The 69270-nt window shown below is 38.8% G+C and overlaps 8 protein-coding genes and 1 pseudogene across 12 annotated transcripts in view; 7 read left to right on the top strand and 2 right to left on the bottom strand.

The window, feature by feature from the left end:
- LOC113076065 (peptidyl-prolyl cis-trans isomerase FKBP3-like) overlaps positions 1-1560 on the top strand; it is a 4733-nt gene extending 3173 nt beyond the window's left edge. Inside the window, exons 5-7 of the mRNA XM_026248726.1 lie at positions 375-442; positions 1217-1314; positions 1391-1560. Coding sequence (XP_026104511.1) covers positions 375-442; positions 1217-1314; positions 1391-1445 — 221 coding nt within the window. The 3' untranslated portion in view covers positions 1446-1560. The remainder of the gene's footprint in view (positions 1-374; positions 443-1216; positions 1315-1390) is intronic.
- Positions 1561-6322: 4762 nt separating this feature from the next.
- Positions 6323-12718, bottom strand: LOC113076063 (pre-mRNA-processing factor 39-like). Of its 2 annotated transcripts, none has more exons than XM_026248724.1 (14): positions 12565-12718; positions 11049-11500; positions 10855-10980; positions 10634-10752; positions 10386-10553; positions 10144-10306; positions 9693-9800; positions 9404-9568; positions 8885-9011; positions 8537-8805; positions 7132-7316; positions 6977-7051; positions 6676-6793; positions 6323-6583 (listed from the first exon to the last, which is right to left on the bottom strand). In XM_026248724.1, the coding sequence occupies exons 1-14, from the start codon at positions 12575-12577 to the stop codon at positions 6494-6496; spliced, it is 2178 nt and encodes a 725-aa protein (XP_026104509.1). In that variant the 5' UTR covers positions 12578-12718; the 3' UTR covers positions 6323-6493. The 2 variants fall into 2 exon arrangements, with proteins under 2 accessions (XP_026104509.1, XP_026104510.1); XM_026248725.1 differs by having other exon boundaries at positions 6323-6580.
- A 10447-nt stretch (positions 12719-23165) lies between these two features.
- Positions 23166-24780, top strand: LOC113076061 (ADP-ribosylation factor 6-like). Its single transcript, XM_026248721.1, has 2 exons — positions 23166-23316; positions 23405-24780. Exon 2 carries the CDS (start codon positions 23686-23688, stop codon positions 24211-24213), a length of 528 nt encoding a protein of 175 aa, XP_026104506.1. The 5' UTR covers positions 23166-23316; positions 23405-23685; the 3' UTR covers positions 24214-24780.
- Positions 24781-29264: 4484 nt separating this feature from the next.
- Positions 29265-31516, top strand: LOC113076062 (E3 ubiquitin-protein ligase pellino homolog 2-like). 2 transcript variants are annotated; one of them, XM_026248722.1, is made up of 3 exons: positions 29265-29979; positions 30060-30161; positions 31234-31516. In XM_026248722.1, exons 1-3 carry the CDS (start codon positions 29839-29841, stop codon positions 31348-31350), a joined length of 360 nt encoding a protein of 119 aa, XP_026104507.1. In that variant the 5' UTR covers positions 29265-29838; the 3' UTR covers positions 31351-31516. The 2 variants fall into 2 exon arrangements, with proteins under 2 accessions (XP_026104507.1, XP_026104508.1); XM_026248723.1 differs by having other exon boundaries at positions 30965-31516.
- Positions 31517-36246: 4730 nt separating this feature from the next.
- Positions 36247-41462, bottom strand: LOC113076067 (armadillo-like helical domain-containing protein 4). 3 transcript variants are annotated; one of them, XM_026248732.1, is made up of 7 exons: positions 41385-41462; positions 40021-40361; positions 38244-38495; positions 37256-37399; positions 37007-37038; positions 36581-36712; positions 36247-36493 (listed from the first exon to the last, which is right to left on the bottom strand). In XM_026248732.1, the coding sequence occupies exons 1-7, from the start codon at positions 41396-41398 to the stop codon at positions 36422-36424; spliced, it is 987 nt and encodes a 328-aa protein (XP_026104517.1). In that variant the 5' UTR covers positions 41399-41462; the 3' UTR covers positions 36247-36421. The 3 variants fall into 3 exon arrangements, with proteins under 3 accessions (XP_026104517.1, XP_026104516.1, XP_026104518.1); XM_026248731.1 differs by having other exon boundaries at positions 40021-40339; positions 41385-41437; XM_026248733.1 differs by lacking the exon at positions 38244-38495 and having other exon boundaries at positions 40021-40339; positions 41385-41437.
- A 933-nt stretch (positions 41463-42395) lies between these two features.
- Positions 42396-47642, top strand: actr10 (actin related protein 10). The gene is made up of 13 exons (XM_026248720.1): positions 42396-42574; positions 43300-43372; positions 43574-43656; positions 43744-43852; positions 44014-44121; positions 44723-44790; positions 44859-44938; positions 45051-45086; positions 45178-45257; positions 45800-45873; positions 45997-46078; positions 46272-46473; positions 46601-47642. Exons 1-13 carry the CDS (start codon positions 42498-42500, stop codon positions 46780-46782), a joined length of 1254 nt encoding a protein of 417 aa, XP_026104505.1. The 5' UTR covers positions 42396-42497; the 3' UTR covers positions 46783-47642.
- Positions 47643-47918: 276 nt separating this feature from the next.
- LOC113076059 (zona pellucida sperm-binding protein 4-like) lies at positions 47919-49798 on the top strand. Its single transcript, XM_026248719.1, has 8 exons — positions 47919-48297; positions 48375-48562; positions 48636-48733; positions 48801-48958; positions 49036-49228; positions 49292-49439; positions 49515-49587; positions 49669-49798. The coding sequence occupies exons 1-8, from the start codon at positions 47961-47963 to the stop codon at positions 49743-49745; spliced, it is 1272 nt and encodes a 423-aa protein (XP_026104504.1). The 5' UTR covers positions 47919-47960; the 3' UTR covers positions 49746-49798.
- A 5762-nt stretch (positions 49799-55560) lies between these two features.
- LOC113076057 (zona pellucida sperm-binding protein 4-like) lies at positions 55561-57421 on the top strand (annotated as a pseudogene).
- Positions 57422-61966: 4545 nt separating this feature from the next.
- LOC113076056 (zona pellucida sperm-binding protein 4-like) lies at positions 61967-63826 on the top strand. Its single transcript, XM_026248718.1, has 8 exons — positions 61967-62345; positions 62423-62610; positions 62684-62781; positions 62849-63006; positions 63084-63276; positions 63340-63487; positions 63563-63635; positions 63716-63826. Exons 1-8 carry the CDS (start codon positions 62009-62011, stop codon positions 63790-63792), a joined length of 1272 nt encoding a protein of 423 aa, XP_026104503.1. The 5' UTR covers positions 61967-62008; the 3' UTR covers positions 63793-63826.
- The last annotated feature ends 5444 nt before the right edge of the window (positions 63827-69270 follow it).

Genomic DNA, 69270 nt, shown 5'->3' with positions numbered 1-69270 from the left:
ACACACCTTTAGAAGAAGCATGTCCCAAACTTTATATTTCTCATGATTATTTGAAATCGCTATGGAAGAGAGGGGCGGGGTCAGCAGAGCTCATTATCATTTAAAGAGACTTGCACCGGAACTAGCAAAGCTGCTTTTGACGGGGGTGTAGTTTTACACGATTATTGAGGAATTTTACGCAGAGTATGTTACAGACATTTCATGATGACCCTAAAGAAACAAATAAACTTGTGGAAAATGGGACTCCTTTAAAACATATTAAAAATTATATTTAATATTAAATATATAATTCACCATAAGCTAAATCTGTTTTTTGTTGGGTAATCAGATGATAGTTAGTATAAATGCTCTTTTATTTGATTTTTGTTTTTCAGCTGCAAAGAAGAAGAAGCAGACCAAACCTCTGAGCTTCAAGGTTGGGATGGGGCGAGTGATCCGAGGGGTACAGCACTTCATACTCTCTTATCATTTAGTAGTTTAATTATTATTATTTTATCTTTAGTATTTGCCTTTTTAAAGTCTATACAGCTTTGAATTAAGTTTTATAATTTATTTTATTTTAAAAGTCTGTTATCAATTTAATAAAAAAAGTAATTTAGTTTTTAGTTACTATGCTTTTTTTATAGTTTTCATTTTAATTAGTTTTAGTAATTTAGTTTTTTTGTCATTTTAACTATGTAATTAGTTTTTATTTTTCTAACTACATTATTTTTGTATTCTATTTTCATTTTAAAGTTTAGTATTTTAGCTATAATTTAATTTAAATTATATGATATATATATATATATATATATATATATATATTCATATATATTCATTTTAGTTAAATGTATGTAGTATATTCTAGTACAAGTCTAGTTTAAGTTTTATATTTCCTATTTTTATTAATTTAGTATTTTTCTACAAGATTTTTTATATTCTAATTTAATTTTAAAGGTTTAGTAATTTAGCTGTTTTGATCCTTTTTATTTGTATATGTCTGTATAGTTTTTTTATAAATTTGAAGTTAGATTTGATTTTTATATTTTGTTTTCATTTGTTAAAAGTTTTGTTTCGTCATTTATATAATTCTTTTTAACTTCTGTAGTTTTTGAATAAGATTTTTTATTATCAGTTGATTTATTATTTTTAGATTTTATATTATCATTTATCGTTTTTAGTACTTTAGAGGGGTGTGATGGTTGTGTGTCGTTGACGCGCGCGCGTGTGTGTACAGTGGGATGAAGGGCTGCTGGTGATGAGTAAAGGCGAGACGGCGCGGCTGGAGATCGAAGCTGAATGGGCTTATGGGAGGAAAGGCCTTCCTGACTCCAAGTATCCTTCAGTATCTGTGTGTGTGTGTGTGTGTGTGTGTGTCTGAGACGTTCTCCTGCCTTAACCTTCCTCTCAGAATCCCTCCCAACGCCAAGCTGATCTTTGAGGTGGAGCTCGTCTCCATCGATTGATGGATGAAGCTGTTCATTACATCATGATGGAGATTCTTCAGTCTGACAGGAAAACTTTTCTGACTATTTTTGCATGATTGTAAAGTTCCAATAAAAGACAAACCCTGAACAAACCCAGCTGTGTGTGTGTGTGTGTGTGTGTGTGTGTGCTCATAAATATATACACATTACCAGTCAAAATTTGGGATTAAAGAATATTAGTATAAATCCTCATATTATTCTGATTTCTGAAGATCATGTGACACTGAAGACTGGAGGAATGATGCTGAAAATACAGCGGAGCATCACAGAAATACATTACATTTTAAAGGATATTAAAATAGAAACCATTATTTTATATTGTAATAATATTTTTGAAAGATTACAGTATTTTGGATGAAATAAATGCAGTGTTGATGAGCAGAAGAGACTTCTTTAAAAACATAAAAAATCATTCTGATCCCAAACTCTTGATCGGTAGTGTGTATATAATTATTTATTTTAAATTAATATTATGTCTCTGTCTATAGATATAAACTAGTAGAGATAAAAAAAAATATTTAAATATTAATTCATCTCTGAAAAAATAAAATTGTTATATTTACAAGTCATTTGCTGTTTTATGTATAAATGGAATATATTAAATTAAATTTAAAATATATAAAAGCATGCGTTTGAAACTACATTGTTTTCATAGATGTATATAAAGAGCGCGATTTTTTTTGTGTGAGTAAAATGAATTGCATATTTACAGAATATCTTTAAACCTATCAAATTGTTATATTTAATTTGACCCGTTTGTTTTACATATAGTAATGGATCATATTTAACATGCAATTAAGGAGTTGCTTGTAACCTCCTCCAGATGAGAATAATTAGCACAAGTCAAAGTTTTCTATTTTAATCAGTATATTTCTGCACCGTCTCTTCTCTTATTTGATCCGTGTCCTGGTGTTCATGTAAAGCAGGAGTCTGTGGCTCAGAGTTCAGAGAGAATCTTTATTATGATCAGTTTCTCCGAGCGAGTCGAGCTGGTTTAGGAGTTGGCGTTGGGACCCTTCTTCTTTCCGAAGGTGGGCACCACGTTGACGAAGCGGCGGTTGTACTGGATGCGACGCTTGGCCCGGCCCGTCTTCTTCTTCTTCTTCTCCTGTTTGTCCACCTGCAGACGGACAGAACCACGGTCAGACCTTCTGTCCCACACTACAGCAAACACTCGTTACTAAAGGAACCACTGACTTACTTTGGGAGTCTGTCCTCTTACTTTACCGGCGCGAGCCAGAGATCCGTGGACTTTACCTGATCGACACAAACACAGACACCAGTGAGTGGAGCCCTGTCAAGCTGTAAGCTCTTCTATAGACCGCTGAAGTCCAGTCAGTATAATCAAACACAGATGAAGCTGTAGAACCATCTCAAAGATGATCAGAAGAAACGGACAGCACCTGAGCTAAATACATGCGTCACAGCAACGGGTGTGAATACTTATGACCATGTGATATTTCAGTGTTCCTTTTTTAATAAATCTGCACCAATATCAACAATTCTGTGTTTTTCTGTCAATATGGGGTGCTGTGTGTACATTAATGAGAAAAAAAATTAATAATTTAAATGATTTTAGCAAATGGTTGCAATATAACAAAGAGAAAAATTTAAGGGGTCTGAATACTTTCCTTACACAATATATATATATATTTACTTTTTATGTATTTTTGGTAAATATGTAAAATCGATATGATTAATTTATTTATATATATATATATATATATATATATATAAATTAATCATATCGATTTTACATATTTACCAAAAATACATAAAAAGTAAATTTTAAATATGAAAACATTTACCTTTTTTATTTTATTATTATAATATTTTATTTTATCTACAAAAGTGTAGAATTGTGATTACCTCCCAGGAGTCTGGCGGTCAGCTCGATAGTGCAGTGCTCGGACACACCACAGTCCAGAAGAGAGACATCGTCCTCCAGAGGAGATCCAGCCAGAAGAAGAACCTGCTCGTCCACAGACACACCCTCCAGAGCCTGCACATGAGCCTGCACACACACACACACACACCATCGTCATACACACACACACATCACAACCTCAGCAGACTCTGCTCACAGCTGCGAGAGCGGAGCGGCTCACCTTGAGATCACGGACGGTCTGGAGTCCAGACACATCGAGTGTGTGAAGAGTCTGAGCGCGCAGGAACAGCTGCATGATGAGCTGCACACACACACACACACACACACACACCATATCAGCTGCATCAATCGGTACATCTTACAAAATTAAAGACTCTTCAATGTTCGTTGTAACAATTTTAAACATTATTTGTAACCATTTCAAGTTATTTGTAACAAATGTTAAACAATTTTAAGTTAAAAGCAAACATTTCTGAACATTCACAAAACATTAAGTTAAATGTTAAACAATTAAAAGGTTAAAAAAAAATTTAAGATAAAACCAATCATTTTTAAATGTTGAAAGCAACATTTTAAAGCTAAATACAATTTTAAGTTAAAAGCAACTTTGAGTTTAACCAAATAAAAAGGTAAAACTACTTGTGTTAAAAACTAAAAAGAATATGTTTAACACAGCCATTTTAAATTGTGTTAAAGTTAAAAGCAAACACTTTTAAATGGTAAACAATTTTTTAAAAGATAAAAGCAAAACTTTTACGTTTTATACCCAACAGTGTTCTTCAAGTAATTATGTTAAATACATTTTTTTAATGCTAACTGCAACAATTTTAAACATTATTTGTAACCATTTTAAGTTATTCGTAGCATTTTCAAATGTAAAACAATTTTAAGTTAAAAGCAAACAATTCTGAACGTTCATGCAACAATTTTTGAAGATAAATGTTAAACATTTAAAAAGGTAAAAACTTTTAATAAAAACATTTTTAAGTTAGTTACCCTTTTAATGCTGAATGCAGCATTTTATGAAAGCTCGATACAATTTTAAGTTAAAAGCAACTAAGTTTAACCAAAAAAAGGTAAAACTACTTGTGCTAAAAACTAAATTTTTAAAATGTTTAACAGCCATTTTAAATGGCTCAAGTTAAAAGCAAACACTTAACTTTTAAACTAAGTTTTTAAGTTAAAAGCAACTTTTGTTTTACGTTTTAAATACCTAACAATTTTATAATGCAACTTTATAATTTAAACTTAAAATGCAACACTTTTAAATGTTAAGTGTAACATTACAGTATTAAGAATCAACACCGAGACTAAGGTTTAATGCACAGAAATGATTAACCGATTCTTTCGGTGTTTGTTGAACGGTGTATAATCAGAGTTCATGAGTGTATTCCACTGAGCTATATTATATTATATTATTATTATAATAGCTCAGTGATGTGTCGTCAGCGGCGGCGCGAGGGAAGCACGCGGAGAGAGACACAAACACACAGAAGCGGCTCGTTCTCACGGATTTCTGCTCGGGATCTGATCGTCAAACACGGTAACGGTTGTCGCAGCGGTTCATGCAGCATTAACGCACATTAAAGCCGTTAAACGCGACCGAGAAGTGATTTGATCACCGGGCCTTACTTCGGATGATGCTCTTCGATCCACAACCGGATGAGGAAAGGACAGCTCGCATGCGCGGAGCGAGGAACTCTGGGAAGAGTCTGACCACGTGACCGTGACGTCAATGGAGACCTCGCCAAAAAACAAATGGGGTTTTTCCATAAACTTCTGGATTATCGCAAGAATAAACTCTGTGTTCAACCATAGTTCGTGAAATATACACGCTACATTAACTTTCTCATATAAACCGGAATAAATACAAAACTGAAACGAGACACTAGTAATAAATAGTCTATTGAATAAATCATAAATCATAACTAAAGGACACATAAAATCACGCATTTCTGTATTAACTAAATGTAATCGTACCATATCCAGACCCTCGTTCACTCTGCTGTTATTAAATACACACTTCCGTACAAAAAAATGTTATTTTAGCTTAGCTTCTTGCATTTCAGGGCAAATATTTTTTTTTTTTTAATTAAACCTTGTCGAACAACAATATAAAATACAGGGAACTATTAATTGGTTATTCTAAAAAAAATATTTATATATTTTTCTTTAACGGTTTTTTGCCTACAAAGTGACATCATAGTTCCACCACCACTTACTAAAAAATTTAAAAAAAATTATATTATACACGAATTTGCCACTTGTGTGCACAATATATACATATATATTTTGTTTTGCGAAAATAGTATATACATGAGAATAAACGAGCAAATGTCCTACATTTTATAATAATTCTACAAATAATAATTTTAGACCAATAAAATAAGGATGATTGGTGTGAATTATTTTAAAGGTGCTTTGTGCAACTGTCTTTCAGAAGCTGCATGATAGATTATATTTAAAAAGTTTAATATAAATAAATACACAAGACTATATCTGTACACATATGTAGGATTTTTTTTTTCGAAAGCAACATTTAAAAAGAAAAAAAATATACATAATGCATAATTTACTGGCATTATGTAAATATATATATATATATATATATATATATATATATATATATATATCGATTACTAGGGAAATCAATGTATCTAATGCAATTTGTTTTTAAAGATTATAAACTGTAATTTTTGTGCAATTTTGCCAGTTCACATAGGAACTTTAAGCAAATATTATCACTTTAATCTCAAATGCATTGACAATTAAATGTATAGTATATCGTTATACTTTTTATGCATAGTTGTTTTTGTGCAAATATAAAAATAAACATTTAATAACTTAATTCAGTGGCAAAAATGGACATAATGGACTGATTTTCCCTTCTACAGGATCTTCATGATTTACATTAATGACAGCAGACTACTGAACAGCACACAATAAAAATCACTCGTTCAGACAGGAAGGAAGTCAATCTCTTTATTATGAAACCAAGGCAAAATAAAAAACATCATGTCACGTTTCTCTGAAAACAGGATCACACAGAGAGGAGATGATCTCATTAACAAACCAAAGGAACACACAGTGTGTGGCTGGAGACGATGAATGTAGAAGCTGAAGCACACGGCCGGCTCCGTTATGTTGGAGGAGGAGGATAGTACTGGTTATACTGACCGTACTGACCGTACGGACCCCAGGAGTTCTGACCGCCCCATGAGTTATACTGCTGGAGAGAGAACACACACACACACACGGTCACGCTGAGCACACACACACACACACACACACAGACAGAGACACACACACTGCAGGACTGACCTGGTACCAGTTGTTGTAGTTGTATCCGGCGTGATTGTCCTGCATGTCCTGCATCATCTGACCCGAGGCTCCTGATTGGTCGTCTGTCCGCTGTCTCTTTGAGTCCGACTCCTCTGATCTACAGACGACACACATCCGTCTCAATGATTCACATCCTCTAACCAGCGCTTCAATACACGAATCCACTAATGGAGTCACTGTTACACACGGAGCCACATCTCTACACTTGATTAAAGTAGATTAAGATATTTATACATAAACGATGGGTTTATGACGTGTTTCTGCTCTTCCTGTCCCTCACCCGTTTTCTGCTTTCCTCTTCAGCGACTCCTGCTCCGTCTCCAGTCTCTGATGCTGTTCATACGCCGACACCAGGCTGAGAGAAGACAACAGAACCTGTCAGAGCAGCTCTGCTGAGAGAAGCACAGCCGTCTGAGACTCAGATCATACACTCACACGTTGATGTCGCTGCCGAAGTCCTCCAGGAACTCGACCCTGCGCTGAGAGAAGGTGAGGCGCTGCTCCAGAGACATGGGGCTGTTCAGCGCTCGGTCGAAGCAGGCCAGGATCTCCGTCTCGTTCTGCTGCACGTCTCCGCTGTACTCCAGCTCCAGCAGGTTCAGGTACAGCTTCGGGTTCGTCTGAGAAACACAAACAACCTGATGAGACAACGGCTGAGGCTGCTAGAGTTCAGTTCACTTCTGTGATTCAACATTAAAACCTTGCTTCATTCAGACGATGTTCTGTTTGTCTTTGACACTCTTGGGTTTCCTGTCAAAACTATTGAACACATAATTATGCGTACAGAAACTGCTCAATTAAACTCTTCATCACTACTTTCTTGGTCTTCAAGGAATAAAACAAGTCAAAAATCAATTAAATGGCACAAATAAAGTGCAGGACAAAAGCATGCAATAACTGCGGCAGCTTTAATATTTGAAACGATATTATGACAAAGTTATCGCTTTCCATTTTTAAACTGATTTTTTTTTTTTGGTTCACTAGAATGAGACAACATTTTAATACTATTATTATTTTTAAATGATACACTATTTGTCTTTCCATCACAAATCAAAACAATGCCGTTGTATTTTGAAACATTATAACTAATCTAGGGCTGACACTAATAGGAATGTATATATTTTAGATATCTAATGTCTTTAATGGAGTCTCCTCTGTTCATCAGTGCTGTATTTATTTGATCAAAAATACAGTAATATTGTGAAATATTATTGCAATTTGTAATATTGTTTTCTAATCTTATTGTACTTTAAAATATAATTTTTTCTGTGACACAGCACTGAATTTTCAGCATAATTACTGCAGTTAGGATTAGGGTTAGGGTTTTATGATCCTTTAGAAATCATTATTATCAGTGTTGATACTGTTGTGCTGCTTCAGATTTTTAGGGAACCTGTGTTTCTACTTAAAATGAGTAGAATTTATTCAAAATAGAAATTTTTTCTAACAATGTAAGTGTCAATTTAAAATTTTTTTTGTTAATTTACTGAAAGTAAAAAATCTATTTTAATTCAAAATAAAAAAGTTTAAAAATGTATCAAAATAAATTACATATATATATATATTTGATTTTTTTTTTTTTTTTTTGAATATATAAAAAAATAAATATTAGTTAAGATTAAATGTCCATTTCGCATTCAGACAATTAAATATTTTTTGTTAATTTACTGAAAGTAAAACAATATCTTTATTATAATTCATAAAAAAAATATAATCCTTTAAAACAAAATGTATACATTTTATAAATAAAAAAAATAAAATGCATAATTAAATATGTAAAATAATGATATTACAGTTATGAATCTAAAATCTTTGTTTCATGTTGGAAGTGAACCCGCACCTCATCCTTCTCGACGGCGTCCAGCAGCACTTTCTTGGCCTTCCCGATGCTCTTCTGCACTTTGAGCAGCTGTCGGGCCAGTTTCACAGCGTAGAAGGACGCCTCGCTGCTGTTCTTCCCGTTGGAGATGGCATCTGTCAGCAGGGCTTCTGCTTCCTCCATGTGTCCGTGCCGGCGCTCCAGACTCACCCTCCTCATCCTCACCGTCGCCAGACCAGGAACAGCCTCCTCCATCTCCCTCAGGATCCTCCGCGCCTCCTCCACGCTGCCTGAAACACATCAACACACATCAGACGGATAATACACTTCTTTACTGTGACCAGTTGGACGGCACGTCTCATATTTCACCTTGCTGCTCCTCAAACGCGGCCCAGAGCAGGTGCACGGTGGGTTTCTTGGGCAGGTGGATGGTGCAGGCCTTCTTGAAGATGTGCCGGACGCCTTCCACGCTGTAGCTCTCCAGATACTTGGCGTACTTCACAAAACAAGAGAGAGACAGAGAGAGAAAGAGAAAGAGAGAGAGGGAAGAGAGCACATAAAGATTGAGCTTTCGCTTCACATCCCCGCAACTGCTGAATTTCCATTGACAAGATCGTTTTGAGAATTTCTGTTTTAAACCCATCAGCACCTTCATGGAACCAATAAGATAAGTTTCTGTAAGGTAGAAGGAGACGGAGAGGTGCAACGTAGTTGGCAAATGCTGCGGTCAAATCTTGTGTGGCAAGCAGGCCATCCCCTAATATAACAGATACAGTCAAATATCAACGTTACACACAAAGAGTGCAGCAAGAGTTACTGTGGAAGTGATGAGGGAGGTCAAAGGTTGGAGAGAGGGAGCGAGCGCGAGCGGCTGCAGCGTGTAACTACCTTGATCCAGAACTCCTCATAGAGAGCGCAGGCGATCAGACAGCGCTCGAACAGAACCACCACACGCTCCGGCGTCCCGTTCTCCAGCTCGAAGTCCAGGTACTCCCTCCAGTTGTTCAGCTGCGTCTTCTCCAAGGCCTTGACGTGGAAGTACGGACGCTTGATCTGTGGAGCGAGACCGGCGTTCGTTAGAAAACCAAAAGAACTGAGTTTCGATAAGACGCATGCATTTCAATTCTGCTTAGCGATTCACAAAGTGATTTAAGATGATTATAAAGGAGACACTCACCCCTTCCTCGAAGGCCCAGCGCTTGCTGACTTCGTGCTCGTTGTGGTTGAACACTTCCTGGCGGGTCTCGATCACCTTATGCCTCATGTTCTCGATCTCCGTCACTCTCTGGAGAGCAGAACACAGCGTCCTGAGCATCGCATCGCAGGAGCAAACACTTTATCTCGTCTGATGTCCAGCTACGCAAAAGGTCTACGTCACCATGAGTTTGACAGAAACAGTACGGTTTGCACACCCAGTGAATCAGCTCTGGCCGGTGATGGGACGGTGGCATGCCGTCACGAGCCCGTCCCACTTTAAGCCCAAGTCCCTGATTGGATGCCAACCTCAGGTGTTCATTGGCTGCTAACGGAAAGACACCTCTTCAAACCTGCACACGTGTCCAGGATCAGACGCCGTACCCTACCTCTGCCATGTTTTGAAGCCCGCGGATGACAGACGGCGTTCTTACCTTGGCTGGATCCGGCAGGTCGTCTGTTCCCGGAGGAAGCTCTTCTCCCGGAGCGTCGTCTCCGTTGGGCTTGTTAGCGTTAGCCAGCTCCACCCGCAGCTGCACGAACTCCTCCTCAGACAGGAAGTGCTTGGGGTTGTTGCTCTGGACGTGCTCTTTGAACCTGAACAGAGAAGGTGATGGTGTTTAATCAGTGGGAAGCCTGAAGGCGTATCGGAGCAGATATCTGAAGCGACGCTCACTTCTGGAAGTGCTGGGAGTACAGCTGCGTGGGAATACACAGGATGCGGTCGTACACGGCCGTGACGTTGGCCAGCTTCCCCTGCTCCGTCTCCCAAGCGATGTACGCCTCCCACAGACGGTCGGAGCGGAAATCAGTGCCGCAGGCCAGAACGGCGTGCTCATAGGACCTGAAGGAACACATGGACTGTAAGCCAGTAGATTCGGGCATTAAATCATCGTATTGTTGTTTGTTAAGCGCAGCACTCACGCTCGGATGCGGTTCTCCGCCTCGCCGTCACTAGTGTCTTGGTTCTCTCGCAGGAAGGTGATATAGTGAAGCCACAGGTCCACGCTGAGAGGAATGGCCTGCAGACCTCGGCGGTAAACCTGCGTCAGGAAAACACACTCAAATCATGATGCTTTGTTTTTAAATGTGTGTTCTTGTGACTTTATTGCGCCTTGCTCAGTCCTGAAGTCACTGAGACCCACCTCGTCGGCCATGTGTATGTATCCGTGCTTCTTCTCGATATCTGCATACTTCTTCCAGTAGCCGTAACAGTAGGGGTAGTGCAGGAAAAAGGCATCAAACGCCTTCCTCGAAGCCTCCAGGTGGTTCTGAAAGCAGAGAAACGCTCATGAGCCACTGATGAACGTCTGCATGTGACTGCTTTAAAGACACTCACCTCCTGCTCAACATACTGCAGAAGGTACACCCAGCCGTTGAAGTCTTCAGGGTTGTCCTCCACAACCTTAAAGAGCCGCTCGTACTCCGCAGGAAGCCCGGGATCTTGTGCGGAAGCTGCGTCTGTCGCCGGTTCCACCGCTTCCGAGGTTTCTTTAGGAGCGTCCTCCAGCTCCATGTTGGAAGGGCTCTCCGAGTCGCCGGCTTCGGGCTGCGTCACAGCGTCCGGCTCCGTGTGCTGTCCGTTGGAGATCTCCACACCGGGATCTGGAGCGCTGGCCGTGTGGTCGTCGTTCTGCATCTGAAGCGGTTCTGAAGCAGACGTCTGCTGGATCGGATCATACTCGTGGGGTTCTGGGTTCACCGTCGGCTCTGTGACGTAATCGACCCCCGGGACCTCCATAGCAGGAGCGTCCCCGTTATTCTTGTCCAACATCTCGGTCATGAGCTCACCTGAAAAACACACGTCAACATAATCATCTCACAGACTACAGCGAACATGTTCATCAGATTTTAGAAACACTTCTAGAAGGAGATAAAGCCTTTTCAGTAAATGTACACTGCTGTTCTAGTTTGGGATTGGTGTGATTTTTAAAAGAAATAATCAGAAATGTTTCTTGAGCAGTAAATGATCACATTATTCTGATTTCTGAAGATCATGTGACACTGAAGACTGGAGGAATGATGCTGAAAATACAGCGGAGCATCACAGAAATACATTACACTTTAACACAGATCCACACAGAAAACAGATGATTTACATTAGAATAATATTTCACAATTTTTAAGAGTTTTTTTATTAAATAAATGCAGCCTTGATGAGCCGAAAAATACATTTTCTGATCAGAAACTTGTGGACAGCATTGTCTCTTAATATCAGGATGTTCATATATTTCTTCAGGAAAACAAATAAAAAATACTGAGAAATATGCAGTTCATGCAACATTTAATGCCATTACAAATGTAATGAATCGAAGACTTTAAATTGCATAAGACCTCTTTAAACACTGTAAAGCTGCTTTGACACAATTAGTATTACATAAAGCGATTTACAAATAAAGTCGATCTGACAAACGCAAAGTTGTGATAAAGACGCCTCAAAAATAATCCAGTCGTTTACAAATGCTCATAATTGCGTCTAAACTGCATCTATTTGTTAGACTTCGCACTGCTAAGGGTTATCATGTGTTTGGTCTGTGTAAACACACAGAGGAGGAATAATGGTTGTATATTACGTTTGTGTCGCGTTTCCTGCTCAAAAGACACTCGATGATTCGTCGAATTAACATTAGTTTGTGAACGTACGCGAGTAATTAATCAAAACACGCTCGCAGTGCCATGTCAAAGGCGAATTCGTTTCAAAACCAGCACAGCGTGTTATTACAGTATGAACACGGTCTGGTGTCGGCCTGGTCTCTTCACGCGTTAGCTAAGATGCTAACTAACCGACGCCGCTCATTTACCACAGAAACAAACGCACGCAAATGCGGGAAAACTACGGCGGGAAAGATACTTACCAGAATCGTCCATGAAACTGGAATCAAACGGCAGATATTTTCACAACTTATTCGAAGTTTAATGCGGTTGATAACATGTGGTCCAATGGCCGCGTTCTGTCGCATTCAACAACCGATGCGTCGAGCCGAGAGAAGGACACGAGTGTCTGCGCATGCGCACCGCGCTACGAAACTCAAAACAACCGTGACGTCATTTCTGGTTACAGCCTTATAGACATATAAATACGTCGTTACGATGACCATTGCTACAAAAAAAAAAAAAAAAAAAAACAATTTTAAACTCATTATATGTTGTTTTAATTTTCCCTTACTAAATTATACAGTTACTGATGCTATGGACTGTGGGATTACTAACAGGTTATTAACAAAAATCTGTCTCTAAACCTCTTTTCTCTTTATTAAAACTTGATCTAGTAGCCTACATGATAGAATCAAATGTTTTGCAAACTCCGAAACCCCGATCTCAAATGATTCGCGAAACGCGCTTCGGAGTCCCGATCTGAATCAAATGTTTTGCAAACTCCGAAGCCCCGATCTCAAATGATTCGCGAAACGAGCTTCGGAGTCCCGATCTGAATCAAATGTTTTGCAAACTCGCTCCGAAGCTCCCGATCAAATGATTCGCGAAACGCGCTTCGGAGTCCCGATCTGAATGTTTTGCAAACTCGCTCCGAAGCTCCCGATCAAATGATTCACGAAACGCGCTTCGGAGTCCCGATCTGAATCAAATGTTTTGCAAACTCGCTCCGAAGCTCCCGATCAAATAATTCGCGAAACGCGCTTCGGAGTCCCGATCTGAATCAAATGTTTTGCAAACTCGCTCCGAAGCTCCCGATCAAATGATTCGCGAAACGCGCTTCGGAGTCCCGATCTGAATCAAATGTTTTGCAAACTCGCTCCGAAGCTCCCGATCAAATGATTCACGAAACGCGCTTCGGAGTCCCGATCTGAATCAAATGTTTTGCAAACTCCGAAGCCCCGATCTCAAATGATTCACGAAACGCGCTTCGGAGTCCCGATCTGAATCAAATGTTTTGCAAACTCCGAAGCCCCGATCTCAAATGATTCGCGAAACGCGCTTCGGAGTCCCGATCTGAATCAAATGTTTTGCAAACTCCGAAGCCCCGATCTCAAATGATTCACGAAACGCGCTTCGGAGTCCCGATCTGAATCGAATGTTTTGCAAAGTCGCTCCGAAGCTCCCGATCAAATGATTCACGAAACGCGCTTCGGAGTCCCGATCTGAATCAAATGTTTTGCAAAGTCGCTCCGAAGCTCCCGATCAAATGATTCACGAAACGCGCTTCGGAGTCCCGATCTGAATCGAATGTTTTGCAAAGTCGCTCCGAAGCTCCCGATCAAATGATTCGCGAAACGCGCTTCGGAGTCCCAAAAAAATAAATAAATAAATAAAATAATAAATAAATAAAATACCTAGACGCCTCATTAGCCGCTCGACCGCACGTCAACGTCGCCGCCATATTGGAGCGGACAACTCTCATAACTCTCACATCAGGAAAGAAGAAAACAAACCAGAATCATAGACAGATTGGATACCTACAAACCGTCACACGATAATAAAAACAGATCTCGGGGTGTTATCTTTCACAGGTAAGACTCAGCTGTTCTTTCTCGATGTTTTTTTGGTCATTTTTAACATTATGTTGACAGCCAGTGTCAGACTATTAATAATAGATAGCGATATCGCTAACGTAGTTATCAGTGAAAGCTGAGACTTCATAAGAATTCAAAGTTTAAATGAATTCTTATTACGTTTAAACTTATATTGCCTTTTAAATAATGAACTAAATGGTGTTATGAGCACAATATACAGAGTGAGCCCTTTGACTGTCTAGATTAATGATGGAGCTAAAGCTTCTCTCTTTAATTTCACTACCCTTACTTATTTACAAAGATGAAGTAGTAACACTTTAGAATACTAGTCCTTTAGTTAATGTTAGTTAATTCATTAACAAACATGAACAATATATAATTTTTACATTTTATTTTAAAAAATAAATATGTAAAATAAGCACACACAGTTACACTTTTACTCCTAACTAGTAATTTCCAAAGCAACCAACTATGTGTCATTGTTGTTAACTAAGACTGAAACTACTAAAAACAGTTTTCTGTAATTGAAATAAAGCTAAAGTAAAATGATATAGATAAATCGTGTAAGCTACTACTAAATATTGTAGAAACTATACGCCCCGATCAAATAATTCGCGAAACGCGCTTCGGAGTCCCGATCTGAATCAAATGTTTTGCAAACTCGCTCCGAAGCCCCGATCAAATAATTCGCGAAACGCGCTTCGGAGTCCCGATCTGAATCAAATGTTTTGCAAACTCGCTCCGAAGCCCCGATCAAATAATTCGCGAAACGCGCTTCGGAGTCCCGATCTGAATAAAATGTTTTGCAAACTCGCTCCGAAGCCCCGATCAAATAATTCGCGAAACGCGCTTCGGAGTCCCGATCTGAATAAAATGTTTTGCAAACTCGCTCCGAAGCCCCGATCAAATAATTCGCGAAACGCGCTTCGGAGTCCCGATCTGAATCAAATGTTTTGCAAACTCCGAAGCCCCGATCAAACGATTCCCGAAACGCGCTTCGGAGTCCAAAAAAAATAAATAAATAAAAAATAAATAAATAAAATAAAATACCTAGACGCCTCATTGGCCGCTCGACCGCACGTCAACGTCGCCGCCATATTGGAGCGGACAACTCTCATAACTCTCACATCAGGAAAGGAACATGAACAATGAACAGTACATTTATTACTGTATTTGTACATCTTTGTTCATGTTAATGAAAATACAGTTTTTCATTGTTAGCACAACTTTTGATTTAAATAATGCATTAGTAAATGTTGAAATGAACATCAACTAAGATTAATAAATGCTGTAGAAGGATTGTTCTTGTTAGATCATGTTAACTAAAGTAGTTGACTAATATTAACTAATGGACCGTTATTCAAAAGTGTTACCGATTAAGTGTATCATCACTTGATTATAAGGATTTCATTGCTTTTCATAAAACTGTGAACTGATTCTATGTATTCTTTTTTCTTCCCTTTTAGCCACTTGCAAACAGGACAAGGACAGTCTTAAGGAAAGCTGAGGAAAGCTGTTCTCAGAGACGAGACTATACCTCCACAGACTAGTGTTGTGTTTGTACTAAACCCAGAGCAGACCTGAATGAATCGACAGAATGACCAGCTCATATTCTAAAGCCATTAATCGTTTCAAAGCATTAATTTATACCAGAAAACAAGACAGAAATACTACGGAAGAAAATCTCTGCATTAATCACTTAATCGTTTGATTCTGATTCATTCAGACATTTCTAATAATGTTGATACCAATGCTAATACTGCACTCATGTTTATAATAAAAGAAGACATAATCATTCATAAAAAAACTTTTAAACCCAGCAAAGAAATAATGGATGTTGCATTAAGTAATTTATTTTCTCATTACATTCAGTCAAGTATATTACAGATCTCTTCATACTCGATATAAAATTAGATTGATTGGCGTATATATTCAGATTTGAGAGGTTAAAGGGCAGAGAGCTTGATACAGCGGATTCCTCACTGCTTCCTCACATCAGCAATAATCTGGAGAAGAAACAATGATTACACTCTGTATTCCAGTGCTAATATATGAACATCATCAAACCAAGACATTTACAGGAGATGCATAATGACCTCAGATATTAATTTTTATTATCTACTCAATATATTTATATTTAGATTTTTATTGGTTAATTCTTAAAACGGGGGAAAAAATCTGCCAAAGGTGAAAACTATTGTTTTTCTCAGCCACTGACAGATATTTGTTCTTGTTTTAATCATGAACTCATTTATATTTCAGTAAATGCTTCTCGATTTAAGGATGTTCAGATATTTGAGCTGGAAAACAAGAGGAAGAGCATCATTCTCTGCGGTGAAGAAGAACACCATGACCTTCATCAAATTAAAATCTCTCGTGTTTGTGTCCGAGTCGAACAGTGGCAGGTAAAAGAAAAGAGCAAAAAATAAACCCTGGACAATCTTCCTGAAACATACGTCTGCAGGAGCCTCGATGATTATAAATATGCTTTATCTTTATCACAGTATTATTTCATCAAGCCTCGTGTTATCAACTCCATATTTATACTGAAATTAAAAGTAGCTGTGATCTTATTCTAGTTAGCGGCTCTGAAATCGAGTGACAGCTGATTGGTTGATTCACAAATGTCTTCACACACAAAGTGCTTCATATTCAAACACAGTTTAGATTAACACTCATATAACTGTATTGTCTGTGTGAGAGGAAACAAACAATCAAATCCTGTGATTGTTTACTCTTCCTCAGCCTGAACAAGTGCTTTTTTTTCTGCTGAACACTAAAGATGTTGTTTTGAGAGCGAACAGTTGACGGCACCCATTGACTTCTATGCTACAGGAAGAAATACTATGGAAGTGAATGGGTACCATCAACCGTTTGGTGTTCAAAGCATCATCTTTTTAGCATTCAGCAGAAGACAGCTAAAAAAACTAATTCCTAAACCTCAAACTACAACCATGAGACTAAAAGCTATGCTATGTGTCACTCTGAGTAAGTGCTGTAACAGTTTATAAAGACCTTGATGTTGTTTGGACGCCAGAACCGTGTGTGTGTGTGTGTGTGTGTGTGTGTGTGTGTGTGTGTGTGTGTGTGTGTGTGAGTGTGTGTCCACCTGGATGTTCCCGTGTTTGGCTCCTGGGATGATCTGAATCCTCTCAAAGTCCCTCCCCAGGATGATGACGTCACAGTCAGAGTAGTGCGCCTGTCCCACGAGCCCCGGACAAAACACCACACACAGTCTGACACTGATAATCACAGAGACTTCTACATATCATCTGAATGTGATGTTTTGCTACATTTTTATTTATTTTTTTAAATCGAGGAATCAGAGTTTTAAATGTTTCCATTTCCGGTTAATAATCTCTGCTGCTGCTGTTACACTCACAGTCACGAACAGCTTGAATCATCTGGACTTTTTGAGTCAAATATTTTGGCTAAATTATTTAGCATTTTTATTTTATATTATTTCTTAACATATCAGACAATATCTGCCTTCATTTTGCAAGCATCTTGTTTATTCTCGCTTATAAACTTTTTGTTGCTCTTTTTGTTGTTTTTGTTGTGTTGTTGTTTTTTATCCTCATTTGTAAGTCGCTTTGGATAAAAGCGTCTGCTAAATGAATAAATGTAAATGTAAACTTATCAAATTATGGCTTCGTTTCCTTGCATGAATATCAAAATATTCAACTCAAATAAACACTTGTATGATGCAGTATTAGAATTAGAATTTAAGTTGGGGTCCTGAAATACCCTGAACACTGCACAGAGGTTACGATGACCATTGCTAAAAAAAAAAAACTAAAAAAAAAAACTGAAACTCATCCTATGTTGTTTTAATTTTCCCTTACTAAATTATACAGTTACTGATGCTATGGACTGTGGGATTACTAACAGGCTATTAACAAAAATCTGTCTCTAAACCTCTTTTCTCTTTATTAAAACTTGATCTAGTAGCCTACATGATAAAATCAAATGTTTTGCAAACTCGCTCCGAAGCTCCCGATCAAATGATTCGCAAAACGCGATTCGGAGTCCCGATCTGAATCAAATGTTTTGCAAACTCCGAAGCCCCGATCAAATGATTCGCGAAACGCGCTTCGGAGTCCCGATCTGAATCAAATGTTTTGCAAACTCCGAAGCCCCGATCAAATGATTCGCGAAACGCGCTTCGGAGTCCCGATCTGAATCAAATGTTTTGCAAACTTGTTCCGAAGCCCCGATCAAATGATTCACGAAACGCGCTTCGAGTCCCGATCTGAATCAAATGTTTTGCAAACTCGCTCCGAAGCTCCCGATCAAATGATTCGCGAAACGAGCTTCGAATCCCGATCTGAATCAAATGGTTTGCAAACTCCGAAGCCCCGATCAAATGATTCGCGAAACGCGCTTCGGAGTCCCGATCTGAATCAAATATTTTGCAAACTCCGAAGCCCCGATCTCAAATGATTCGCGAAACGCGCTTCGGAGTCCCGATCTGAATCAAATGTTTTGCAAACTTGCTCCGAAGCTCCCGATCAAATGATTCGCGAAACGCGCTTCGGAGTCCCGATCTGAATCAAATGTTTTGCAAACTCGCTCCGAAGCTCCCGATCAAATATTTCCCGAAACGCGCTTCGGAGTCCATAAAAATAAATAAATAAAATACCTAGACGCCTCATTGGCCGCTCGACCGCACGTCAACGTCGCCGCCATATTGGAGCGGACAACTCTCATAACTCTCACATCAGGAAAGAAGAAAACAAACCAGAATCATAGACAGATTGGATACCTACAAACCGTCACACGATAATAAAAACAGATCTCGGGGTGTTATCTTTCACAGATGAGACTCGGCTGTTCTTTTTCGATGTTTTTTGGTCATTTTTAACATTATGTTGACAGCCAGTGTCAGACTATTAATAATAGATAGCGATATCGCTAACGTAGTTAGCAGTGAAAGCTGAGACTTCATAAGAATTCAAAGTTTAAATGAATTCTTATTACGTTTTAACTTATATGGCCGTTTATATAATAAACTAAATGGTGTTATGAGCACAATATACAGAGTGAGCCCTTTGACTGTCTAGATTAATGATGGAGCTAAAGCTTCTCTCTTTAATTTCACTACCGTTACTTATTTACAAAGATGAAGTGGTAACACTGTAGAATACTAGTCCTTTAGTTAATGTTAGTTAATTCATTAACAAACATGAACAAACAATGAAGAGTACATTTATTACTGTATTTATACATCTTTGTTCATGTTGTTAGCACCACTTTTGATTTAAATAATGCATTAGTAAATGTTGAAATGAACATCAACTAAGATTAATAAATGCTGTAGAAGGATTTAGTTTATCAGTTTATTTAATAGGGACCATGCATGTGTGTTTCTTTCTCAGTTTTGCATTGAAGTTTTGTCCCCAATAAACTCAACGTGGGATGCCTCTCCGATCTCTTTCACATCAGGGCACTTAACCTCTACCAGGCCACAGGGAGGTTCTTCATTTGGGTCCACCACTTTGCCATCTGCACCAAGGTGTGGAGCATCAGGGTGGATGATGAGACCAGACGGAAGAACGTTAACGTCAAAGGTCTCCTCATAGTGGTGAAGAACCTCTGGCTCAAGTTTTAATCCTCTACACATCGCTCTCTAGAGACCCCGACAGATGTTTACACACACTGTTTAATGCAAGATATAAATGCATTTAAACTGCAATTACAAATGCATAATGTTTTGATGTTTTAATCAAAAAATGTGGAATACTGATATTTGCATTGATAAAAGAAAGTGCTTTAAGAGGTGAAATTAAAAACACCAATATCTAGACAATCATGAATTGTAACATCACTTCCTTTAATGTTTTTACTATACAGTTGATATGGAATTTGTTTAAATGTTACATTTTTGAAAAAAAAGTATTACATGTTTATATGAAATGCTTATACAAAATAAATATGTAGTTAACTTTAAAGTATATCTACATTTCTTGCTTTCATACATGGTCATATGAAAAATTTGCCGTACTTAAGTGGTAGATTTCTGCCATTTACTGGAAAACATTTAAAATTACAATTTTAAACAAAAGCACTATATGAAGATTCTGAGTGATTTTATTACACTAATATACAATCAGACATCCCAATTTCTGTTTTGGTAAAGTCATTAAGTGTCATGTCATTTAGATGAATTAGAATTTAATTTGGGGTCCTGAAATAACCTGAACACTGCACAGAGGTTAAGATGACCATTGCTACATAAATAAAAATTGAAACTCATCCTATTTTGTTTTAATTTTCCCTTACTAAATTATACAGTTACTGATGCTATGGACTGTGGGATTACTAACTTTATTAAAAGTTAATCTAGTAGCCTACATTGATAGAATGTTTCTTTTTTGAGACCCCAGGAGCCCAAATTCAGACCCAGAACAATAAAACCCACAGAAGAGGTGGGAGTTCAAAGGAGGAATCTTTATATTACCAAACTGCAGGGAGAGGAAGAGTAGATATAAGTCATGATCTGCAAGATTAACCACAATTTGAGGCATCGGAGCGAATTCACAAAACATTTGATTCAGATCGGGACTCCGAAGCGCGTTTCGTGAATCATTTGATCGGGGCTTCAGGAATGGCAGCAGGCAGGTGTGAGCGCATCTGCACACACAGTGAGGCCAAGACTTTTGGAAGATGGCCTGGTGTCAAGAAGGGCAGCAAAGAAGCCACTTTTCTCCAAAAAAAAACATCAGGGACAGATTGATCTTCTGCAGAAAGTATAGTGAATGGACTGCTGAGGACTGGGGCAAAGTCATATTCTCTGATGAAGCCCCTTTCCGATTGTTTGGGGCATCAGTAAAAAGGCTTGTCCGGAGAAGAAAAGGTGAGCGCTACCATCAGTCCTGTGTCATGCCAACAGTAAAGCATCCTGACACCATTAATGTGTGGGGTTGCTTCTCATCCAAGGGAGTGGGCTCACTCACAATTCTGCCCAAAAACACAGCCATGAATAAAGAATGGTACCAAAACACCCTCCAACAGCAACTTCTTCCAACAATCTAACAACAGTTTGGTGAAGAACAATGCATTTTCCAGCACGATGGAGCACCATGCAATAAGGCAAAAGTGATAACTAAGTGACTAAATGTTGAAATGTTGGGTCCATGGCCTGGAAACTCCTCAGATCTTAATCCCATTGAGAACTTGTGGTCAATCCTCAAGAGGCAGGTGGACAAACAAAAACCCACTAATTCTGACAAACTCCAAGAAGTGATTATGAAAGAATGGGTTGCTATCAGTCAGGATTTGGCTAGAAGTTGATTGAGAGCATGCCCAGTCGAATTGCAGAGGTCCTGAAAAAGAAAGATCAACACAGCAAATACTGACTCTTTGGATAAATGTCATGTAATTGTCGATAAAAGCCTTTGAAACGTATGAAGTGCTTGTAATTTCAGTACATCACAGAAACAACTGAAACAAAGATCTTAAAGCAGTTTAGCAGCAAACTTTTGAAAACTAATATTTATGTAATTCTCAAAACTTTTGGCCATGACTGTATATCACAAGAATTTCTGAAATAAATAACAAAACACCTGAATAATATATTCAGAATTAAAAACTAGTGGCTTCTGCATCATAAAAGCTGTTGTGTTGAGCCCTTAAAAATGTTCCTTTCACAGCTTAAGTATGAAAACTGTCAACAATGGATAACATAACACAAAACATTTTGAAATAAATAAATGAAAGCAATCTGAATTATTCAGAATCAATTTCGAGAAACATACATAAATACACACATATACATATGTAAATAACGGCTCAAAGCGGCCAATGAGGTATTTATATGTCTATGGTTACAGCTAGGAGGCGTAACACAGACCTCAAACTCAAGTTATTGACCCTAAAAATAACTTTTAACTTGTACTTTACATGTACTTTTTACATGTACATGTCCACATTTAGAACTTCTCTGGCTTTTTTGTGAAATTAGTTGACTACAACTAGACGAAAAACACAGATTTAATCTATCTTTGTTATTCCTACACAAGTGCTGTTGGTGTTTTTGGATTAGCCAACATGATAGCTGAATAAATAAAGGCTTAAAAATTAGGCCTACCTCAAACACACGATTCCTTAAATTATTAAACAAAATATATGTAAAATATGTTGAACTGAACAGAATTGAATTCAGTAAATAAATATAATGTAGGTGTATTTTCAAGAGGGTGTTTGGAAATGGATTTGGGGGTTTTCAAATAACTTATAAAAAACGCTTCGTTTTAAAAATACGGGTTTTATATAATAAAGAGTTCTCTTTGACTTGAATTCTTTCAAAATAAAACAAACATCAGTCACCTCAATGCCTGGTCGATTTATTTCCTACACATGAAAGTCACTTCCTCTGGGGGTGGATGCAAATATGCATGTATTAACAAGTCTGAGGAAAATGCAAATGTGCATGTATTTATAGGTGTTTTACTTCAACGAGGCATTTTTTGAACTCGCTGTGACGTCATGAGCTACGCCCCTTAAACGTCTTTAGAGGATGTGGGCGAACATTAAAAGCCTTCATCAAACTGTAAAAATAACATGAGAGCGGTATTTTAAATAGAATAGCCTCTGAAAAAACACTACAATTATATTCTCCCGAGTTTCAGTGGCGTCTTCTTCATTTAGATCGGGCTTGAGTCGTTTGACGAATCTACTACGGCGAAGGTCCATATTCTCATGTTATGAATATAAATTAGCTTATGCCTCTGTTGCTGAAATCACAAATACATTTGAGGTGTTTTTATTATTATTATTATTTTTACAAATATCAGGTAAATCTAGAGTATCTGTAAACCTTAAATTAGATTGCGTTGTTTGGTAATCCCAATGTATCAAAGTCCAGTCTGTTGAATATTAACTACGCATTCCTGACGTAGCCGCCGTCTCTCCAATGGAAGATACACGCGTCATGAATATTAATGAGCAGAACCTTCGCCGTAGTAGAACCGAGCGCCAGAACGCCAAACAGCGCAGTGCGCCTGAGCGAAAAACAGAGGAAGTGGCGGCTGAAGCAGCTCCGCACCTTTTCCGGTAACACCGACTGAACGACCCGCACCGAGAGAGCGACTGGAGAGAACCGAGCCGGGGCACGCGAGAGGGGGACTGTTAGAAGAGGTAAATTTAGTGGGCACATCGAGACTACAAGAACAAAGTTGTGTTTGACACCCCTCCCTTCTCTCATCCGCTTTCTCTCGTGTTTCAGGGACGGAAGAGAGGGAACTCGGGACGAACGACTGACGATCTGACGCGCGTCGGAAGGGAATGAGCGCTAAACCACCGCGACCCGATACCGGGTTCACTTTAATAAAGACTAGAGAGACGCGTCACAGATCCGCACATATATACCGACTTCAGTCTCTGAGTTGTGACGCTTGATTACAGCGCTGTGTGAGTTTTGAAAGCCAAACAATAAAAGTGCTTTTCTAACTGACCAAAAACTCGCTTTCCTCCAGCAACAAATCTTATATATGCACTGCCAAGAAGATGGGGAAGATGCTTTCGAAGATCTTTGGCAACAAGGAGATGAGGATATTGATGCTTGGACTTGACGCGGCGGGGAAGACGACAATCCTTTACAAGCTGAAGCTGGGACAGTCGGTCACCACCATCCCGACGGTGGGCTTCAACGTGGAGACCGTCACGTACAAGAACGTCAAGTTCAACGTGTGGGACGTGGGCGGTCAGGATAAGATCCGGCCGCTGTGGCGACACTATTACACCGGCACCCAAGGCTTGATCTTCGTGGTGGACTGTGCGGATCGCGACCGCATCGACGAGGCTCGACAGGAGCTGCATCGCATCATTAACGACCGAGAGATGCGTGACGCCATCATCTTGATCTTCGCTAACAAGCAAGACCTCCCGGATGCCATGAAGCCGCACGAGATCCAGGAGAAGCTGGGCTTGACTCGGATCAGAGATCGCAACTGGTACGTCCAGCCCTCCTGCGCCTCGGCGGGCGACGGACTCTACGAAGGGCTCACGTGGCTCACGTCCAACTACAAATCCTAACGCGCCCAACTAGAAGCAATCCACTTCTGTTTGTAAACTTCTTCGGTTTTACTCTCATTCTTTGATTTTGTTGACATGTAACCCAATTTTTCTTTCGTACACTCCTGTTGAATGTCCGTAAAGTATTACGTTCAGAAGCTGTGGGCTCGTTTTCCTGAATCCCGGAGGATTTTGGGTGTTTGTGTTTGGTTTGTCAGTCCAAAAATGGCAGCTTGTTTGTTGACCTCTGTGCCATCGCGTATAACGAATGTAAGACGAGCAGAGCTCTGAACTAAAGCAGAAAGATCTGACTGTGTTCTGTTGAAGGAACTGTCCTTGAAGGAGCTTTGGATTCAATATTTTCTGGACGTGCTCCTCTAAAGACGTGGAGAAGCCAGGAACCAGTGATCTGAGCCTCATCACGAGTGTTTCGGATCCAATCCAGACGACTTAAACCCGTTTCTATCTCCTCCAACCATAACCGCACAAATCACACCAAACCTCTTTTTCTTGTATACTAAATTAATGCTTTATTATTTTGACTTATTTGTTATGCTGAAGAAATAATAAAATCTCTATATATGTATATATCCAGTATGATTATATCTTCTTGATGTGGAACAAGGTTCAGGTTTTATTTAAGCACTGCAAAACAAACCCAATCTCTTCTTCTTCAGTGTTTCTCCAGAACTAATCTTTAAACTTCTGTAAATCATGACACATTTACTGGGAACACCTCGAGTCTCGTTTTCTGAGAAACTGAGACGTTTGTTTTCCTTTCAATTATATGATTTTCGGAGCCCGTTGACAGATATTTGTTCTTGTTTTAATCATATTTGGACTGGAAAAAGACAGAAACACTGAGGAAGACTAACACTCCTTTGCTGTTACATATTTCTTCATTCTGTTCCTTAATTTTGCTTTATTTGGTTTTAAACAGTATGAGAAACTCTAAGCACGTGCAGAATGTGATGGATTTCGTGTTTTTGCTGTTTTCACGTGTATCTGAATTAGTGATGACGTCTTTGGTTTCAGGGTCGAATGACCTCATGTTTCCCTCAGGATCTTCTCTCCAGTGATGTGTGGTTTGTTCGGAGGACAATGTTTGTCTGAGATGCAACTATTTGAAAATCGAATCTGAGGGAGCAAAACAATCTAAATATTGAGAAAATCATCAATTTTATCAAGTTTTTATATATTTACATTAGGAAATTTACTAAATATCTTCATGGAACATGATCTTTACGCAATATCCTAATTATTATTGGCATAAAAGAAAAATCGATCACTTTTGACCCATACAATGTATTGTTGTCTAACAGATGAAAAACAAACATCTTTATGTCACGTCAACAACTTTCACCTCATTTTTGAATGTTCAATACTGTGACTGAGAAAACATGCTCCGCACACATTTAATCACTTAAAATAAATCATATTACACTTAATGTAAATTAAGCTAATTAGCATAAATATGTTTTACTGTGATATTTTCAAAATTAAATAAATTCGACCACAGTAATTAAAACATGCTAAAATATAAATTATTAATTTATTTGAAAAATAAAAATAAAAAAAATGTTCCCAAGATGTATAAGTATTTTTTGCTTTTTTATTATTAATTTTTTTTGCATTATTCAATTTGCTAGTAAAAAAATGCTAAATTTCACACGTAATCACAAAGAAATTGTAAGTAATGAATAAAATGTGAAATTAAGTATTTTAATACAATACTTTGAAAAATAAAAAAAATATTTTTTATTCAAGTGACCGTCTCCGATCACTAAACACTAATGATGTGTGTTATAGAGATGTTTGTGTCAGAAAACCCCTTTATAATGCTTCATGTTTGAACATCTGTTGGTTTCTGAGGATTTTCTTCTCTAAACACTTCAGACTTTATGGAATCTGTGGCTCTTTCCCAACGCTCTGTTTACTGGTCTTCACGCCCACCACTTTCAGTCTGGTTTCAGAAATTTCAGAAGATTTGTTCCTTTTTTTAGTTTCTTGAGTTGCTTTTCTCCACCTGAAACATTTGAGACATGATGTCTGACTTATTTGGCAGCAGTAAAACTATATGATAATGTTTTGTCCCACACACATCAGGTTTATCAGCAGTGAATGTGATGAAGCTGAGTCAAACCAGATGCTCCACGCGATCAACGGCCCACGTCTCGCTCAGGACATCATTAGTGTGTGTTAGTACACACATCACACACTTTAGAGACACTGAACGCTGTCTTAATGCTGGATTTGTTTCATCTTTTGGCACCCATTCACTGCCGAGCATCCCTTGATGAGACACTGATGCAACATTTCTATAAACCTGATGAAGAAACAAACTCTTAATCTCAGATGGCTTGGATACTTTTATGAACCTTTCTCTAGTTTGAGAGACACTAAACTTTATTGAAGAAAAGAACGTATTCTCTTCATGGTTTGAGACACTAAAAAAGTAAAGAAATTTGGCAACACAGACTCCATAGAAGCTAAGTTAAAAATAAAATAGTAAAGCTATGGATTTTATTTTTTTATTTTTTTTGTATAATAATAGTTACCAAATAATGTTTAAAAGTTACAGTTGCATGATGGGAAGGTAAAAAGTGTTGGTTCAAACGACTCCATCTGGAAAATCAGAAGAACATTTGGAAAAATCTGTAAGTAGGAAGGAAGGAAGTACAGCTCAGGACAACTTCCTGTCTGATTGTTTGCTGCTTTAGAACACAATACACAAACAGCATCCATCGCTACGGTAACAGAAAAAACACTTCCTGTGCTGAAGAACAATCCACTCGTCCACTACTGAGGGTCCCTAAGAGGCCAGCAGCAGCGTGCTTCAGTCCAGAGACACAGATGATGGTAAATATGACTTGATAAATCAAACACACGATCAGAAAATAAGGTACCAAAGTGAACTTTTTGACTGCCCCACTGACATAATAAAACTCAAACCAATAGAAAATCTAAAAAATAAAACCAGATTCAAAATACTATAATAAGAAGAGCAAAGTTAATTTGAGTTTTAATTTTTAAATAACAAATATATGATGTACTGTACAGTCACTATGCGTTTTGTTTTAATTTTATTATGTGCTAATTAAAATAAATAAAACACAAAGTTATATGTTCTGTTGAACTTTAAATGAACTTTAAATGGTTTAAATAACGCAAACAGTAAAATAAAATGTCCTTTTATCAAATACAAAACATTGTTTTATAGCATTTCTTCTTTAATATTATCTTTTTTAATTTTATTTTGTGTGATCTCATATAACTCCAGCACTTCTGTTCTAAAACTATATCTAGTTTCTGCTCTATGATCCATATTGTATTCTGTTATATTTGTATTTTGAGCATCAGTTTTACACTTCTATGACGTAGTGCTCAGAGCAATCCGGGACACGTGACTGAGCGGCTGGCGGGGGGAGGGGAGCGCGGGAATCACAGATTTATGAATGAAAACATAAACTTCGCTTTACTCCTTCATGACTTTCAGGTAAAGACGCTAGAGAAATATAAATCACAAAATTAATCATCTACAATCATCTTGGACGCTGAAGGAAAGCCTGATGACAGACACTTCCGCGCGGGTAACTGCGCGCCTCCCCCGCAGAGCTCTTGGTCTGGTCCACTCCGCCGTTTTACTACTCAAAACTAGCTCACTGACGTGCCCGGTTCAAATCGCATTCCGTGGATAAATAGACGTGTTTTGGCGGGGTTCCCGGTATAATTTATATCCAAGAGACTAAATATCCCGTTATTGGTGTCGCTTCAACCCGGGCCAACATTGTTAAAGTAAACCGATTCGGCGGGAAAACCTCGGACCTGGCAACCCTGAGCTGAGTGAATGAGCCGTTTATGATTTAATATTGATTTAATAACATTTTTACATTATTACTAATCATTATTGTATTATTACTAACATCTAGCATCAAGTCATCGTGAGTGTGTTTAACCAGCTTTAGTGTTCAGGAAGTGAACCTGCCAATAAACTCATTCATAGTTCTGGTAAGCACCGATATTTAAATTAAAAATGTGTCCAATGATTTAAAATGAGACGTATAGAAAATGTAATGCTTGTTTACACAGTATTTATTGAAACATTTAATTAACGATATTCAACAATCTTATAATGAAAAGCACATGATTTAATTGTAAAAACAAACAAAAATAAAGAGAAAAAAAAACATTACAATATCTGATCTCTATTATGGCATTTTTACATCAAATTTACATTATTACTGTTATGTCTATTAAAGTTTTAATTATTAATAGTAGTTCACCAATATTTACGGAACGATATGGCCAATATTTACATTGATTTTTTTTTTTATGATAGTTAAATGAGGCATATAAGAAACTGAATGTTTGTTTTAAACTGTATTAATTAAATTTAGCTATGATAATGAAAACCACTATATATATATATATATATATATAATTTTTTTTCCCTTCAAAATTGTAAGTAGAGCAAAAATGATTGGAGTATGTTCTACAAAAAAAATTCAAAATTACACATTTAATTTGATGAGTTACTTGCAGTTTCTGTGTAGTTATTTGTCAAATGTACAATTTCTGAACGAAAATTTCGAATTTAATTAAAATAAAATACAAAATGTACTTTGTAAAAAAATATAAAACAGATAAAGTACATTTTACAAGAAAACACTTTCTGTTTTCACTTTCACATTTAAATCAATGCGTTTAATTATAAAATTAACTGTAATTTATTTATAATTAACTATCAAGCTATTATGAAATTAGTAAATTAAATGAAAATAAATATCAACGTTTACAAGAAATCACTATATCTTCTCAGTCTTCAAAATTTCACGTTTATGATAAATTGTGAAATTTAATAGCATATATATATATATATATATATATATATATATGCTATTCCCGTAGACAAAACAGTAATAATGTAAATTTGATGTAAAAATGTCATATATATATATATATATATATATATATATATATATATATATATATATATATATATATATATATATATATGCTATTTATATTTTTAAAAAATTATGTAGATTCAGGAACATAAGCAGATAATTTCACAATGTTTACATTTATGTATTTAGCAGATGCTTTTATCCAAACAGAAGAAGCAGTTCATCAATAATATCCATAGTTCAATCTTTGACTCTTTCATCTTTTCGATGGTTCCTTTTGCAACTTTTCCCTGAAAAGAGGAACCAGAAACGGCTTTTCTGTGAAAACAGTCTTTTAAGAGTGTAACCGCGTCAGCTTTGTTAGATGCTGGATTTAATTTGGGTTGATGAATCAGCCAATCAGGTGCCGGTATCGTCTGTCCTGGAGTCCCGGCTCGGTCTGATATAGGAGGATCCACTCAGGAAGTGTGTGTGATAGCAGGAAGTGCTTCTGCAGCGGCTGGCACACACACATCCAGTCAGAACATAATCTGATCTGTGTTAGGAACACTACATCCAGCTGCATGCATGATGGGTTTAGTTATGTGTTAATATTAATTAATAATGCCCCATGAGCACATGAATCTGTTTCTGTTGATTCATCGTTTGAGTCTGAAGAAAAGAGGTGAACTAGAATTGACTGGTTCTAAATGAAAGCGTTGTTGCTCCGTGTTTGAAGATGTAACACACACAGTTTCTCATGCTAGTGTGTGTGTTGAGCGTGAGTGTGTGTGTGTGTGCTCTCTGCAAGATGAGCCGCTTCGCTCTTCACAGGAGGACCAGAGCTAACGGCGTCAAGCCCAGCACCGTACACATCCTCAGCAACCCACACAACAGCGAGGTGCGTGATTCATTCAGCCAGGAGGCTTCTTAAACACAGTGCATTGTGGGATAGTGAAGCTCCGTGACCTGTCCCTGCAGGCGGTGAACAGCAGGGGGCAGCACAGCATCTCCTTCACCCTCTCCAGGAACCAGACCGTGGTGGTGGAGTACTGCCATGAGGACCACACAGACATGTTCCAGGTCAGACCACCGCTCAAACTGACCATAACTGAACTTCTAGTGAAAGAATTCTGAAAAACAAACACACAGAGAAAAATCTGTGTCAGTAAAAATGACCAAAAAATTAAAAAATATATATAATAAATAAAATTAATTTGAGATTGAGGGCTAAAACTATATAAAAAAAAATTGTTAATAAATAAAAATAAAATTGAACATTAAAAAATGAATAAATAAATTAATAAATTAATTGTTGCCTTTGCAACCAGCTGAAATAAGTTAAATTTTTTTAAGCACTAAAATTACCACTAAAACTAAAACCATATCTTAAAAAAACTCATAAAAATGTCAAAACACAACTAAATGACTAAAAATGAAACTAAAATTGGAAATATACAAATAAATGCTAACTCAAAATGTTAACCAAAACGAATTATTTTATATATTATAATATATTATATGTATATTATATTTTATTTGAAACTAAAAAATTTCAAAAGAACATAAACATACTTCAAATTGAGCTAAAGTTTAAATAATTGAAAATATAAAAATAAACACCAACTCAAAATATTAACAAAAACTAATACCAAATAAATCATAGTGTGTGTGTGTGTGTGTGTAAGTAATGTGTAATAACAATGAAAAATTCTATTGAGAACATTAAAACTAAATGTATTTTTTTTATGTTTTTTTTTCTCTAATTTTTTATTATTATATATAATATATATATATATATATATATATATATATATATATATATATATATATATATATATTATTATTATTATTATTAATATATTTATATATTTTTTTGCTTGCAGGTGTTTTCTAGAAGCTCAAACGACAGATCACGGTTTCGATTCTCAGCAAAAGTCCCTGATACAAATGTACACAGATCATTCATGCATGTGTGTGAATGTAACGCCTTGAGTTGAGAAACTGACACATAGTCGATGTTTGTGCAGCTCAGTCGTATAGTGCAGACTTCATGCTCTGCAGTGTATCTCTGAGTTCAGCAGCACTTCTGACCCTCGGATCACACTGAAGACTGACCGGCTCCGCTCTGATCTGTGTGATGTGTGTTCTGCAGGTCGGCCGCTCCACCGAGAGCCCCATAGACTTCATGGTGACGGACACACAGGGAGCGTCCCAGGAGAGCGAGGACTCGTGTTCGGCTCCCAGCACTATCTCACCCAAGGTGCACTGACGATCGCAAATCATAGCGTGAATAAAAGTGATCCTTGCATACCTTCAGACTGTTTCGGTTTCGTTCTTTACATTTACAGTCGGAAATATTTATGTCTAGTCTTTAAAAATGCCATCCGTAAATCAAGACGCATTTTACTGGAGACGCAAAAGTCTTGTTTTCCGGTAAGCTGATCACAATTCAGTTTTTGCTTAAAACAATCAAGACTAGTTTCTGCTTTGAGTCAGCGTGATGCTTCTTGAGCTGTTTGTTCTTATTTTGATCAGTTTCTCTTCAAGTGTTCATCTCCAGTTAATCAGTCTGGATTTGAGGAAGTTTGGATATTTGTGCTGGAGAACAACACTGAAATCACTTTTTATGCAGGGTGATCAAGGTACAGTAAAAGTTATTCATATTAATGTTTGAAAGCACACATATTCAATCCATTATCTTTTTTTTTTTAAACCATAGAAACCATATTGACATTTCATTCAGTTCATTCTGTAAGGTTTGGTTTTGTATTTTTAGTTTTTTTTTTTCTTCTTTGTCTTAAAAGGGCTTAAATGCCTTCATAAAACCCTCAGAAACCTAGTGTACAGTGAGTTAATGTCAAGAGTGTAGTTTGATTCTGATTATGACAAAGGAGACATTTAATTGTGTAATCAAAATGATTTCCAGAGACAATTTATGTACAATGGTATCTCTACTAACACTTAAAAATCATTGTAAGTAATGTCTGACTATGGAAATTATAGTTAAATTTAAAAAATTCAATTTATGCATTTAGCAGACGCTTTTATCCAAAGCCACTTACAGTGCATTCAGACTATCAATTTTTACATATCATATCATATCATATCATTTTATATCTATATATTATATTTTATTATAGTTACTGCACTTTTAAGTGCACTTTTTAGTTTTTAGTTTCTTTTAGTTAAAACAGAAATCAGAAGAGATGATTCGTGAACCCTTTCCGAAGTCCCGATCTGAATCAAATGATTCGCGATCCGATTAGAGCGCTTCAAACGGAATCGTTTTGCAACGCAGGTGCAAAACGTTGCACAACGTTTTTTAAACAGAAACGGTGATGCGTTGAACACACTGTTCTGATGACGCAAGAGTTGCTACTATGGCAGCTGAGAAGGCCATTCTTTGCGTTCTTTGTGTTCCTAACCTAATTCAGACTAAAACACATCTATTTAGCCTCACATACTGACATTATTTGTAATTCATACGGTTTAAATACCCTGTATTGTCTTTCTCATTTTTAGGAAAAGCACTTAATTACCATTGTTTATTTCTATACCAAATGTCATACACTTGCAATGAAGCTAAAAATATAAACAACTACATCATTATGTTGATATCCTATATTTTTACAATAAAACTTACTACAAACATGTCTTCTAATATCCTCAGTTGTTGCATATACTGAGCTGCAACGAACACATTTGTACATTATTTTCTTTGAAGCCATTATGCAAGATCACTTTAATACCGCGTGCTTTATTTACATGTTGCTGCTGATTGGACTGCAGTTCTGACACACCCACCAAACAAGCGAAAACACATCTCAAACCCAGTTGCATACCGGTGCACGCTGTTTCCAGGAAACATGACGTTCTACATGGAAACTGTAGCAAAACTTTGCGCACTGTTTTGAACTTGAACATGCCCCGGAGTTTCAGAGTCAATTCGGGAGTTCGAAGCGGGATTGCGAATCATTTGAATCAGTTCAGGAGTTCGAAGCGGGATTGCGAATCATTTGAGTCAGTTTGGGGATCGCAAATCATTTGAATCAGTTCGGGAGTTCGAAGCGGGATAGCGAATCATTTGAGTCAGTTTGGGGATCGCAAATCATTTGAATCAGTTCGGGAGTTCGAAGCGGGATCGCGAATCATTTGAATCAGTTCAGGAGTTCGAAGCGGGATCGCAAATCATTTGAGTCAGTTTGGGGATCGCAAATCATTTGAATCAGTTCGGGAGTTCGTAGCGGGATCGCGAATCATTTGAGTCAATTTTGGGATCGCGAATCATTTGAATCAGTTCGGGAGTTCGTAGCGGTTTCGCGAATCATTTGAGTCAGTTTGGGGTTCACGAATCATAGCTGTATATGGATACGCATTTTTAACTAATTTAGTAGCTAGTTTTTATTACGTTTTTCACGCGTGTTTAGGTGTGATATGTGAACTCATATTTTTTGTTTTAAAGATGTGCCTTTTAACAGTATCAAGTATATTCAAAAACGAAACAAATGGTGCCTAAAAAGTGCACACATCTAGGCTAATGTAAAGTTATATGATGAAGTCATACTAGTGAACGTGTGCATTTTGAGTGCGTTCTTTCACTGCATTATTCGGTGTATTCAAATGCATTTATGAATACATGAGAATAATCAAAAAAATTCAAGATATGGGGGTTAGAAAATGTATATATATCATTTTATGTATATGTATCAATATCACACGAGGCGTGCCATTTCAGTTTTTCTCCAAAAATCAGCAAGATTAAAATGTGATATTAAGTTATTACAAACAATTTTGCAGAATAATGTAATATATTAATGAATAATAGCCTAAAGAACCTTTGGCTATTAAGGGTTCTTTGACTATTTTCAAAAATCTTGAAAAAATCTTGTGCCAAAAGGGTTCTTTCTTGTTATTGTATAACCTTTTTAGCATAAAAGGTTCTTTGGAGTTGAGTAAAGAACCCTATGGTTCTATATAGAACCCAAATTAACTCTTTTTTTTCTAAGAGTGTTGTCCAGTGTTGGGCAGTAACAGGTTATTAGTAACACGTTACTGTATCGCAGTTACCTTTGACAGTAACTAATACTGTTACACATTACTTTTTAAATAAATTAACTCCATTACCGTTACCATATGGTGCATTGTCCGTTACTTTTTTTAAATTAATAAATTTTGACTGAAGTGCAGCCTAACCTGTTTGCAGCAGTGAAGCATTGTGGGACTGGTGGATGCCAACCACTGTAAACACGAAGACGCACTGTGGGCGTGTCTCCGTTTATTCAAGTATAAGCCACTTTAGTTTTTGATTCTGAATATATTATTCAGGTGTTTTGTTATTTATTTCAGAAATCCTTGTGATATACAATTGTCATAATAAAAATTACTTTCTGTTTTACTTTGTGTTTGTATAGACCATAAGGCATAAAAGCGCATTAATGGAAACATTAAAGAAAGTTCTTTAAAAAAGTAACTAAAAAGTTACTTTTAACAGTAATGCATTACTTTTTGGTGTAAGTAATCAACAAAGTAATTGAGTTACTTTTTTAATTAAGTAACTAGTAACTGTAGCTAGTTAATATTTCTTAGTAACTAGCACAACACTGGTAACCAATCACATGGGATTCTGTTGAGCTCATGAATGCATTGTCCAATCAGAGGCATTCTGATGAGTCATCGCTGAAAAGCCTGTGTTTTGTTCAGTGCGCTGTGCGCGCGCTCGCTGCCTGAACGCTCTCATCATAAACAAAGTGCAGATGTGTGTACGTAACGTAAAATATTAATTTCACAGTATAAACAGCTTTAGGAAGTTGTTGAGAGTGACTGAACTATGTAGCAATGAAAGTGTTCTTACTTGAGCCTAGGCTCTACATTCAGGTAGAATCGTCCAGGTAAATGTATTTTTAATAGTGAATTGAGACCATCGTCTTTAGTGTGCCATTGCAACAACACCATAAATGTTTTTCATTAAATAGAAAGTTAAACCAATATTTCATTAAACAATGCAATTAAAAATGAACTGATCATGTTGTACAGGTGTATTTCAGTGCATTGGTTAGAAGTGCATGTATGTGTGTATGCTGGACAAATAACTGACAAACATTTTCTTAAAGATTAGGACATATTTGATTGTTCTTAAACCTTTGCTTGTTGGTAAGATTGCTTTAGTACCCTTATTAGTGATGAATGAAGTTCTGCTGCATGTTATATGAAGAAGCGTGAGCTCAATACAATGAGGCGTGCAATTAATCAGTTCCAGAAAGAAACACAAAACTTGTGTTAACTGAAAGAAAACAAGCTGACAATAAGATGCAAATCTCAATTTGTTCATTATATACATCATAACCAGACATTTATAAGAAATTATTTGAAGGCCAGTTTTGATGAGGAACACCAGCAAAATAAATACATTTCTAACAGAAAAAGAAAGCACTGCAAAAATACATGATTAGATCTTTTATTTGAGTGTATTTACAGTGTTCACATTTGTAGGACACTGAACACTCTTACTGTAAAGATATTTCACAACTTTGATAAAAACACCCTGCAGTGAATCAGATGAAACACAAACACGTCACGTGAGGAGATCAGATTATCATGACAACAACATCATAACGATCATATTTACAGTCTACTGTATGTACAGTATTTCTGTCATGATGTGTGTGAATGTGAGGCGGCTTCCAATCAAACCAGAGTCGTAAAGCATTGTGTGCTGTTATTATATCACTGTTTGATCCTGGATTCTGATTGGCTGACAGACGTTTCAGGTGATATTAATGTTTCTGAACTGATGACAGCATCTTAATAACAGAAGAATGTTATTCTTTATATTTTATGGACTAAAACCTGAAAAATAGCAAGAAATAAACACATTTATAAATGCGGTTATACAAGTGGAATAATTAACTGTTTCGAGTTACTGAAAATGAACATTCACCCAAGACACTTTATTTAAAAAATAATAATAATAAAAACATTTTTGTTGCTTGAAATAAAATAAAAAATAATATATATATTTTTAGTTAGTTTGCAAGATTACATTTTTCATTTAAATTTTATTTCTCATTTAATTTAATAATTTATTTAACAATTTAATATTCAACGTACTTGAAAAACATAACAAAAATAAGTTAAATCTGAATCTTTTTTTTTATCAACTATATGGACACACACACACATATATAAATGAAAACATCATAAAAAGTGACTCAAAATATTATTAAAGCTTATAATAATAGCATCTCAATGATGTTTCTCATCAGTGTAAATGGTTCTGATTGTGATTCTGAAAGAGGATTCATGTTCTAGATGATCTGAGTGTCTATTTCAGCTGTTTCTGGTCAGAACTCGTCTTCTGAACTGTCGGCCAGCAGCATGGCGTTGTCTGGTCCGCTGCGCACTTCTCTGGGAGGCTGAAAACCATCAACATTGAAGGGAAATCACCAGATTGAGAGGTAAAGGATGGAAGATGAATCTACTGAAGACTGTGATGATGGTACCTTCCTCCTCTGGTGTTTGAAGCTGTTCCTCCGTCGATGGATCGCTCTGATGCTGTAGAGAGCTCCGACCAGAAGAAGAGCTCCAGCGATCCCGATCCCCACCGGAGCCAACATCCCCGACACATACCCAGCCTACAGACACCAGCGAGCGCTTTACAGACTCTTCTGCTCACAGACGCTGCGCTTACTTGATCAGAGACTTGTCAAATATTTTCAACACTGATAATAATCAGAAATGTTTCTTGAGCAGTAAATCATCATATTATTCTGATTTCTGAAGATCATGTGACACTGAAGACTGGAGGAATGATGCTGAAAATACAGCGGAGCATCACAGAAATACATTACACTTTAACACAGATTCACACAGAAAACAGATGGTTTATATTAGCATAATATTTATCATTTTTAAAGAGTCATCAGTACCTTCTCTCTGATGAGCTCCACCCAGCTCCGCACTGCAAACACACACAGAGAGAGAGAGAGAGAGAGAGAGAGAGAGAGAGTGTGAGAGAGAGGGAGAGGGAGAGAGAGAGAGAGAGAGAGTGTGTGTGTGTGAGAGAGAGAGAGAGAGAGAGAGAGAGTGTGAGAGAGAGGGAGAGAGAGAGAGAGAGAAGTCTCTTTATAATGATGAAGAAGCGAGGAGACGGATGTGATCCGGCGCTCGACTCTCACCCAGGCCCTGGTTCCGCTGCACCCAGACGGGAGGAGGAGGGATCAGGCTGTACGGCGGGGCCATGGTGCTCTCTGTCAGGTCCTCTTCGCTCTCCTCCTCATCAGAGTCCACCTCCTCTTCCTCCTCATCTTCATCAGGCTCCTCTGTAACACACAGACGTTCAGCTGATCTGATCTGAACACACGACAAACCTTTCGATTCGGTATCAGCCGTCAGAGGCTGATGGGTAACAGAGCGCTGCGTGACATCATCGCCTGCTGGGCCAATCAGAACAGCTTATGTCAGCTTTAGAACTTAATATATCAACAATCTACATCAGAAGTTAGACAGCAGATGTTGTGTGTATAGAGTGATGACGTATTTCTTTAAGCCAAAGTCTTGAAAAGATGGTTACTAACAAGTGTCAGTGAATGGGTGCCGTCAGAATGAGAGTCTGATAAAAACATCACAATAATCCACAGTCCATCAGTGAACATCTGGAGAAGACAAAAGATGAAACACATCCAGCATTAAGATGATTTTAACTCAAACACATAGAGTCTATAATCAATAATAACACTTCCTCCAGTGAAAAAGTGCATCTGCTGTTCAGACACAGATTTGTTTAAACGCTGCTTGATCTGTGCAGATTTCTCTCCTGATTCAGACCAGAACACTTTTTCACTGGATGTTTTTATCAGCTGTTTGGGCTCTCATTCTGACGGCACCCATTCACTTACAGTGAACAAGTGACGCAACGCTACATTTCTCCAAACCTGATGAAGAAACAAACTGAGATGAACTGAGGGTGAACACATTTACAGCAGATTGTAATTTTCAGAAGAACTGTTTCTTTAATTTGTGAAGACTATTAGGATGACTCAAACTCTTACGGGTCACAGAGCTTTCTTTCTGCAATAATCCAATAGAAAAATCATATTGGGCTTTATTTGAGGGACTCAGTGAAGCTCCAGAAGTATGTCATCACTGCTGCTCTGCTATACTCACGTTGTGTCGTCCCATGATGCTCTGCTTCCGGATGGCGTTCTGTGATTGGCTCTTTCGTTCCTAAGAGACGGATGTCAGAGGAAGTGTGATCCGTATCCATGGACACCATCCGCTCCACGGTTACAGCCGCTGGCGTCATGGCAACAGACGGTCCAGATGATGCTCTGGGTGCCGTGACGTCTTCAAACGGCTCAAAGATCAAAGGAAGGTCTTCGGAGGACATGGTGGCCGGAGACGAGACGCTCACTTCCTCTGGAGCAGGAAGTAGAGGACAGACACAAGCAGTCAAAATATCTGGATCACTTCTCATGTTCTCAGAAAACACACAAAACCTCAGACTGGGCTCAGATTTGCTCAAGGTGTAAAAATAAAAATATAGTTTTTGTTTTTATTTAGAATTAAAATTAACTTTATCTTTATTTTTTCTAAGTTTGAGTAGTTTTTTACAAAAATATGTCTGTAGAAGTTTTTATTTCAGTTTTAGTTATTTTAGTGCATCAAGTTAAACTAAATCAAAATATGAAATGCTGATTCTGAATAAACAGTAAATGAAATAAAATGTTTTTTTTATTTAATTTTATTTATTCCCAGTAACAGGTAAAGTTTTAGTAATTTTTCTGTGTGATTTTCTCATATTTAAATTGTATTACTTTATCAGTTTTTTGTATATTTATGTCTGTATAGTTTGTATTAATTTTATTTCAGTTTTAGTTATTTTATTACATCAGTGTAACTAAATCGAATGAGAAAAATTTGTATATTTTTAGTTAATTTTAGTCCTTTTTTGTCTATATTAAGTTTTAGTTTTTATTTTATTTTTATAGGAAAATGAACTGATTTGTAAGAACTATAATATACAGTTCAGTCAAAAATGTTTGCTGCTCATTTTGCGAAGAGAAATAAATGATCTGGTTAAGCTTCATTTGATGCACCATTGCATTCTCACTTTGAGAAGTCGTCTGCATTTCGTCTCATCATCCATGATGCATTATTGATGCATGAATGTTTTAGAAACGCTGCGTCTGAAACAATGACTCCACTGATATTTGACACATGTTGACTTCATGTCAGACATCGTGAGCCAAGACGATCAACCCCATCAGGACGCATGAGCATGAATAATGTGTGTCTCCTCTTTTAGCAGCCAGTCCCACTTTCTTCCAGCAGATCTCAGAATAGAAAGTAATTAGGCTGTCGCCGGCGTCCGCTGAGGACTCGAAGTGGAGCGGGACGCTCTCAGACTCACATCAGATTCATTCAGTGTGATTGAGAGACTCTAGCACACGGACACTGAACACAACGGATCTGATAACGACTCTGATATTGTCAGAAAACCTCAGATGAGATCTCAAACTGCGCTCAGGATCCATTAATACTGTTCATATTCTGAACCAGGGTTATTATAGTTAACTAAGAACATTTTTGCTACTTGAAATAAAATTTTCAATGATTTCAACTAGTCAACAATTACAAAAAAAATATTCAAAATTCTAAATATAATATCATCTCAATGATACTAAAATAGCTTTGCATCTGTTTTAGTCTTTTTTTAACGTTTAGTTTCATTAATTATGCAGAGTAACCCTAACATTATATACTAAGTACTACATGTAGTTAATTAAAACTGCATATAATTACACTGTAACAACGACACAATAAAATCCAACCCATTTCATAATTATTATTTTTTACTTCAGTTCTGTTTATTTCATATTAAGTAGCAACAGTTTATTTTATGTGAGCCGCTGCACGTCTGTAGTTTGTCTGGTTCCCTCACCTGTCTGCAGACGATCCGCTTCTGTCCAGGTGTCCGGAGCGTCCAGCGGTCTGGAGCTGAAGTCTGAGTCCGGGACATGAGCGTCTCCAGCTTCAGTGCTGTCCGCTGCAGAGGTTTGTGAGGAACTGATGAGACTGGAGGAGTCTGAAGCCCGTGATCTGTCCATCAGAGATGAGGAGGACTCTTTCTCTTCTCCGTGAAGGTCTCCTGGGTGTCTCCCGTGAGGGACGGCCCAGCTTACGAGACACAGCGCCACCATCAGGAGACTGTGCAGAGCTGCAGCGGTGAACATTGTGGATCCGTCCAGCTGGAACCAGATCTGAAACACCAATGCACACTTCCTGTAGAAGAGAAAATCCCAAGCGGTAGTTTACAGTTATAAAAGCAAGAGAATTAAAGAAAGAAAGTACCCTAAATATACATAACTTGAGAAAACGAACTGTGGTTTTATTACAGTAAATATTTGTTATTTAATGTTAGTTCAAACAATAAACAACACAGTATTTATGAATCTTTGTTAATGTTAGTTCACATTGCATTAACTAATGTTAACAAGCTCAACTTTTGATTTTAATAATGCATTGGTAAATGTTCAAATGAACTAAGATTAATAAATGCAGTGGAAGTGTTGTTCATGTTTAGTTCGTGTAAACTAATGAACCTTATTGTAAAGTGTTACCGTTTTTATATAACCACAGTTTTACTACAAATACTATAAAATATGTTTAGTGTATCAGAATCATGGTGAGGCTGATTTGTGGTTACTATGATTTAACTACAGTAACCAATGGGGTTTGGGTCAAAAGGGATGTTTTTCCTGGTGAACAACAACAACAACAACATTAAAAACAGTAAAGAGTAGCCTCAGTCAAATCCTTGAGCACAATAATAATATATCTTAGATTTGCCTATATTTGAAAGTTATGTGCTGCTAGTTTATCCATCATTCTGTTAAAGTCTGCATTTTCTTGCTCTTTCAGTTCTGCAGCAGTAACTTGACACACACACACACACACACACACACACACACACACACACACACACACACACAGTGTCTAAAAATAGCACAGAGCTCGTCTCAGAGACAATGCGCGCGACTCTCTCATGCAGAAATGTTCATGCATTAATCCTCTGTTTGCATCCTTTCATACCAACATTCTTGCAGACGCGCGCGTGGTTTTCTCAGGCAGTGCACGCGTTATTTCTGGACTGTCACTGTCAGAATGTGTGTGTGTGTGTGTGTGTGTGTGCGTGTGTGTGGGGCAGATTCCCTCGAGTCCTGCGCGTGACCGCATGCAGAAACTGACTGCTCCTCTTCATAACGAGGTAAACACACAGAAGGACAGTAACGAGGCTCTCCTCACCTGCGCGTGAACATCAGCAGCAGCTCTGAGCTCTGTCTGCGTCATCAGGTCCAGCCGCGCGCCACGAGTCTGCGCACACTGCACGAACTATTGTTATGATTACTTATTAATTATGTTTTGTAACTATATTTTTATTATTATTAAACTTTCTGAATTATTTTACAAATACATTTACAAATTGTTTTACACTCATAACCAAACTTTGGCTTCAAATTACTATTATTATTATTATTAATATTGACAACTACTGCTATTTTTTAGGTATATATATATATAAAACCTAATTTTGGTCTCAAGTTATTATCATTATTATTGTTGTTTTTCGTTATCATTATTGACTATTGTTATTTTTAATGTTTATATATTTTTATGATAATACATTAAATTTGTTTTCTTTTTATTTAAAAAGACCTCTAACACTAGCTTGCTCTAATTTTTTTCCATTCTATTTGTTTTGTTTTATTTATTATATTATTTAAAAAGCCTTTGCTATATGTACTGCGTTTAAGCTAACTGAGACTTGTTATAGCTCTTATATATCATTGCTCTTTTGTTGTTTTGGATTGATTTTATTGTTAATTAAGTCGCTTTAATGTAATGTAATACTCTTGAAAAATTATTTGAATGAAACAACTTATTTTGGTTTCAAATTATAATAATAATAATTCTAATTAATAATAATTCTAATTAATAATAATTCTAATTAATAATAATAATAATAATAATTATTATTATTATTATAATTGTATTATTAATAATTGTTATTATTATTATATTTTGAAGTACACACGCACTTATAATGACAAAACTCTTTATCAATAAAAATAAAAATGAAAATAAGAAATAAAGAAATAGCGAAAATGAGATGATATGAATTAAATTAGGATGTCTAGATTTGTCTCAGTCAGGCGCTGATCTGAGTTCAGCTTCACACAAACCCCGCGCTTTCCCACAGACAGTGACGAACTGATCTCAGATCAGCGGAGCCGTTTCAGTCAGGCAGATGCGGGGCAGCCATCGCGAAGGACCCCGGCCGCCCTTCCGTCTGACGCGGTGTTTACACTTTAATAATAATTCTTCTTTCTGACATTTCTACTCATTTCTATCGATATAATGCCGTTGTTCGAAGGCCTGGGCAGCGGAGGCGAGAAGACAGCCGTGGTGATTGATTTAGGAGCGGCCTACACAAAGTGAGTGAGCTTCAATATAAATACAGTCGTGTTACGAAGAAGATTTATTCAGAAATACATGATTTAATCATCCTCGTTCATTAGTTCGTCTTTAAATCGATGACACGAACAAAAAACATCATGTTACCGTGGGTTTAGGAGCACAGGGGCGTGTAAATACCGTTATTTGAACATTTAACGTTACTGACACCATTGATTCCTAGCATGCTAGTAATTCTATAAAATGTGTTGAATCTCACGGATCCATGTTTCATATTTCACTCAAAAACCTATGATGGAATATAAAAAAGTTATTAAATGTCCCTTAAAGGGTATTATTATTATTATCATTGTAGCTATTATTTTTATTGACTAACATTATCCGTCAAATATTTATAGATGTTTTTTAATAACATTTATTTGACTTAAAACCAAATTTTGGTTTCAAATTTTATCTAACAAATTTGTTTATTATTCGTATAATTTATTTAATCTATCTATCTATCTATCTATCTATATATCTATATATATATATAAATGGTCCTCAAAAGGATTTGTTTTACAAATAAAAAGTAGACGTATTATTGTAATATTACAGTATTAAGTGCTCAGATGTGATGAATGTAAACTTTTTTTTTTATTATTATTATTATTTTTCTTTTACAAATAACCCTTCTATATGGTAATGTGAAGCAGAAGTATTGCTGTGTTTGTGCTGACGGAGGATGCTCTGGTTTCTTGTGTAGATGTGGTTTTGCCGGTGAGACGGGGCCGAGATTCATCATTCCCAGTGAGATCAAACGCTCCGGATCTCCGGAGGTCAGTCTGGGAACGCTCTCACGCTCCTGCGGGAATCATCTCTGTTCCACATCACGTTAATCAATTAACATGATCATTTGCTGCATCTATGTTTTACAAATGTTTTAAGCAGCAGTATAATATTATCACAGTGACCCTGTTGATTGAATACTCTCGATCTGAATATAACGTGAGAATCATTATTGATCGTGTGTGTTTCAGGCGGTTCGAGTCGTGCAGTACAACATCAACACTGAGGAGCTCTACAGCATCCTGAAGGAGTTCGTTCACCTGCTGTACTTCCGGTAACACACACGCTGTTCTCTTCTGTTCTGAGAGCGCTTTGTGTTTGCTCTCCGCAGCTGATCTCGTGACGCTCTTCCTCCCTTCAGGCATCTGCTGGTGAATCCTCGAGACCGGCGCGTGGTGATCGTTGAGTCCATCCTCTGTCCTTCACACTTCAGAGAGACGCTCTCCAGAGTCTTCTTCAAGCACTTCGAGGTGAAGTCATGCTCTCAGTGCTCATCCAGAGCAGTTTCACAGCATAGTCCTAGCTGAAAATGACTGACAGATGTTTAGATATGCTTCCAGTGAATAGAAGCCGTCGAAATAAACGCTCAAACAGTCGTGTCTGCTGAGAGACACTAATAAATCTGTTGCAGGTGCCGTCGGTCCTGTTTGCTCCGAGTCATCTGATGTCTGTCATGACTCTGGGCATCCAGTCTGCTCTCGTCATGGACTGTGGATATACAGAGACCCTGGTGTTACCAGAATCCTTTGAGCTCTGAAACTATATAATAGTTCACCCAGACGTGACTATTTGCTGTAAATGTGCTCAAATGAGTTTGTTTCTTCATCAGGTTTGGAGAAATGTAGCATTGCATCACTTGTTCACTGCAAGTGAATGGGTGCCGTCAGAACGAGAGTCTGATAAAAACATCCCAATAATCCCCAGTCCATCAGTGAACATCTGGAGAAGACAAAACCTGAAACACATCCAGCATTAAGATGATTTTAACTCAAACACATAGAGTCTATAATCCAGAATAACACTTCCTCCAGTGAAAAAGTGTTCTGGTCTGAATCAGGAGAGAAATCTGCACAGATCAAGCAGCGTTTAAACAGATCTAAACTAATCTGTGAGAGACAACAGCAGATGTTTCACTGGAGGAAGTGTTATTATGGATTATACACTCGTATTTATCAGCTGTTTGGACTCTCATTCTGACGGCACCCATTCACTTTAGGTCATTTTTGGGTAACCTTTTCCTGTAATTCTTACTCCTGGTCTGGATGATTATAAAGCGTTGTTGTGTGTACACACACTATATCTGTGTTTTGAAGTGTTAGGTGACTTTAACAGTGCACTAGATCTATGAAGGCATTCCGATCCTGTCTGCGTGGGAAGCTCTACCGATGGGAGGAAAAGCCATTCATAGGTGAGTGTGTGTGAAACGAGTGTGTAGGGTCATGCACTTGTGTTCTGAGTGCTCTTGTTCCTCTGTAGGGAGCTTCACAGTCTGCTGAGCGAGCAGTGCACACTTGACACCGACTCTGGCACCGGACTCAGTCTGCCCACCGTCATCAGTAAGAGCACACACACACACATCCGCATCACACCATCCGTTCAGCATCACACTCCAGCATCAGGCTATAGCTCATATGCACTGCTTAGTGTTTATCTGTTGGTCTGTCACAGGCTCCGTTCCAGAGGATGTTGTGGAGGATATCAAAGGTACGTCATAAAGACACGCTTCCTCCTGCAGAAAACATCTTGACTCGTCTGTAAAATGAAAATGGGACATGTTGACTGTGTCTGTGTTTAGTGCGGACGTGTTTCGTTAGTGACCTGCAGAGGGGCATGAAGATCCAGGAGGCCAGATTTAACCTGGACGGATCTGCTGAGGTCAGAGAAGCGGCTAATCAACTATTGCTATAAATACTAGGGGGAAAAAACACACATTCACAACATTCATTGATAATTGAGCAGCAAATCATCATATTATTCTGATTTCTGAAGATCATGTGACACTGAAGACTGATGCTGAAAATACAGCGGAGCATCACAGAAATAAATTACACTTTAATGTATATTCACAGAGAAAACGGTTATCTTAAATTGTAATATTCTTTCAAAAATAATATAATTTTTCTTGTATTTTTCATCAAATAAATGCAGGCTTGGTGAGCAAAAACATTAAAAAAACATGTATAAAATAAACAGATTCTGGTTCAGTGTGTAACATGTTTTTAACTGTTTGCACAAATGATGGGATATTTTATAGTAGTTGAAGATTGCAGATGATTGTTGTTAAATGTCCCATCTTCACTGGCAAAGATCGTTTACTAGTAACATATTTAATATGTTAACATTGGCAAAATTTTAACTCTGTAAAATCGGATTTGGAATTAGTATGTATTTCCTCTCGATTCTGATTGGTCCTTCAGAGACCGGCTCCTCCCCCAGATGTGGAGTATCCATTGGATGGACAGAAGATTCTGCATGTTAAAGGATCCATCAGGTAAAATCCTTCAAACCAGACGTGATGATCTGCTTTTTTCTAACTGGAATAGCTCAAGGTCAGATGTTTGAACTGAGATTGGGATTGTTTATTAATCTGACCCCATGTTCTGCTGTTCTCCAGAGACTCTGTGGCCGAGATGTTGTTCGAGCAGGACAATGAGGAGAAATCCATCGCCACGCTGCTGCTGGACACTCTGGTGAAGGTACAAAAGATCAGAGGATTTCGTTTTTTAATTCGATGTGAGGATAAATTCTGAAAGTCTTTTTAGTGACAAGTAAATAAATAAATGTTGAAATATAAAGATGTAAACAGTGTTTTAGATTCATTCAAACATTAAAAAATCTAAATTGCACGTTAGACAGTTTGTGTATTCCCCTTGTTCCTTCTGTCTCCAGTGTCCCATCGACACTCGTAAGGTTCTGTCGGAGAACCTGGTGATAATCGGCGGTACGTCCATGCTGCCCGGGTTCCTGCACCGTCTCCTGTCTGAGATCCGCTCGCTGGTGGAGAAACCCAAGTACCGTGATGCTCTGGCTACCAAGAGCTTCCGAATCCACAGCCCACCTGCCAAACCCAACTGCACCGCCTGGTTAGGAGGTGAGGCTTCAGATTCCTGATTGTTAAAGCAATTTAGGGAGAACAGTTCCTTTAAGAGATCACAATTCTCTGCCCGTGAACCCTGAACCATTCACTCAAGGTTGTTTTGTCTCTTCTTCCCATGTAGGTGCTATATTCGGAGCACTGCAGGACATTTTAGGGAGTCGCTCGGTGTCCAGAGATTACTACAACCAGACGGGCCGCATCCCAGACTGGTGTTGTCTCAGCACCCCTCTTCCGGATTCAGTCTATGAGGCGGGAAAGAATCAGCCGCCTCTCATGAAGAGAGCCTTCTCCACCGAGAAATGAACTGGACACTTTAAATCTAGCTCATCTGTCCTGATCTATAATAGCTTAATGTTTTTCATATTAGTCAGCTGTACTTAATTTGAATAGTAGGTGAATGATCTGTGTTCCGATCGACATGATCCCTACACAGTGTTCATTGCTCCCTACTCCCTGAGAAGGGGAAGTTTACTTCTTCAGAGTTTATTCATTCACATATTAGCGCTACGCCCTGAAGCTTCTTCACACACGGACGAAACGTACTAGAGTGTGACAAAAATGCATCTGTAAATAAATACAATTTAAATTCACGTCTCGTACACTTTAATGACCTTTAAATGGAACATATACGCTACTTCGAACTGGAATCATGGTGGAATATCCAGTGATGTCCACTTCGCAGGGCACTTACAGTGGATCAGAACAAACGTCGGAAGCGATGAGAGAAAACACACACATTGAGAACCGCTGAAACTAAACGGTTTTCTAGAGAACTTCCAGACATTTATCCAGTCTAAACGATAGAAGCCCATTTCCGCCGCTGAATGATAAAAAATAATTGTTTTTGTTATATTTAAATGCATGCTTGATCTTGCACCGTCACAGACAGATCATGGAAGGCATCTTGACCATAGTGATAAGAAACTACATAATATTTCAATTGTGTTAAATAATGAGTTTCAATTACTGAATATGTTAAAAAAATTGGTGTATTTATGAGTTTTGTGAAAAAATAAACATAAAAAATGTGGTGTTTGCAGCTGGGGTCTTGTCGATTAGTAATGTGAACTCAGATTGGTCTTTATCTTTAGCAGTCATGTTTTACTAGAGAGAGACTGAGGTCTGATCTTGAATAAACAGCTGTCAGGACTGTTTCTCTTTAACTCTGTGTTCTCCAGTGGTTTCAATAAACTTCACTTACATACTTCAATGGAAGCTTGTTTACCCCAAGCAATGAAACTTGTAGAATAAAGTCAGCCTTTTTTTTCAATCAGATTAGTAGGATATTTTGAATTCAGCAAGGTCCAACATGGAAAAGATAATTTAATCTTAAGATCCAATGACAATCACTCATCAATTGCGCAAGCCTGGAGAATCATGATTGTTAATGAAGTGGGAGGGACTATTGCTAATTAGCTGAGATACAAGAGTACAAAAAGACCAAAGTGCAGCATCTCAATAGTGTGGTTAGCTGTTGGACAATGGCTGGAAGTTGGTGGCTGGTTCAGGTATTAGCACTGTGTGCTCTCTGTCATGCTCTTCCAAAGAAGGGTAAGTGGAGTAAACTGTCCCAGAATCCTCCAGCTCTGATGCTCCAGCAAACTGACCAGCGGCTTCAGCAGTCAGTTCAACAGACTAATCAGCAGCTTCCTCAGAAGATTCAGTTTCAGAAGCAAGTAGCGAAGGCTGAGCCTTTGGACAGATGTTCTGTAGCTGATTCTGAGCAGATCCAATGTGGACAACCTGGTATCAGTAGTGCTGAATGTGAAGCTATCAACTGCTGCTTTAGTGGACAGCAGTGTTACTATGGGAAGACCGGTAAGAGTGAGTCAGGGTTATACTCTCAGTTAAACTGATCCTCAACATGAACCTGCTCTTGTTCCTCTCTGTTCCAGTGACTGTCCAGTGTATAAGAGATGGTCAGTTTGTGGTAGTGGTGGCTAGAGATGTTACACTGCCTCGACTGAGTCTGGATTCAGTCAGTTTACTGGGAGGAAGTGACCCAGCTTGCAGTCCTGTGGGGTCCACACCTTCCTTTGCTGTATACCAGTTCCCTGTGACTGCATGTGGCACAAGAGTGATGGTGAGGAGATGCTTATGGTTTTATTCTGCATGGCCTATGATGGACTGGATGCCAACAGTGTTGCTATTTGCAGGAGGACAGTGGTTATGTGGTGTATGAGAACCGAATGAGCTCCTCGTATGAAGTGGGGATTGGACCACTTGGTTCAATCACAAGGGACAGTCACTTTGAGTAGGTGCTCTATGCTGGTCTTATTTGGTGGTCTGTAACAAATGCTACAAGCTCATGGTTTGTCCAGGCTTCTCTTCCAGTGTAGGTACTCTGGCACTTCTGTGGAAGCTCTGGTTGTGGAGGTCAACACTGTTCCTCCACCTCCACCAGTAGCTGCCCCTGGACCCCTCAGGGTGGAGCTTAGACTGGCCAATGGTCAGTGTGTCACCAAAGGGTGTGCAGAAGGTGTGTTCTTGTCCCATGTGTTCCTAGTATCTTTAGACTCCAGGTTGCAGCAGTGTTTAATCCCTGGTGTTCCTCAGGGGATGAGGCCTACACGTCCTACTACAGTGATGCTGATTATCCCATCACAAAAGTCCTGCGGGAGCCTGTGTATGTTGAGGTGCACATTGTGGAGAGGACTGACCCCAACATTGTCCTGATGCTGGGACACTGCTGGGCAACTTCTGCCCCCAATCCACTCAGTCTACCCCAGTGGGAACTTCTGGTTGATGGGTGAGTAATGACCATGTTTATCCAGTTAGTCTGTGGCTTTTCTAACCTCCTTGTCCCTTTCAGATGCCCTTACCAGGATGACCGTTACCTGACCACATTGGTTCCAGTGACTGGCTCTTCTGGTGTTCAGTTCCCAACCCACTACAAGCGCTTCATTGTGAAGATGTTCACGTTTGTGGATCCCACATCACTGGCTCCTCTGCAGGAAACTGTATGCCGCTTTACTTTAACCTTTAGTGTTACTCCTGTTTCTAGATTTGACTTGACCCTCTTTCCTCCCTGTCAGATCTTCATCCACTGTAGTACAGCGGTGTGCCATCCGTCTTCTGGCTCCTGTGAGCAAAGCTGCGGCAGGACGAGTGAGTTCTTGCCCTCTCTTGACTAGAGGAACTGAGAATCTGTCACTATTTCCCTTCTCACTTCTAACATTTCTCTTGCAGGAAGGGACACTCATGTGAAGACCATCTCTAGTGAGCAGACGGTGGTTTCTAGTGGAGCAGTTATTCTGATCATGTGAATCTGGTCTCTTTAATAAACCGAGTAAAAACCAAGATCACTGTCTCAATAGTTTGACCTCACACACCGGAATCACCACCTGGAGGGAGACCCAAAGCTTTGCTCCACTAACCACCAGTTATTTCTGCAGTTTGCATAATGTAGTAAAACGTTAAAAGGCAAGTGCAGTAAACGTCTTGTGTAACTTGTACAGACAAACATGAACGCCATATAAACTGTCTGAAGTTTCACATTAATAGTTCCCTGACTTTGGTCTCTTAGTATTATGACTTAAATGTATTAAGGCACATTTAAGTGTTGCAGTGTTTTGTGGCACTGTTTAATGACTGAAATATTGCAGTGGGTGTTTAATAGTAATTTGAAATTGCCAAAACTCGCATTTTGTTCACTTGAGAGGTAATCTAAATACTTGTGACTGTGGAACGGCTAGAAAACTGAAAGGCTTGTGCTGCTGTTCTATGGATGATTTCCCGTCCAGGTCTTTGTAACATGAAAACAATCAACTGGTGCCCCCCCCCACCCCCCAACTATATTAAAGGGGTCATGAACTGGGAAATTGAAGTTCCCTTGGTCTTTTTGCCATGGTGGTTGTAGGTTAAACCATTAGGTCACCCAAAAATAAACTGTCACTGACTCTTTAATATCCAAATCCATTAAAGGATTTTGTTCGCTGTTGGACAGCGTTTTTTCCACTTCCTGTTGGCCTTCTGTAGCTAATCATAGCTCCAAGTAGCTGTTTTTATTTTTCTCTAGAATCTTTATTTTTTTTAAGTGGTAAAATATAACTTCATACACCCCATATTTCTGATATTATTGATCAATCTTATCAGATTAACTTTGATCGTTCACTTTTATTATATATCCATGAGTGAAGTACACCCGCAAAGCGTTAGCACTCGTTAGCTTGTCATTAGCGTTTTCTTTTCTCCTCTCTTTCTCTCTCCAGTTTTTCACAAGTTCATCAAACAACCGCAGTAAGAATATTTCATCAAGCACGGTGAGTAATGGCTTCTCCTGCTATCGTTATTTGCAGCTCTTGCCACGTGTACGGTTTATCTATCTCTGTCGCTGATGAGGGATTCACATGTGATAAATGCAGGGAAATAGTTAGGCTGACAGAGAAGATTTCAGAATTAGAGACACGCATCCAATCTTTAACTGAGGACAGTAAGAATGTTAGGGCTCTAGATACGGCTGCCTCCCGTCACAGAGGTCAGTTAATTCTCAGCACATAGAGACTCTTTCACCTAGATATCACACTATAGAGACTGTGTCTGTTCCTCGAACTAGAAAATACAAAAAACGTTCAAACCAAGTTAAGATTAATTTAATTTAGGTTCAACAAATAAAAAAACAAGCAATATGAATAAATGATAAAGCTTGGCTTATTGAATTCAGCCGTGAGCTACAGTATCACATCAGACAGTGCACTATAGACCCCCTGAGGAACAGTTCCACTCATTCTCTACTATAGGAGAGGAAGAATTGTATAAACTTGTTAAATCATCTAAACCAACAACATGTATGTTAGACCCTATAACATCTAAGCTCTTAAAAGAGGTGCTTCCAGAAGTCATAGTTCCTCTTCTGACCATTATTAATTCCTCATTGTTATTAGGATATGTCTCCAAAACCTTCAAACTGGCTGTTATTAAGCCTCTCATCAAAAAACCACAACCTGACCCCAAAGAACTTGTTAATTATAGACCAATCTCGAATCTCCCTTTTCTGTCCAAGATACTAGAAAAGTGGTATCCTCACAATTATATTCCTTCTTAGAGAAAAATGGTCTATGTGAGGATTTCCAGTCAGGATTTAGACCGTATCATAGTACTGAGACTGCTCTCCTTAGAGTTACAAATGATCTGCTCTTATCATCTAATCGTGGGTGTATCTCTCTATTAGTTTTATTGGATCTTAGTGCTGTGTTTGACACAATTGACCACAATATTCTTTTGCATCTTTTTGCAATTTGAAAAACTAATGGAATGCATAGTCGTAATAAAAAAACTGGATGACGAGTAATTTCTTACTGCTAGATTCAGAAAAAACAGGTGTTGATTATAGGACCTAAAAACTCTGCTTGTAATAAACTAGAACACTGTCTAAGACTTGATGGTTGCTCTGTCAATTCTCCAACATCAGTTAGGAACCTAGGTGTGCTACTTGATCGCAATCTTTCCTTAGAAAGCCACGTTTCTAGCATTTGTAAAACAGCATTTTTCCATCTCAAAAATATATCTAAATTACGGCCTATGCTCTCAATGTCAAATGCAGAAATGTTAATCCATGCATTTATGAGCTCAAGGTTAGATTATTGTAATGCTTTATTGGGTGGTTGTTCTGCACGCTTGGTAAACAAACTACAGCTAGTCCAAAATGCAGCAGCAAGAGTTCTTACTAGAACCAGGAAGTATGACCATATTAGCCCGGTCCTGTCCACACTGCACTGGCTCCCTATCAAACATCGTATAGATTTTAAAATATTGCTTATTACTTATAAAGCCCTGAATGGTTTAGCACCTCAGTATTTGAATGAGCTCCTTTTACATTATACTCCTCTACGTCCGCTACGTTCTCAAAACTCAGGCAATTTGATAATACCTAGAATATCAAAATCAACTGCGCATTTAGATTTTCCTGCGTTCACTATGATTTAGTCGCTTTCAGCGGTGGCTCGTCGGGTGAGGCAGGGGAGGCACAGTTTCCCCCAAATTTTGAGGTGAATATGAGGAAGATTTAATGTTAATAAAATTCAATATTCATTTCAGTTCATGTCTCAGAATGTATATATTTTTGTTTGTAATTTCACAGTTGTAATACCATTACATGAAAGCAGGGGCGTAGCACCAAATTCTGGGCCCTGTATACTCTCAAAGTCAGTGGGCCCCCTACACATGCCAATGGGGGTCCAGAGTGTCTGGCACAACTTCATAAACACTGCAACAAAAAAAATTGTTTTGAAGAATGTTTTCGTCAATTTAGTCAGCTTTTTCATTGAACCAAAAAGAAACATTGAGAAGAAGGATAATGGAACGGTCTGTTGCATGCAATAGTAAGGCTTTCCTCTCTGTACACATATCCTTAAGTACAATTTTGCAAGTTTTATTGGTGTCCCCTTCAAAACTTGCTCGTGAGAAATGTTATGTTTATTGCCCCCCCCCCCCCCCCAACATTTAGATGAGATTTTCGCCCCTGATTTGTACAATATTCAGTTTCTGCTGGTCTGACTTAATCAAAATAGTGTTTAAAAATTACTTTCGGTTTATAGTGACCATAACGCATAAAAGCGCATTAGTGGGAACATTAAAGAAAGTTCTTAAAAAAAGTAACAAAAAAGTTACTTTAAACAGTAATGCATTACTTTTTGGTGTAATCAACAAAGTAATTGAGTTACTTTTTGAATTAAGTAACTTTTAACTAGATAATATTTCTTAGTAACTAGCACAACACTGGTGTTGTCAGTTTGGGAGTTCGGAGCATGAATCATTTGAGTCAGTTCGGCAGTTCGGAGCGGGTTCGCGAATCATTTGAGTCTGTTTGGCAGTTCGGAGCGTGAATCATTTGAGTCAGTTCGGCAGTTCGGAGCGGGTTCGCGAATCATGTGAGTCAGTTCGGGAGTTCGGAGCGGGATCGCAAATCATTTGAGTCAGTTTGGCAGCTCGGAGCGTGAATAATTTGAGTCAGTTCGGCTGTTCGACGCGTGAATCATTAGTGTCAGTTCGGCAGTTCGGAGCATGGATCATTTGAGTCAGTTCGGGAGTTCGGAGCGTGAATCATTTTAATCAGTTCGGGAGTTCGGAGCGGGATCGCGAATCAATAGAGTCAGTTTGGCAGCTCGGAGCGTGAATCATTTGAGTCAGTTCGGCTGTTCGACGCGTGAATCATTTTAATCAGTTCGGGATTTCGGAGCGTGGATCATTTGAGTCAGTTCGGCAGTTCGGAGCGTGAATCATTTTAATCAGTTCGGGAGTTCGGAGCGGGATCGCGAATCAATAGAGTCAGTTTGGCAGCTCGGAGCGTGAATCATTTGAGTCAGTTTGGCTGTTCGACACGTGAATCATTTTAATCAGTTCGGGAGTTCGGAGCGTGGATCATTTGAGTCAGTTCGGCAGCTCGGAGCGTGAATCATTTTAATCAGTTCGGGAGTTCGGAGCGGGATCGCGAATCAATAGAGTCAGTTTGGCAGCTCGGAGCGTGAATCATTTGAGTCAGTTCGGCTGTTCGACGCGTGAATCATTTTAATCAGTTCGGGAGTTCGGAGCGTGGATCATTTGAGTCAGTTCGGCAGTTCGGAGCGGGATCGCGAATCAATAGAGTCAGTTTGGCAGTTCGGAGCGGGATCGCGAATCATTTGATTCAGTTAGGGAGTTCGGAGCGTGAATCGATTCATAAAGACATTTATAGTCACTCGCTGGTAGTTTTAGTTTATTTTTTACAGTATCATTTAAACCCTCATGTTTCCTCAAACCTGAATGAAGTACTTTCTTTTGCACAACATAAAAGAAGGTATTTTGAAGACTGTTGCAAAACAAAGATGTTTTGGTCATTAGTGACTTTCACTGCATGTAAAAAAAAAAAAAAAAAAATATATATATATATATATATATATATATATATATATATGCAGCTCTAAAAATCGCTTGCAGTAGCTCTGCTACTAAATTTATTTCAAAAGTGCAATCCATATACAACTATGATCAGCTTTAGCAGCATTCCCCTCATCCCCTGAGGTAACAACAACTATATTGAAGGGGTTTTATATATATCAGTCAACAGACGACCTTTATAAAAAATAATAAATCATTTTACCCTATTTACATTTCTTACCTTTTTTACTGTATTTATTTGTTCCTTGTTCGTTTTCGTCCATATAATTAAACGCAAATAAAACGAAACATTTGTTTCTTTTTTTATATATTATATTCAACAGGGGAGCAATTGAAAAAATAACAGAGCAGCAGAATATGCAATTTTTAATAATAATAAAAACGTATAGGTACGTTTACCCGCGGGATTTTGCGGGCGGGAGCGGGAAGAAACTTGATTGTTTGGAGGCGGGAGCGGGAGAAAATAACTTATATTTTTGCGCGGGCGGGGGCGGGACGGAAAAATCCATTCTGCGCTGGTCTCTGAAAGAGTCGGATGCGCATGCGCTTTTCACTTGTAAAACTCAAGGGTATATGGGTAATGTAGTCTCGGCTCTCTGTGGGACGAATTAGGATTAGGATAGGATAGACTTTTTTCATTTTTATTCAGCCCTACATAAATACATTTTGAGATTCTTACTTAGCCTAACGAGTAGTTAAAATACAACAAATACACATTTCTCCTGATCAGCCACAAAAATGGAGCTTAATCACAAATTATTTACATATTTACATGAATATTATGGAAACACACTGAACTTAATAACACATATTTGGGTAAGACGCTATGGTAAAAGTGTGTAGGCCTATTATTTAAATAATAATTATAATAACAGTATAAACAGCACATATTTGAGTATGAATGAAACAACATGATAGGAGCAGTTTTCCCTCACGTGAATCCCCATGTTATAACTTTCAAGACTTCAAAACATTCAAGTTTATAACTGACCACCTCTAAAAACAAATTTATAACTGTCTTTTCAAAGAAATATGAATCTTTGGGGCTGCTGCTTTGACGCTGTACAAACGCTTCCAGTGTGAAACGGGTCAAGAACCAATGAGAATCGCCCAGTTGCATGAGCTCACACTTGCCTGGAGAATCATGATTGTTAATGAAGTGGGAGGGACTATTGCTAATTAGCTGAGACACAAGAGTACAAAAAGACCAATGTGCAGTATCTCAATAGTGTGGTTAGCTGTTGGACAATGGCTGGAAGTTGGTGGCTGGTTCAGGTATTAGCACTGTGTGCTCTCTGTCATGCTCTTCCAAAGAAGGGTAAGTGGAGTAAACTGTCCCAGAATCCTCCAGCTCTGATGCTCCAGCAAACTGACCAGCGGCTTCAGCAGTCAGTTCAACAGACTAATCAGCAGCTTCCTCAGAAGATTCAGTTTCAGAAGCAAGTAGCGAAGGCTGAGCCTTTGGACAGATGTTCTGTAGCTGATTCTGAGCAGATCCAATGTGGACAACCTGGTATCAGTAGTGCTGAATGTGAAGCTATCAACTGCTGCTTTAGTGGACAGCAGTGTTACTATGGGAAGACCGGTAAGAGTGAGTCAGGGTTATACTCTCAGTTAAACTGATCCTCAACATGAACCTGCTCTTGTTCCTCTCTGTTCCAGTGACTGTCCAGTGTATAAGAGATGGTCAGTTTGTGGTAGTGGTGGCTAGAGATGTTACACTGCCTCGACTGAGTCTGGATTCAGTCAGTTTACTGGGAGGAAGTGACCCAGCTTGCAGTCCTGTGGGGTCCACACCTTCCTTTGCTGTATACCAGTTCCCTGTGACTGCATGTGGCACAAGAGTGATGGTGAGGAGATGCTTATGGTCTTATTCTGCATGGCCTATGATGGACTGGATGCCAACAGTGTTGCTATTTGCAGGAGGACAGTGGTTATGTGGTGTATGAGAACAGAATGAGCTCCTCGTATGAAGTGGGGATTGGACCACTTGGTTCAATCACAAGGGACAGTCACTTTGAGTAGGTGCTCTATGCTGGTCTTATTTGGTGGTCTGTAACAAATGCTACAAGCTCATGGTTTGTCCAGGCTTCTCTTCCAGTGTAGGTACTCTGGCACTTCTGTGGAAGCTCTGGTTGTGGAGGTCAACACTGTTCCTCCACCTCCACCAGTAGCTGCCCCTGGACCCCTCAGGGTGGAGCTTAGACTGGCCAATGGTCAGTGTGTCACCAAAGGGTGTGCAGAAGGTGTGTTCTTGTCCCATGTGTTCCTAGTATCTTTAGACTCCAGGTTGCAGCAGTGTTTAATCCCTGGTGTTCCTCAGGGGATGAGGCCTACACGTCCTACTACAGTGATGCTGATTATCCCATCACAAAAGTCCTGCGGGAGCCTGTGTATGTTGAGGTGGCACATTGTGGAGAGGACTGACCCCAACATTGTCCTGATGCTGGGACACTGCTGGGCAACTTCCGCCCCCAATCCACTCAGTCTACCCCAGTGGGACCTTCTGGTTGATGGGTGAGTAATGACCATGTTTATCCAGTTAGTCTGTGGCTTTTCTAACCTCCTTGTCCCTTTCAGATGCCCTTACCAGGATGACCGTTACCTGACCACATTGGTTCCAGTGACTGGCTCTTCTGGTCTTCAGTTCCCAACCCACTACAAGCGCTTCATTGTGAGATGTTCACGTTTGTGGATCCCACATCACTGGCTCCTCTGCAGGAAACTGTATGCCGCTTTACTTTAACCTTTAGTGTTACTCCTGTTTCTAGATTTGACTTGACCCTCTTTCCTCCCTGTCAGATCTTCATCCACTGTAGTACAGCGGTGTGCCATCCGTCTTCTGGCTCCTGTGAGCAAAGCTGCGGCAGGACGAGTGAGTTCTTGCTCTCTCTTGACTAGAGGAACTGAGAATCTGTCACTATTTCCCTTCACACTTCTAACATTTCTCTTGCAGGAAGGGACACTCATGTGAAGACCATCTCTAGTGAGCAGACTGTTTCCAGTGGAGAAATTACTCTGCTCATGTAAATATAGTGGTTTTAATAAACCTTCTGATGCACCATGATGGACTTGTCAAGTCACCTTTATTTATGTAGCGCTTTAAAGAAAATGCATTGCGTCAAAGCAACTGAACCACATTCATTAGGAAAACTGTCAATGCAAAATGACCGTTAACCCCAGTTCAATGAATTCTGTCTCATTTCCGTTTAAATGGTATTAACTTTGCAATCAAGTCAATGATATCGCTGTAGATGAAGTGACCCCAACTAAGCAAAGCGACAGCGGCAAGGAACCGAAACTCCATCGGTGACAGAATGGAGAAAAAAACCTTGGGAGAAACCAGGCTCAGTTGGTGTCAGTTCTCCTCTGACCAGACGAAACCAGTAGTTCAATTCCAGACTGCAGCAAAGTCAGATTGTGCAGAAGAATCATCTGTTTCCTGTGGTCTTGTCCTGGTGCTCCTCTGAGACAAGGTCTTTTACAGGGGATCTGTATCTGGGCTCTAGTTGTCCTGGTCTCCGCTGTCTTTCAGGGATGTAGAGGTCCTTTCTAGGTGCTGATCCACCATCTGGTCTGGATCTGTGTGACATCAGAATAAGCAGTTGATTTTGTATTCTCAAATTGCCGGAGTTGAGATTCAGTGGACATGGAAGATTATAATGTAAAAGGAGCTCATTCAAATACTGAGGTGCTAAACCATTCAGGGCTTTATAAGTAATAAGCAATATTTTAAAATCTATACGATGTTTGATAGGGAGCCAGTGCAGTGTGGACAGGACCGGGCTAATATGGTCATACTTCCTGGTTCTAGTAAGAACTCTTGCTGCTGCATTTTGGACTAGCTGTAGTTTGTTTACTAAGCGTGCAGAACAACCACCCAATAAAGCATTACAATAATCTAACCTTGAAGTCATAAATGCATGGTTTAACATTTTCTGCACTTGACATTGAGAGCATAGGCTATGTTTTATAGACTTGTTCATAAAGTCTTATGCAGTCTAATTGTTTTGACCTTGCAGAGTCTGAAGTTGCGTCTTTGTTTCTTGGGCTGCACTAAACTGACTTTCCAGTACCTCTCTGTAAGGCCATGCATTCTGAGTCCAGGCTTTTACACAAGCAACCAGTAACTTTACATTTGTCCAACCTCCAGTTGCTACCCAGGGACGCAATGCAAGGTTTCAGATTAAGGGTTCTGACTAACATCTGTCTGCATAAGGTTTGTTTTTTTTTCCCCCACTTTTGATTGTGCTTGAACATGCTGCTATGCCATGCAGGGGTACTAGTAGTCTGGGTCTACGTGTGTGTGTGTGTGTGTGGCCAGGTATGGTGTCCCATAGTTGGAACATGTGCTCTGCATTTAACGAATCCAAGTGCACACAGACTCATGTGTGGTGATTTATTTATTTTTAGATAACATTCCTAGTGTTTATTTATATTAATGATCTATTTCCAAATCAGTGAAGGGCTAAACTATGCCATGGTATATTTTGGGGCTGTACAGAAGAATATTGATCTAATGTCAAATTGCCTTTTTGTACAGCCCTTGACACAATACTGATTGTCAAACAGGAAAATATTGTCTAATGCAAGAAGATAAAACATTTTTCCAGATAAAGCCAGTTCAGCTATCTTCCAATAGTGTTTGTGCAATCAGGCAAGAGTCCCCAACTAAGTAAGCAGAGGCAAGGAACCAAAACTCAATTGGTGACAGAAAATGAAGTAAAAACTTGGGAGATAGCAGGCTCATTTGGTGGGCCAGTTCTCCTCTGATCAGACAAAAGCAGTATGGTGTGCTTTAATTCCAGGCTGCATCACAGGTCTGATTGAGCAGAGGACTCGTCTGGTTCCTGTGGTCTTGTGCCGATGGTCGACGAAGGCTTCACAAGGGATCTGCATCTATGGCTCATCTAGTTGACATGGTCTCCGCTGACATTCTGGCTGTAGAGGTCGTCTCTAGGTGCTGATCCACCATCTGGTCTGGATAGAACCTGGATCCGTGTGGCTATAGTGACCCCTGAATAAGAATGAAACCAAATAATATTAGCGTAGATGCCATTCTTCATACAATATAGCAGTACATCGAGTGCTATGGGAAGTGTTCCCGGTTCTGGTTGACCTGATTAATGCAGCCTAACCATCCTTTAATGGATTTGAATTATAGAAAAGTGACAGTGTATTGTGTAAACCAGGTTCAATTCAAAATGACAGAAATAATACTACCATGTAATTTTAAATTAAGTAAGTTTAATATGTGGAGAAAAACAAGGAAAACTGAGTCTTAAGAACCACTGAGAATTACCCCGTTGCATGAGCTCCAGCGTTGCCAAGTCCGCTTATTATACGCGACTTTGGGCTTGTTTTTCTGTAAAGTCGATTACAAATATTGGTAGTCGTGGGTAGCATTTTTTTAGGCTTGTTTCTAAAGTGTAGATGCTTATTTGGGCTTGTTCCCAGCTCCATAATAAGTTATCAAGCATCTATTTTCTATATGTTATACGTAGGAGTTCTAGCCTGTTCTCTCTGTCCCTCCCTTTTCCCCACACACAGGAGACACAGGAGTTTTTTCCCACCCACATCCTGCTTCTAACTGGCTCTAACCCAGATGGCAACGAGTACTAGCCAATCAGAGACAGAGCAGGGCAATCTGTTTTTTTATTTTCTGGTTAGGAAAACATTGTCAGTGAGTGACGTAAACTTTAAATAAATGCGCGCAAGTTGCGACCAGGGGGCAAGGAACTCGACCGGAAGTTGAAGTCGGGTGGGGGCTGCCATCTTTTAGCAGAACTTCACTTGCGTTAGCAATCCCATTGACTCCCATTCATTTTGGCGTCACTTTGACAGCGAATAATTTTACATCTGAGGCGTTTAAAGACTCCGTTTGTACATTATTTATTTCTAAAGATACACAACAATGTATAAAGGGCTCCATTACCTTCTATGTTACATTATGGCCCCGTATAAACAGTTTTTGTAAAAAATAGGCTAACGATTGTGTCATAACTATTCGGCTCTCTGTCGCATTACTGTACAGACAGGAGGAGAAGCTCGCAGGCAATTAACCTTTTAACTGTCACCCCCATTTTTGAACATAGACGTGAAAGTACACTATTCACACTTAAATTGTTACAATTCATAAACGCTTTTGAATACAGACCAAAGGTTGGTCTCTTTTTAAAGAAGACAATCTGCAGATTATTGCAGAAGTGAAATCATTTTAAAAAATGAAAGCATAAAAAAGTTTTAGTAGTTTACATTTACTGTAAATACATTTATTATTTTATTTGTATTATATTTTATATAAAATAAATATTTTATAAAATATGTTTTAATCCAAAATTGCTATAAAATTAAAGCCATATGTCTAAATAAGTTGTGTTCCAAATTTGAAGTTGATATAAAAAAAATGTAGGTTCATATGCAATTTTGTTTAGGCGTTATACCACAAAAAGCCACCGGGGGCCATTGAAACTCCATTGAATTTTTTGGATGCATTTGTTTGTCACAAATGTATCAATTTCTCTCTCAATATTATGTCTATGTCAAGATTATGAAAAGTTTTGATTCTAAAAGACCGTAATATATAAGTAATATGACCCCTCCCACTAAGGGGGAGGAACATGCTAAAAGATTTTAAAGTATGATTTCCATGGTAACGCAGAGTCCGATTTCAAAATGGTTTTCATAGGATGAATTTGGAGTATTTAAGCTTTCAAATGATATATAATTTTTTATGATTACTAAAACATGTGATAGGGAAAAGGAAGCGGAGTAGATTTTTTGTGACAAAGGTCAGAACTCCTGTTATGATGTATATGTTTTGAGGTGCACTCTTTTTATAAATTAATCTTTTACTGTTCCTTCATCATTTTTAACAACAAATCGTGGTCAAATATCTATTTAGGAGTCTAAGACCTTTCCAACGATATATAGTTTGTCATGATTAGATTAGGATATAATTGTAATATATTGAAGTAAATTTAGGCGTCCCGTATACGGGACAGTGACATTTAACAGGCTAACTTAATATGGCGTACTGGCGTTACATTTTAAAATACTATACAAAATAATTAATCAGAATACTAACTCCTGCTCACTCACGACAAAGAACTCCCCGCTCAAGCTCGCCGTCTCTGCAAGATTAACGATGGCAGTTTGCACACACAGCAACTAGAAGATTTACATCTGGCAGACAGGTTGCTGACGTCGTCACGCTTCGTTTGAGTCTGCGCGTCAGAAACGGAAGTGCTAAAAAACGCTAAAAAATGGGCTTCACTTGTCTCAATTGAGTTCCAATGGGGTCGCTGTGTCCATTTCTTTTACTGTCTATGGTTGCGACTGATGGTGACTGACTGGACTGTAGGAGAGTTTTTATTATGCAATAATAAAGAATTTGTGAATTCAGGATGATATTTTATAACTGTCTTTTCAAAGAAATATGAATCTTTGGGGCTGCTGCTTTGACGCTGTACAAACGCTTCCAGTGTGAAACGGGTCAAGAACCAATGAGAATCGCCCAGTTGCATGAGCTCACACTTGCCTGGAGAATCATGATTGTTAATGAAGTGGGAGGGACTATTGCTAATTAGCTGAGATACAAGAGTACAAAAAGACCAAAGTGCAGTATCTCAATAGTGTGGTTAGCTGTTGGACAATGGCTGGAAGTTGGTGGCTGGTTCAGGTATTAGCACTGTGTGCTCTCTGTCATGCTCTTCCAAAGAAGGGTAAGTGGAGTAAACTGTCCCAGAATCCTCCAGCTCTGATGCTCCAGCAAACTGACCAGCGGCTTCAGCAGTCAGTTCAACAGACTAATCAGCAGCTTCCTCAGAAGATTCAGTTTCAGAAGCAAGTAGCGAAGGCTGAGCCTTTGGACAGATGTTCTGTAGCTGATTCTGAGCAGATCCAATGTGGACAACCTGGTATCAGTAGTGCTGAATGTGAAGCTATCAACTGCTGCTTTAGTGGACAGCAGTGTTACTATGGGAAGACCGGTAAGAGTGAGTCAGGGTTATACTCTCAGTTAAACTGATCCTCAACATGAACCTGCTCTTGTTCCTCTCTGTTCCAGTGACTGTCCAGTGTATAAGAGATGGTCAGTTTGTGGTAGTGGTGGCTAGAGATGTTACACTGCCTCGACTGAGTCTGGATTCAGTCAGTTTACTGGGAGGAAGTGACCCAGCTTGCAGTCCTGTGGGGTCCACACCTTCCTTTGCTGTATACCAGTTCCCTGTGACTGCATGTGGCACAAGAGTGATGGTGAGGAGATGCTTATGGTTTTATTCTGCATGGCCTATGATGGACTGGATGCCAACAGTGTTGCTATTTGCAGGAGGACAGTGGTTATGTGGTGTATGAGAACAGAATGAGCTCCTCGTATGAAGTGGGGATTGGACCACTTGGTTCAATCACAAGGGACAGTCACTTTGAGTAGGTGCTCTATGCTGGTCTTATTTGGTGGTCTGTAACAAATGCTACAAGCTCATGGTTTGTCCAGGCTTCTCTTCCAGTGTAGGTACTCTGGCACTTCTGTGGAAGCTCTGGTTGTGGAGGTCAACACTGTTCCTCCACCTCCACCAGTAGCTGCCCCTGGACCCCTCAGGGTGGAGCTTAGACTGGCCAATGGTCAGTGTGTCACCAAAGGGTGTGCAGAAGGTGTGTTCTTGTCCCATGTGTTCCTAGTATCTTTAGACTCCAGGTTGCAGCAGTGTTTAATCCCTGGTGTTCCTCAGGGGATGAGGCCTACACGTCCTACTACAGTGATGCTGATTATCCCATCACAAAAGTCCTGCGGGAGCCTGTGTATGTTGAGGTGCACATTGTGGAGAGGACTGACCCCAACATTGTCCTGATGCTGGGACACTGCTGGGCAACTTCCGCCCCCAATCCACTCAGTCTACCCCAGTGGGACCTTCTGGTTGATGGGTGAGTAATGACCATGTTTATCCAGTTAGTCTGTGGCTCTTCTAACCTCCTTTTCCCTTTCAGATGCCCTTACCAGGATGACCGTTACTTGACCACATTGGTTCCAGTGACTGGCTCTTCTGGTCTTCAGTTCCCAACCCACTACAAGCGCTTCATTGTGAAGATGTTCACGTTTGTGGATCCCACATCACTGGCTCCTCTGCAGGAAACTGTATGCTGCTTTACTTTAACCTTTAGTGTTACTCCTGTTTCTAGACTTGACTTGACCCTCTTTCCTCCCTGTCAGATCTTCATCCACTGTAGTACAGCAGTGTGCCATCCGTCTTCTGGCTCCTGTGAGCAAAGCTGCGGCAGGACGAGTGAGTTCTTGCTCTCTCTTGACTAGAGGAACTGAGAATCTTCACTATTTCCCTTCACACTTCTAACATTTCTCTTGCAGGAAGGGACACTCATGTGAAGACCATCTCTAGTGAGCAGACGGTGGTTTCTAGTGGAGCAGTTATTCTGATCAAGTAAATCTGGTCTCTTTAATAAACCGAGTAAAAACCAAGATCACTGTCTCAATAGTTTGACCTCACACACCGGAATCACCACCTGGAGGGAGACCCAAAGCTTTGCTCCACTAACCACCAGTTATTTCTGCAGTTTGCATAATGTAGTAAAACGTTAAAAGGCAAGTGCAGTAAACGTCTTGTGTAACTTGTACAGGCAAACATGAACCCCATATAAACTGTCTGAAGTTTCACATAGTTTCCTGACTTTGGTCTCTTAGTATTATGACTTAAATGTATTAAGGCCATTAGGTTTTTCAGTGTTTTGTGGCACTGTTTAATGACTGAAATATTGCAGTGGGTGTTTAATAGTAATTTGAAATCGCCAAAACTCGCATTTTGTTCACTTGAGAGGTAATCTAAATACTTGTGCCTGTGGAACGGCTAGAAAACTGAAAGGCTTGTGCTGCTGTTCTATGGATTTCCCGTCCAGGTCTTTGAGGTTGTAACATGAAAACGATTAACTGGGGTTGCTTTGCAGAGTCTATGAGTCCCATGAACTGGGAAATTGAAGTTCCCTTGGTCTTTTTGCCATGGTGGTTGTAGGTTAAACCATTAGGTCACCCAAAAATAAACTGTCACTGACTCTTTAATATCCAAATCCATTAAAGGATTTTGTTCGCTGTTGGACAGCGTTTTTTCCACTTCCTGTTGGCCTTCTGTAGCTAATCATAGCTCCAAGTAGCTGTTTTTATTTTTCTCTAGAATCTTTTTTTTTTTTTTTTAAGTGGTAAAATATAACTTCATACACCCCATATTTCTGATATTATTGATCAATCTTATCAGATTAACTTTGATCGATCACTTTTATTATATATCCGTGAGTGAAGTACACCTGCAAAGCGTTAGCACTCATTAGCTTGTCATTAGCTTGTCATTAGCGTTTTCTTTTCTCCTCTCTCTCTCGCTCCAGTTTTTCACAAGTTCATCAAACAACCGCAGTAAGAATATTTCATCAAGCACAGTGAGTAATGGCTTCTCCTGCTATGGTTATTTGCACCTCTTGCCACGTGTACGGTTTATCTATCTCTGTCGCTGATGAGGGATTCACATGTGATAAGTGCAGGGAAATAGTTAGGCTGACAGAGAAGATTTCAGAATTAGAGACACGCATCCAAACTTTAATTGAGGACAGTAAGAATGTTAGGGCTCTAGATACGGCTGCCTCCCGTCACAGAGGTCAGTTAATTCTCAGCACATGGAGACTCTTTCACCTAGATATCACACTATAGAGACTGTGTCTGTTCCTCGAACTAGAAAATACAAAAAAACATTCAAACCAAGTTAAGATTAATAATTTAATTTAGGTTCAACAAATAAAAAACAAGCAATATGAATAAATGATAAGGCTTGGCTTATTGAATTCAGCCGTCAGCTACAGTATCACATCAGACAGTGCACTATAGACCCCCTGAGGAACAGTTCCACTCATTCTCTACTATAGGAGAGGAAGAATTGTATAAACTTGTTAAATCATCTAAACCAACAACATGTATGTTAGACCCTATACCATCTAAGCTCCTAAAAGAGGTGCTTCCAGAAGTCATAGGTCCTCTTCTGACCATTATTAATTCCTCATTGTCATTAGGATATGTCCCCAAAACCTTCAAACTGGCTGTTATTAAGCCTCTCATCAAAAAAAAACACAACCTGACCCCAAAGAACTTGTTAATTATAGACCAATCTCGAATCTCCCTTTTCTGTCCAAGATACTAGAAAAGGTGGTATCCTCACAATTATATTCCTTAATTAGAGAAAAATGGTATATGTGAGGATTTCCAGTCAGGATTTAGACCGTATCATAGTACTGAGACTGCTCTCCTTAGAGTTACAAATGATCTGCTCTTATCATCTGATCGTGGGTGTATCTCTCTATTAGTTTTATTGGATCTTAGTGCTGCGTTTGACACAATTGACCACAACATTCTTTTGCATCTTTTCGCAATTTGAAAAACTAATGGAATGCATAGTCGATATAAAAAACTGGATGACGAGTAATTTCTTACTGCTAAATTCTGAAAAAACAGAGGTGTTAATTATAGGGCCTAAAAACTCTGCTTGTAATAACCTAGAACACTGTCTAAGACTTGATGGCTGCTCTGTCAATTCTTCGTCATCAGTTAGGAACCTAGGTGTGCTGCTTGATCGCAATCTTTCCTTAGAAAGCCACATTTCTAGCATTTGTAAAACTGCATTTTTCCATCTCAACAATATATCTAAATTATGGCCTATGCTCTCAATGTCAAATGCAGAAATGTTAATCCATGCATTTATGACCTCAAGGTTAGATTATTGTAATGCTCTATTGGATGGTTGTTCTGCACGCTTAGTAAACAAACTACAGCTAGTCCAAAATGCAGCAGCAAAGAGTTCTTACTAGAACCAGGAAGTATGACCATATTAGCCCGGTCCTGTCCACACTGCACTGGCTCCCTATCAAACATCGTAGATTTTAAAATATTGCTTATTACTTATAAAGCCCTGAATGGTTAAGCACCTCAGTATTTGAATGAGCTCCTTTTACATTATACTCCCGCTACGTTCTCATAACTCAGGCAATTTGATAATACCTAGAATATCAAATCAACTGCGCATTTAGATTTTCACTTCACTTCACTAGAGTTCACTATGATTTAGTCGGTTTCAGTGGTGGCTCTTCGGGTGAGGCAGGGGAGGCACAGTTTCCCCCAAATTTTGAGGTGAATATGAGGAAGATTTAATGTTAATAAAATTCAATATTCATTTCAGTTCATGTCTCAGAATGTATATATTTTTGTTTGTAATTTCACAGTTGTAATACCATTACTTGAAAGCAGGGGCGTAGCACCAAATTCTGGGCCCTGTATACTCTCAAAGTCAGTGGGCCCCCCTACACATGCCAATGGGGGTCCAGAGTGTCTGGCACCACTTCATAAACACTGCAACAAAAAAATTGTTTTGAAGAATGTTTTCGTCAATTTAGTCAGCTTTTTCATTGAACCAAAAAGAAACATTGAGAAGAAGGATAATGGAACGGTCTGTTGCATGCAATAGTAAGGCTTTCCTCTCTGTACACATATCATTAAGTACAATTTTGCAAGTTTTATTGGTGTCCCCTTCAAACTTGCTCGTGAGAAATGTTATGTTTATTGTCCTCCCCAACATTTAGATGAGATTTTCGCCCCTGGTTTGTACAATATTCAGTTTCTGCTGGTCTGACTTAATCAAAATAGTTTAAAAATTACATTAGGTTTATAGTGACCATAACGCATAAAAGCGCTTTAATGGGAACATTAAAGAAAGTTCTTAAAAAAAAAGTTACAAAAAGGTTACTTTAAACAGTAATGCATTACTTTTTGGTGTAAGTAACTGTAACTACATAATATTTCTTAGTAACTAGCACAACACTGGTGTTGTCAGTTTGGGAGTTCGGAGCATGAATCATTTGAGTCAGTTCGGCAGTTCGGAGCGGGTTCGCGAATCATTTGAGTCTGTTTGGCAGTTCGGAGCGTGAATCATTTGAGTCAGTTCGGCAGTTCGGAGCGGGTTCGCGAATCATTTGAGTCTGTTCGGGACTTCGGAGCGGGGTCTCCAATCATTTGAGTCAGTTTGGCAGCTCGAAGCGTGAATCATTTGAGTCAGTTCGGCTATTCGACGCGTGAATCATTAGTGTCAGTTTGGCAGTTCGGAGCGTGGATCATTTGAGTCAGTTCGGGAGTTCGGAGCGTGAATCATTTTAATCAGTTCGGGAGTTGGGAGCGGGATCGCGAATCATTTGAGTTGGCAGTTCGGAGCGTGAATCATTTGTTTCAGTTTCGGAGTTCGGAGCGTGAATCATTTTAATCAGTTCGGGAGTTCGGAGCGGGATCGCGAATCAATAGAGTCAGTTTGGGCAGTTCGGAGCGTGAATCATTTGTGTCAGTTCGGGAGTTCGGAGCGGGATCGCGAATCAATAGAGTCAGTTTGGCAGTTTGGAGCGTGGATCATTTGAGTCAGTTTCGGAGTTCGGAGCGCGAATCATTTTAATCAGTTCGGGAGTTCGAAGCGGGATCGCGAATCATTTGAGTCTGTTCGGGAGTTCGGAGCGTGAATCGATTCATAAACACATTTACAGTCACTCGCTGGTAGTTTTAGTTTATTATTACAGTATCATTTAAACCCTCATGTTGTCTCAAACCTGAATGACGTACTTTCTTTTGCACAAAATAAAAGAAGGTATTTTTGAAGACTGTTGCAAAACAAAGATGTTTTTGGTCATTAGTGACTTTCACTGCATGAAAAAAAAAAAAAAAAAAGATTACTGAGATGTTTCTCAAATTATCTTTTTTTTATGTCCCAAACTTTGTTAGGCTGTAAATAAAGCCTAAACAGTTATATACATACATATACATAATGTGGTAAAAATCTAGAAGGTTTTGTATAAAGCTGCAATGTGTATATATAGCTATATATATATATATATATATTAGGGGGTGTAACGGTTCACAAAATTCACGGTTCGGTTCGATACGATACACTGATGTCACGGTTCGGTTCGGTTCGGTTCGATACGTTTTAGATACAGCAAAATGTAAAAACATCTCAACTTTTCAGAATGCCGCAAGCGCACCGCGGGTCATGTGACAAGAACCAACCAATCAGCTTCATCCTTTCCCGTAACAAGGTTGAGAGCTCAGCCAAGATGAAGGAAACAGCTGATTCATAGTTGTATATGGGATTGCAATTTTGAAATAAATTTAGTAGCAGAGCTACTGCAAGCGATTTTTAGAGCTGCAAATCCATTTATCCTTCGCTGAAATTTCCTGCGTCTCATGGAGAGAGCACGTCATTGTTTGCTTTAGCAAAAGACAGACGCCTCATGAGCGCTTCTGCCCGAGCGCTTTGGAAAGGAGGAGAAAGACGTGCTTAGCGTTTTCCATGCGTTTTTAAGGAGCGATATGTGAACGGCCCCTAAGGCGGCTCGCTCACTCAGCACGCGCTGAAGGCTCGTTGCAAAATGTTGAATGCCTTTAACAGACCAGAAATATAAGATCCTAAAAATAACCAACAGGTCTGGTGTTTGGGTTGGATTCCCTGTAAGCCTATAGTGTCTAAATGCTGCAGGGATAGTTGCTGCGTGCATGTTTCTCCTTTTTTTCGTCTTTTCCCAGATAGTACTGACGTATATATCCCAGATATTCCCGCTGGTGTTTTTTTTTTTTTTTTTTTTTTTTTTTTTGTAATCCCGCTGGTGTAACCCTATTGTCATGTTGCAGATGCCGACATACCGTTGTTTTTTTTATCCACCACTCTCTTGCCATCACCATTATAGCTTAAAGGGAATCCAAAGTGCACCCAAACACCAGACCTGTTGGTTATTGGAGGATCTTCTCATTTCTAGTCTGTTAAACGCATTGGCTATTTTTGCAACGAGCCTTCAGCGCGTACCCAGTGAGCGAGCGCCTGCTGAGTAGCCTAACATAAA

The sequence above is a fragment of the Carassius auratus genome, unplaced genomic scaffold (assembly GCF_003368295.1).
Source record: "Carassius auratus strain Wakin unplaced genomic scaffold, ASM336829v1 scaf_tig00018493, whole genome shotgun sequence".
In the NCBI taxonomy this organism is placed as follows: domain Eukaryota; kingdom Metazoa; phylum Chordata; class Actinopteri; order Cypriniformes; family Cyprinidae; genus Carassius; species Carassius auratus.
The sequence above is the reverse complement of the archived record's forward strand: the minus strand, read 5'-3'. Positions and strand labels throughout refer to the sequence as shown.

What these genes read in the sequence shown, in the direction of transcription:
- LOC113076063 (XM_026248724.1), bottom strand. An exon ending in TGCAGTATGTTGAGCAGGAG is followed by an intron (nt 10,981 to 11,048) that starts GTGAGTGTCTTT and finishes CTCTGCTTTCAG; the next exon opens with AACCACCTGGAGGCTTCGAG. An exon ending in ACGCCGTCGAGAAGGATGAG is followed by an intron (nt 7,317 to 8,536) that starts GTGCGGGTTCAC and finishes TGTGTTTCTCAG; the next exon opens with ACGAACCCGAAGCTGTACCT.
- LOC113076061 (XM_026248721.1), top strand. Translation starts at nt 23,686, where the DNA reads ATGGGGAAGATGCTTTCGAAGATCTTTGGCAACAAGGAGATGAGGATA.
- LOC113076062 (XM_026248722.1), top strand. Translation starts at nt 29,839, where the DNA reads ATGCTAGTGTGTGTGTTGAGCGTGAGTGTGTGTGTGTGTGCTCTCTGC. An exon ending in GCAACCCACACAACAGCGAG is followed by an intron (nt 29,980 to 30,059) that starts GTGCGTGATTCA and finishes CTGTCCCTGCAG; the next exon opens with GCGGTGAACAGCAGGGGGCA. An exon ending in ACCACACAGACATGTTCCAG is followed by an intron (nt 30,162 to 31,233) that starts GTCAGACCACCG and finishes TGTGTTCTGCAG; the next exon opens with GTCGGCCGCTCCACCGAGAG.
- LOC113076067 (XM_026248731.1), bottom strand. Translation starts at nt 41,429, where the DNA reads ATGACGCAGACAGAGCTCAGAGCTGCTGCTGATGTTCACGCGCAG. An exon ending in CTGCTGATGTTCACGCGCAG is followed by an intron (nt 40,340 to 41,384) that starts GTGAGGAGAGCC and finishes TTGGTGTTTCAG; the next exon opens with ATCTGGTTCCAGCTGGACGG. An exon ending in TGGAGCTCATCAGAGAGAAG is followed by an intron (nt 36,713 to 37,006) that starts GTACTGATGACT and finishes TGGTGTCTGTAG; the next exon opens with GCTGGGTATGTGTCGGGGAT.
- actr10 (XM_026248720.1), top strand. Translation starts at nt 42,498, where the DNA reads ATGCCGTTGTTCGAAGGCCTGGGCAGCGGAGGCGAGAAGACAGCCGTG. An exon ending in TCTTCTTCAAGCACTTCGAG is followed by an intron (nt 43,853 to 44,013) that starts GTGAAGTCATGC and finishes AATCTGTTGCAG; the next exon opens with GTGCCGTCGGTCCTGTTTGC. An exon ending in CAGAGACCCTGGTGTTACCA is followed by an intron (nt 44,122 to 44,722) that starts GAATCCTTTGAG and finishes ACAGTGCACTAG; the next exon opens with ATCTATGAAGGCATTCCGAT.
- LOC113076059 (XM_026248719.1), top strand. Translation starts at nt 47,961, where the DNA reads ATGGCTGGAAGTTGGTGGCTGGTTCAGGTATTAGCACTGTGTGCTCTC. An exon ending in ACAAGGGACAGTCACTTTGA is followed by an intron (nt 48,734 to 48,800) that starts GTAGGTGCTCTA and finishes TGGTTTGTCCAG; the next exon opens with GCTTCTCTTCCAGTGTAGGT. An exon ending in GCAAAGCTGCGGCAGGACGA is followed by an intron (nt 49,588 to 49,668) that starts GTGAGTTCTTGC and finishes TTTCTCTTGCAG; the next exon opens with GAAGGGACACTCATGTGAAG.
- LOC113076056 (XM_026248718.1), top strand. Translation starts at nt 62,009, where the DNA reads ATGGCTGGAAGTTGGTGGCTGGTTCAGGTATTAGCACTGTGTGCTCTC. An exon ending in CATGTGGCACAAGAGTGATG is followed by an intron (nt 62,611 to 62,683) that starts GTGAGGAGATGC and finishes TGCTATTTGCAG; the next exon opens with GAGGACAGTGGTTATGTGGT. An exon ending in GCAAAGCTGCGGCAGGACGA is followed by an intron (nt 63,636 to 63,715) that starts GTGAGTTCTTGC and finishes TTTCTCTTGCAG; the next exon opens with GAAGGGACACTCATGTGAAG.